The sequence below is a fragment of the Lactuca saligna genome, chromosome 5 (genome assembly GCF_052625555.1).
Source record: "Lactuca saligna cultivar CGN05327 chromosome 5, ASM5262555v1, whole genome shotgun sequence".
Classification (NCBI taxonomy): Eukaryota; Viridiplantae; Streptophyta; class Magnoliopsida; order Asterales; family Asteraceae; genus Lactuca; species Lactuca saligna.
Window position 1 is genome coordinate 212,834,252 of NC_136421.1, and position 72,089 is coordinate 212,906,340.

The following is a 72,089-nucleotide window of genomic DNA, read 5'->3' on the forward strand; positions in this document are numbered from 1 at the left end:
TAAGCCACATCCACCAAGATCAGCATCCGAAAACGCTTGAACGAAGAAGCCTGAGTTCGCAAGATACCATATGCCTAAAGATGAAGTTCGTTTCAGGTACCTGGAAATATTCTTCACTGCCACCATGTGAGGTTTGCGAGGGTTTGGTTGGAACCTTGCACAATAACAAACAAAAACCATAATATCTGGTCTACTAGTTGTTAGATACATCAAGGAACCAATCATTTGATGATAAAGGGTCATATCCGCAACTGGTTTTTGCAGATATGCTGTAAGTTTCGTTTCGAAAGCCATTGGAACCTTCACTTTAGAGTCTCTTATCATGCCAAATTTAGAGAGAAAAGTTTTTGTATATGCTTCCTGATTAATGGAAATACCTTCTAGTCCCTGCCTTATATTCAATCCAAGGAAAAAGTTAATAGGACCCTTTGAGCTCATCTCAAACTTAGTTTCCATCAACTTCCGGAATTCAAGTGTGAGGCTAGGATTAGTAGAGACGAAGATGATGTCATCAACATAAATTTGGACGATCATCAAATGGTCACCCTCTTTCTTACTAAATAAGGTTGGGTCAACCGAACCTTGTTTAAACTTATACATTTTAAGTTAGCGAGTAAGAGTTTCATACCAGGCTCTCGGAGCTTGCTTCAGTCCGTAAATTGCCTTATCCAGAATATAGTAGTGATTGGGATACTTCTCATTAACGAAACTAGGTGGTTGTTTAACATATACTATTTCTTCTAATACCCCGTTTAGGAATGCGCATTTAACATCCATCTGAAACACTACAAAGTTCTTATGAGTTGTGTATGCTAAGAATATCCGAACTGATTCCAACCTTGCAACAAGTGCGAAGGTTTCTTCGTAGTCGATACCTTCTTCCTGGTTGTAACCATTAACAACGAGTCTCGCTTTGTTCCTTATCACATTCCCTTCTTTATCCATCTTATTACGAACACCCGTTTCAAGCTAACAACTGATGTTTCAGGTGGAGTAGGAATTAACCTCCAATTTTTTTTTCGTTCGAACTCATTGAGTTCGTCTTGCATCGCTTGCACCCAATCGGAATGATCAAGAGTGGTGTTGACGGTTTTGGGTTCTATCTTCGACACGAACGAATTGAATATACAAAATTCCACTTTGGAGAATAAAGCAGTTCGTTTCGCTTTTATTTGAGATCTCGTGAGAACACCTGCAGAAGATTCACCAACGAATTGGGTTTTGGGGTGATCTATGGTCCATTTGACTAGTGGCAGATAGTTTGGATCATAAGAAGGGTCTAATACAGCGTTTACTTCTTCGAACTCTGATTGAACATCCGAATCGTCATTCGCATCGTTATTCTCCCCCTCGAATGACAAGTGATCTTCTTCATTAGGAATTGAAGTATCTCCTACACCTTATGGTGGAATGTTCATTTCTTGCGGAGTCGGTTGCTCCCCCTGAGGATGTGTACTTGAATCGAAATTCTCCTCGTGGATTGGAGTACTTGTGGCTTGAGGCATGTTTGAGGTTGGTGGCTGATTATCGATGTTTTTCATGGCTTCATCAATTCATATTCTTTGTTATCAGCTGCCTTTGCTTCAGATGTGATGGCCTTCTCAGGTTCGTCAAATAGAATCATGAATTCTTCATAAAGATTAGCCAAGGGAACAGTCACTTGGTTCGTTTGAGGAAAGATCTCGTTTGCCTGGCTACCATTCACCTAAATCTTCTTTAAGTAATTATCATCGAATGTGACATAGTAGGTTTCTTCGATCCTTTTGGAACGTTTGTTTAGAACCCTGTATGCTTTCGACATCAACGAATATCCCAGAAAAATGCCTTCGTCGACCTTCTCATCAAACTTTGTTCGTTGTTCCTTTGAATTTAAAATAAAACACCTGGAACCGAAAACATGAAAAACTTGACGTTAGGTTTTCGTTTATTGATGATTTCATAGGGAGTGACAGAAAATATTTTATTGAGAAGCGATATGTTTTGAGTAAAGCAGGCAGTGGCAACAACAGAAGTAAAGAGCAGTGATGCAAACGAAAGCATAGTCTTGGCTGCCTCACACAACGAACGGTTTCGTCTTTCAACAAACCCATTTTGCTATGGAGTATAGGGAGCATAAATATTATGAGATATCCCTTATCAGTAAGGAATTCATCAAACACTTGGTTCTTAAACTCCAGACCATTGTCGCTTCGAATATTGCAAACCACCTTTCGCAGTAGTAACTCAATTTTCTTGATGAACTCTTTGAGTCTAGGAGTCGCTTCAGATTTCTGCTTAAGAAAGAACACCCAAGTGAAATGAGAAAAATCATCTACAATAACAAGAATATATTTGTTACCACCAATACTTTCGATTGCAGATGGACCACAAAGATCAATGTGGAGTAGTTCGAGTGGCTCAATGACCTTCGTGTTCACTATAGTAGGATGACTTTTTTTGCTTTGCTTTCCCGATTCACATGCGGCACAAAGATGATCTTTGTCATACTTCAAGAGAGGAAGACCACACGCATGATCACCAAGAACTAGCTTGTTGATGTCTTTGAAGTTGAGGTGCGAAAGCTTCATATGCCATAGCCAACTATCATCAGTTGCAACCTTAGTGAGCAGACAAAGAGAAGGTTTCCCTCGTATCGTATTGATATCCAACAGATACATCTTGCCTTTTCGTTTTGATTTAAGCAACATTGATTTCGTCTTCTTTTCAATAATTTCAGATCCTTCATCATCAAACGAGACCTTCAGACCTGTACCCACTACTAACTGAGAAACACTTATTAAGCTGTGTTGTAGTCCCTTAACATACGCCACTTTGCGAATCGATAATTCACCATTCGTTATCATGCTATATCCTTTGATTTCTCCAAGTGCCTTGTTGCCAAACTTCACGAGACCAATTATTCAGTTCTTTATATTCTCTCAACTCCTTCTTTCTTCCCATCATGTGATGTGAACGGCCACTGTTGATATACCATTCAGTGTCAAACTGTTTGTCACGAATTACTTGCAAAAATTAAGCAAATTTAGGAACCCAAAGGTGTTTGGGTCCTCGTGAGCCTTTTACAGAAACTAGATAAGCAATAGAGAGATCAATCATATAGGTTCGTTTTATTAAAGTTATTTGATCTTTCTTCTTTATTGTGAAAACCTTGATCTTGTTGCTTTTCATTTCTTCAGAATCAGATTGGATTTGTTTATTTTTAGCTTGATTCTTGATGAATTCTCTCTTACCTTTCTTAGGGTTAGCAGTTGATTTCGTAGTTTGAGCTTTAGAACTCGAGACCAACTTTCCTTTTCCGTTGACATCATTTGGTGATGCATTTGAGGGATGATTTTTGGTTTCTCAATGTGCTTCTTTTGAAAAGAGGGTTTTGGAACGAAGTTCACCTTTGAGTTGCAGGTGTGACAACGAGAACACTGACTAGGATCCACCGTCGAACGAGCTTTTGTTCTCTGATTGAAAGGTTTTTCTTTGTGAACATAGTTAGAATTTTGGGATTGCCAGAACTTCTTCCTTTCATTGAGATTGTTCTCGTATCTTCGATTCCTTAATCATTTTTGCTCAGCGAGTTGTTCACCGGACTTGTGAATATTCATTTGAGGTTTCGCTTTCTTGGAATAGGTGTGCACTCCCGCACCTCCTAACTTGTATATTAACTAAAGCATTACTCTTGAAACACTTGTTATGTCCATTACACTAAAATATATTTGGTGATAAAATCACCAATAATTGACTAAATTGTCATTCTTTAAAAGATGAAAAGTGTTTTTCATTTATCCGTTGTTTGGATAAGATAGGGAAAAATGGTATATAGTTTTGAAACACAGAGAAAACGAAAAACATTTCTTCTTCTTCATCATCTTATCAAAATTGATTCTGATTTTGTGCCTAAAATTAGAATTGTTGCTTCAGGAATTATCCCAGTTTGAATTTTGTGATACCCAAGGCATATAGGGTCGAAATATCAAACAAGAAAGTGTTTACACGATTCCTGTTTGTGATCCAGATTTTCTATAATCCTATTTCGAATTTTCCAACAGTAAGTATGATTAACCAAACATGTAAAATAATATTCTTATATACGTTAACTATCTCAATTAATTTATGAATTAAGTATAGTAAATTAAATAGGTGAAACATATTGATTTTAGTGGCTTCCTTTACAAGATTTATAAAGATTTACACCATTGAAGTTGATTATGGTTCTAATGTAGATGCTTCAAAAACACATGGTAATTGGTCAAGAATTGAGGGCTTAATAGATCATTTACGTGATAAAGGTATTGTTTTACATGCATTTATATTAAGTTAGGTAATCGGTCTTTGACTAAATTATGCTATGATGTTTAGATCGGTGACATTTATCTAACCGCTTGATTTCCTACATAATTTTTTTGGAAATTGACAAAAAAATGGCTACCTAGGAATCATATTTCAAATGGAGGTTAGACTTGGAACTAGGGTAGAAGCATAGGGGGAAGATTTGTAGTATTTTTTGTACCATCGGATATATCTAACAAGTGGATTTCAGAACGTGATCGGTCGGGGGAGTTTATAATTAGTTTTACTATACATCATATTGATGATTACACTCTTGATAATGGAAGTGGGTCAACCAGATGAACATATTTGCTCTTAAAAAAGTCAACATTTTAGCGGAGACAGTTTTATTAAATCGGGTGACAACCATAAATAATTTGGTTAATATGGGTAACTTGGAGTCGAGTATGTGTTCTTATATTGGAAAAATGAGTATATTGATATATTCATACATTATATTCATACATTATATGTCATAGTTAAGTGGGGACTATTGATATTGTGTTTATTTATTGCAAGGTGGCATCTACTACATGATCATTTAATAGTCACTAGTGAGATCATTTGTTTCCTATAGTCGGTTCCACAAGAGAATGACTACTGTGGGTGAACTTTATGATGTTGATTGTTGTGCAACAATCTTGTGTTGAAGTAATTATATTGATGATTAGTTTTAGTGATTTAGAATTTTACGAATTCTCTAGGTTACAGTTTTCAAAAACATTAAAAGCATACTATTTATCGTAGAATTATTTCTCAATATTTTTATGCTTATTCATAAAAACTGAAAACTGGATGCAAAATAGGTTTCTTAGCAACAAAACCCAAAGTTGAATATTATTTATTTGTAATATATATATATATATATATATATATATATATATATATATATATATATATATATATATATATATATATATATATATATATATATATATATATATTTGTTATTTAATAAATTTCAATTGTCAAAAAAACTGACAAAGATCTTCAGAAACTTTTTAGTTGCCCAGCCAAAATTTCTTTAGTGAGACTTGATTATGTTACAAGTACGAAAGTATCTGTTCATTCTTCAAACTGCATCTTCCATATAAAGTATCCCCTTCTCGATTAGTCTTCCAGTCGAAGCACTAAACCATTGCACCCAAAGCCACTTCTGGGAGTTGCATACCTAAGGACATCACATGGCACATTCGTCTTCCATTTCTAAACGACAATATATGGAAGTGTTTGATAGGATTTGACAGCAAAAGGGATACCTTTTACCTATAAACTTGAAAGATCCCAAAACCCAGCAGACACAAAATGTTTAGTAGAGGTGGCACTAAAAACAAATTTCCGAATAAATCTAAATTAGTAGTGATACTCGTATTTTAAACCGGTGCATCTAATAAAAAAAAAAAAAAACATTATTTTTTTTATATTACGTGTTGGAATCGGAGAAGTCGTCCGGGACCCCCCAGACTCCACTAAGGTCCGCCAGTACCAAAAACCATAGTGATTTTTTTTTTTTTTTTTCAAATTCATTTTCACAAAAACCATGTAACAATCAACAATTGTTTTCCCAAAATATTATAACACATGAGAGTATCCAAAACATCTCTCAAATCTTAAAAATTTGTAGGATTATATCTTTGCCGGGGTTGGGGCCTCTTTCCCAAAGAAAAAAAAATTGTAGGATGATGTGTACTATCAAGCGTTCACCTTCTCCCAATCATCTGAAGTACCTAAAACATTAAAATCCACAACTATAAACTAAAGCTTAGTAAGTTCTCCAAAATACTCCTCACAAGAATACAATAACAATTACAATACATGCATATAAGGTTTATTGGCTTGTGGCCTCCACCCAACCATCCAGAGTTTGTTAGCATATCGCCTCAACCTAACCACCCAGGGTTTGTTATTATATTGCATCAACCCAACCATCCCAAGCTTGTTGGTCTATTGCACGAAGTAGTACCATCTCAACTCAACCATCTAGGGTTTGTTGGCCTTCCGCCTCAACCCAACTGCCAATATGTCAACTTATGCAACAAATAAACAATAATCAGAAAGTGCAAGTAATCAAACAGATCTACCAATCTAACAGGTCACTACAACATAGCAACACCTTATATACCATGATACATAACATAACCTAGTGGGTCGGTATTAGTAACTCGACACACAAGTACAATAATGAAAACTCACCTAAAAGTCCAAAAAAAAGGTTGAACTGATCATTGGTCCAAATACTGGCTCCATAGGTCACGTATACAAAAAAAATAGGGATAAAGCCTCAATCTACTACTCAAATTACTCAATTTGACCTAAAGTCAAACTTGTTCAATGGTCAAAGTCAACATTCCAAGGTCACTTAGTCAGTCGTTACGCCATGACTATCTATTGGTCACGTCTTAGACTAATAAAAAAAATAATCGTAATTCTTCCTATATCACATCATGACACCCAAGTTGTCATGTTATGATGACGCTCTAGATAGAAATCAACTATAAGCTCTTCATCCAATAAGCCTTGCAATTCATACTTTCCAGAAGGTTTTTCTATCTTAGAACACTATAAAAATTGTAGCTTTTTGCACATGTATGTCCATTGCATGTCCTAAACACAACCTAGGGCAAAACAAGAAAATAATGGGGGTTAGGATCTCATGCAAGGGTCCCAAAACCTAACCATACTTCAGATCAAACACTTATCTCATTAAAGGTACAATGGATTTCCATAAAGTTGGAAACTTTATGGGACCCCGTCACTATATCAAGCCTATACATGAAAGATGGTGCATAGAAACCTAGATCTAAGGTTATAGATTCATAAAGCATTGAACTTGGAAACTCACAAGGGCCCATAATGTGTAAAAATGGATGACGGTGAAGCTTGAATGTTGAGTTGATGCACAAATCTCTATTTCTCCTTCTTGGCTAGAAAACACCTAAATGGAGCTCAAGATCAACTATGGGGGATTAGAGTTTCAAAGGGGAGTGTTAAGAGGTCGTGGTGGCTAAGGGTGGGATAACCCTAGCCCTCACTTCTTTTAAATACAGGAAAACCCCCAAAATTAGGGTTTGGATCGCAACAGGTCTTACATCGTGACCCATAAGTGGTCACATCATGACTGCTAAAGATATGTACATTTCTTCCAGCATGGTCACGTCGTGCCACATAAGTGCTCACGTCATGACCATGGTTAAAACTCTAAAGACTTTGATAACATATTTAGAAAAAGTGTTAACCAGAAGCTAGGTGTTATAGTTCTCCCCTACCTGAACTAGATTTCATCCTCAAAATCCAGAGTTGTAAATAGATCTGAATAGTGCTCACGCATCTCTGATTCAGGATCCAAGGTCTACTCAGAACCCTTCCAATGTTGCCATTGGACCTTGAGGAAAGGTACCATCTTGTTGTGCATGGTCTTCGTCTTCCTATCTAGAATAGCCACCAATCTCTCTACATAATTCAGGCACTCATCAACCTGAATGTCATTCAAAGTAACCACTACTGAGTTGTCAACCACACACGTCGAAAGATAAGAAACATGGAAGGTGTTGTGAATCTAACTAAGATTCTCAGGAAGATCTAATCAATAGGCCACCTTTCTTACCTTGGCCACTACTCGAAACGGTCTGATAAATTAGCGACTCAACTTGCCCCTATTCCTGAAGTGTATAACACCCTTCCAGGGTGATTGTAACGTCCCAAATATCACGACTAAAATTTTCTTTTTAAAACATTACTAAAACCATATTCATAAAAACCGTATCATAAATCATAACATAATTTCGTAGCATTAATTCAAAATACAAACTTATTATCACAGTAAAACATCCCAGGCTAGCTGACTATGGTGTGTGCACTGCAATCTTTCCGAGCTCCTTTCTTTTGAAAACTGAGTACCTGAAACAAAAAACTGAAACTGTCAGCATGAAGCTTAGTGAGCTCCCCGAAACTACCACATACCATACAATACATATAAAGCACATACTGGGCCTTGCCCACTGCATCGGACCGAGGTCCGGACTAACTGGGGCCTTGCCTCCTGCATCGAACCAAAGTCCGGAAACTGACTGGGACCTTGTCCCCTACATCGGACCGAAGTCCGGACTAACTGGGGCCTTGCCCCTGCATCGGACCGAAGTCCGGAAACTGACTGGGACATTGTCCCCTGCATCGGACCGAAGTCCGAACTAACTGGGGCCTTGCCCCCTGCATCGGACCGAAGTCCGAAAACTAACTGAACATAGCATAGCATAACATATCAACTAGCATGAACACATATACTACATACTGCATCGGGCCATAGCTCGGAACACATAACACATAAATCCTGTTTGAGCCACGAAGGCATCAAGCATACTAACTACTACATCGTACATAGGTCCGGAAACTACTGCTAACTGAACGGACCGACATTGTGGCCTTAGACCCATTCCTACTGGAAGGAAACTCACCTGAACTGCTGAATTCTGTTGGTAACCCTCGGATTGCTAACCAACCACCGTCTGAAACGTTGCTCCTCTAACTCTCCGAGCTACCAATAACAAAGAGACACTTAGCCGAACAGTCCTCTAAAAGTCAACTAACTCAACTCCGAACAAAGTCAAAGTCCTGGCCAAAGTCAACCTTCCATGTTGACCCTACTCGCCGAGTTAGTCTACTAACTCGCCGAGTTCACTGATTTCCAAGTTCTGTCTTGTCCAACTCACTGAGTCCCCACTCAACTCTCTAATATGAGCCTTGACTCGAAGGGTTTGGGGTTTCGCAACTTGACTCGCCGAGTCCAAGGAAATCTTCAACAGACTCGCCGAGTTGTTCATCCAACTCGTCGAGTTCGCCTCCATCTTCATACTACTCGCCGAGTCCACTCAAAGGACTCGCCGAGTCTATTCAGTCCTTAATCCATGCAGTGGCTTTTCGAGCCAAACAGGGCTTCCAACTCATAGATCCATACTTCTAAGGCCTATCCCTCACGTAAAGTGGCAAACTTTACGTGTAGATAAAGAGATCTAGGCTTAAAACAATCCAAACTAGGGTTTAAGACAAAGAGGCTTCACTATCAACCCAAGAACAGATGCTTTATCACTTTCTAGGCCAAGATACACTCAGATCTGAAGTAGCAACTTCAGATCTGGGCTTCTAACTCGAAATAGTTCTTAAGTATGGCATAAAAGCCCCAAATCTCATAGCCAAGATTGATCTATTAAATAAAAGAGGGAAGGTAATGATTTATTACCTTTAAATGCTCAGAAATGTTCCACCAACTCTGGATCCAAGGCCCCTTTCTTGCTCCACTATGACTATCTTCTCTCTCAAGCTCCAAAAAGCTTCACCAAGGGTAGATCTTGCTCCAAAACGATTATGGCAGCTAGGGTTTAGTGTTCTGTGTTAGAGAGGCAGTAAAGGAACCCTAGGGGAGAGAATGAGACGTTTAAATAGGCTCCAAATCCCGGATTTAGGGTTTTCCTCGCTCAGACCAGATTCGCCGAGTCGGTCGCTTACTCCTCGACCCGGATCCCGCTCGGACTCGCCGAGTCCCCCCTTAAAATTGGGGTTTTCTTTCTTTTCTTGGCTTTCCAAATTTTGGGTGTTACAACTCTCCCCCACTTAACTAAACTTCGTCCTCGAAGTTTGCTACGATCCACTGACTGCGATCTGCCTCCAATACCCCACCGCTCATTATAACACTAGCTGCCTACCTTCGCTGGCCTTCCGCTCAGTCATTCAGACCAATGTCAATCCTTACAGATAATGATCTCGTGTCCATCCTGACCCTGAACATTCTGGAAACGCAACTCACTCAACCGACAATCTTTCTGATACTCTCCAAATACTGCACTGACCCCATAGGGGTTCACCCCGTCTTTCCTTGCACGATTTCCTTGCCTTCCCAAGGCGATGCTCCATAACTACCTACCTCTTCCGTCACTGTGAAGACCCTGTCTCCACCAAATCTATTACTCCCGCTACTCCCAGTACGGGTCATCGTCGCCAGTATCCACTGGGCATTCTTTCTACTACCATTCGGTGTCGCGCACCCCACAAACTGCTGACTGAATCCTACCATACGCTGCATACTCGCACTGCTACTGACTGAAAATTCTGCTATTCCATATTTGGCTTCCGGATGAACTGAGACCACCCAGGTCCAACTAATATGGATGAACTTGCAGTCCGACACAAAATTAATACTGCCCAAAATACTGCAACTATCTGAAACACTGAACTGTCTGGAACACTGAACTGCCTGAAACACTGAACTGCCTGAAACACTGGACTGCCTGTAACACTGAACTGCCCGAACGAAACCTTTCTTTGGAACTAGTTTCCACTAGTCATCCTGTTACTATGGCCTTAACAACCTCCCGATCTGACCGAACGGGTCCAAACATCGAATCCAAACATCAACAAATTCAAGACTATAATGATGGCTCCCAGGCTAATGGTAGCCCTTAACATACATGAACCCCAATGGTTCACTGCTTCCCTGATCTCATGACTGTGTTGACGATTCATCTGTCGCATTGCTGGCTCAACCATGACTAAACTCTGGAAAATTCGAAATCCAACCCGTGGATTTCCGTATGCTCGCTGCTGCACACGAACTGGTGGATACTACTGCTTCTCCCCTGCGTCCAAATAACGTGCTCATGTTGTCTACTAACCTGGCGAATGCTACGACTATACCCGTAGACCTACAACTCCCTAATACTGTCTGGCTGCTAGTGAACACTACGTCTACCCCCGTAGGCTTACATCACTCTACTACTATCTGACTGCTAGTGAACGCTACGGCTACCCCCGCAGACTTACAACACTACTACTACTACTATTTGGCTGCTAGTGAATGCTACGGCTACCCCCGCAGACTTACAACACTACTACTACTATCTGGCTGCTAGTGAATGCTACGGCTACCCCCGCAGACTTACAACACCACTACTACTACTATCTTACTGCTTACCAATCACTATTCTGAGGACTTCCTGACTATCCCTAGTTTTGCTAGCAATTCCTCATCCTGACTTCTCAAAATCAGTCCTCAATCTTTGGATGTTGCATCAACCTCGACATCTTATATCCTTGATGAAATTAGCGTTCCGTCGAGGAATTCTTCAACTTGGTTCCCAAACCAACCGTCTACTAATCCAGAAACATGAAACTAACATTGGGAAGTTTCCAAACTTCCAACTCCTGAATCCATACAACCCTACATGTTGTCTCTACCATGACTACTAACACGGAAACATATCTTGCTAACCGTTCTCAAGATCCTCCTTCCGACTCAATAGACTCCTATCGGCGGTCCTCCAACCTGGATTCCCAATCAGGTACTAACCATATCGATTACATGTACCAACTGCTAGGAAGTTCCCCAAACTCCCAATTCTGAACTCCTTGATCCACCCATTGCTATGCTACTATCCTTTCTTTTCAAGGATTGCGTACTCATTCCGGGTCAGCGTGCTCTTGCCCTCGTATACTCGGAGGGTTCTCCTCCACTTGGATTCGGCTAACTCCTTACTGCTCACTGGTCAAAAGGATTCCGCAACCTTCCTTCCACTAAGGGCGATCTGCTGCCCGCCAACATTTATCTCTGTCGACACTCCATCCGACCTTTACCAGATCCGAACCACTCTTACTATCTAACCGAGCACCCTTCAGTCCTTTATTGTACTTGCTTTAGTGACCGCACCCTGAGAACATGCGTTTAGGGTGAATAACTCCAACTCACTTCCTTACTGACCGCCAGCTGCTCCACTAGAAGCTCTAGATTGTCACTGCCGAGGATATAACCGATCAGTACTCGAATGACACCTTCCGAAAGTAGCGAGACACTTTTGAATATTACACATACATGCCGCATATACTATTGTTGGGTTTTGGTCATAAGACATCCTATGTGCTCATACAAACCCTAATGCTTGGATCTAGGTTTCTCTATTGTACATGCTTTGAATCCAAGACTATAAACCCTAATTCTAGCATACAAATAATCATATTAACATGAGAATAAGTTTACAGTGTTACCTTGATTGTTATGTAGCAATAACAATCCCAAATCTCCTTGTATTGACTTTGGAATGCTTAGAGTCACAAGTGTCACTCCTCTAATGGTTCACAAACACCATAAGCAAGAGGATGAAGAGGAGAGAGGTTGGAGGCTGCCAAAACGTGTGTAAACCCTTACAAGAAGCTTAGCCACGTTTTTGAGCCTTAAGGGGTCTTTATATAGTTGGGCTATTAGGGTTATCTAACAAGGAAACCCTAATTTGGATGCTTAAGCCCTAAGCAACCCATAGACTCCTTTTATTAAGCCCATGGACGATTTCCTTATGGGTTTCCCATTAGAATTCATCCATCCCTTAATACAAGGCAATCCATGGCCCAAATTGCAATTATCCTATAATTACAATTCCAGTCCCTTAAGTTTAATTAATCTCTTTTAGTCACAAAACTAATTACCAATTAATTATTGACTAATATTAATTAAACAATATGATTTCTCCTTTAATATATTATTCTCATAATACATTAATAAATCATATTTAATCCTTACTCTCCATAAATCATCCTATCAAGTTGCTTTGGTGAAGGCAACCCAAAAGGACCATGCACCATCGGGTCAAGTACATACCAAAATAGTTACAGACTTAGACACTAATCCAACGGTCTCCCACTTGGATAAGTCTAACAACTATTCTGCGTATGACTTCAGATCCTGATCTGCAATCGTAGCTTTCCAAAGCCGCTGTCAACTCTGATCATATCAGATACGCGTGTCCTTAGATAAGGGATCATATATTCCTCCATTCTGGATATCGTATGAGATATGATTTCAAATCATTCTCTTTGTACTATATCTCAATTTCCGATTTATGACGACAGACTAATTGAACAAATCAAATTAGCCCTAGCCCGGCCGAGCATTTACGTATGTCATCACTAAACCATCGAGGGGCCCAAAGATATCGCTTTTATCCTACCTTGGATAAAAGGAACGGATAAACTTTGATACAATGCTCGCTTGCACTCACTCACCGAATTACACACAACAATATGTTTTATAACACCAAGTTACTGGTGCGTTTACATATTATCAATGCGCAACCGATTCGCAAGATACAACTCACACATCTCGGTTTCAAGAATATAAGATGTTATCGTCTCACCAATCACTCGTAATACAATTCATGGAGTGATCCAAGTGAGCATGGGTTTAATCCAATGCTCAAATCATATTCATAAGCACTCATGAACGTTGCAGCAAACATTTGCTTATGTCTAATACTCTTCTAGACAATCCACACACCAATTCACGACAGTCTTCATTCATATCTACTTCCAACATATGAACGACTGTGGCCCGTTTGAATAATTCGATTATTCTTAATAAACTCAATTATTCTGGAAGTCAAAACATGCAAGGTGAAACACAAGAATAATACTAATCCCATATGGCCTCAAACCTTTGAGTATAAACAAAACACGTTTTATTTATCACCATATCGATTACTCATTATTTGTCGTTTCGGGTAATCAACTTCGCATTTGAATTCCAACACTTGTCCCATGCTCCTAGCATGCACACAATGTTTACCTATGGTTCTTACTTTTGCGAAATAGACAAATTGAACACATCTCCAATCATTCTCATTTTACAACACCAATTCCATTTTCTTAAGTGTAAGAATGTCAAATTCTTGTTACTTATAGAATATACTAGGTTCTAACACTTTATGCAACGATCCTTTTGTAATGTCACTGCACCAAAGTCTCAAAGACTATTGCCAATGATATTACAAATTCCTCTATCGGAGATTGTTACAAGACAATTCCTTAGATATGATGTCTCTCACTCAAAGTACATTCCTTTGAACATCCTTTCGCATAAAGTTTCTAATCTAGACATAGATTTTACTTCCCAACATGGACACACTTCCATATTTTCTATATGACAACTCATTCTTAATAGAATCTTATCTATTCATAATGATGTCGATATCGTCCATCCAATATGGAAACACTTCCATAATTTCCAATACTATACTTCCAACTACTCGCAAGCGACCAATCCTCGTTGAACTTTGGATTGTCCTTTGATAGTTGTTTAATTATTTTAGTCAAAACCAATTCTAGTCCCTTTTCCCTCTAAATGCACTATACATTTGGAAAATCTTAGAATGGTCGAACATTAAATCATTTGCAATCGATCCTATACTCGAAGCGTATGGGACACGACGCATAATGTTTTATTTGCTATGTTCTCAAAACTCGAATTGCAAAGAGGAATGCCATAATCACAATCGAAATTTTAAGAACACACTATGTACCTTTGACTAAATTTATCAACATTTCGCAACCTAATCCTTTAGATTTGAAATGAAGCATAATATTCTCTCCCTTAATTATAGCAAAACAACCTTTCAACTCTTACAACTTTGCAAAGTATGACTCTTGTTTTCTATAATTAATATTGCCAACTATGCAATACGTGCCTTAATAATCATACAATCATAACATTTATGCTCCCACTATCATGATGATTATTATAAAAACATAACAGTTATGCTCCCACTAGCTTTGACATGTATTCATAAACATCTTAACTTTCAGAAAAACAATACTTATTGAATTTCTTAAGTTCATGTTTCTAATACTTAGTGCTTTGATAATCTTTTATCAAGGCTTCTTGAACTTATACACTTTTGCCTTAGATAGTTCATATGTGTGTCTTAACAATTAAGACTAATTGCCAAACCTCACAATTCAAATTATGGAAAGGGATGTCGTAACCATGATCGAATTTGAGAATGCAATTTTACAATCACTATCTTTTAAAATCTTTCTTAGTGAAAGCATTTTCTCACAATCATTTTCATGAAGGAGGAAATCTTATGACACTTAGATTTAAACGGTGTATGTGTTCCTATCCATGCGAATTTGTTAAAACTAAAGTTTACGACAAATTCAAACTCATATGGATCGAACTTCCTTAATCTTGATTTCTTGCCTTATGATAGCACAGCTGCCCACCACGTCTTCCAAGTAGTTAGGCAGCTCACCTTTTCCTATCAATGTACTTTCCATTGATCAAGGTCCTTGCCTTTTATGCATTCAAATGAGAACTCATAGGACTCACATGCATAATTAACTCGATTGAATTGGCACAGAAACAAAATAATATCTTCACGATAGGTTGTAAACCTCAACTCGTGTGCTAGTGATGATCAATAGGTTTATTTGATTTGTTCTTGAACCTATTCAAGACCATTAAGACTCCCACTGACTCCTTGACATATAAGATTCTTTTGTCAATAAACATTTCTTGACAAACAAATATTCAAGATTTAGTGTAGCTTTTATCAAAACACTTCATAAATTGGTCATAGTTGGTCTTTGTCTTTTCCAAGACATCACAACTTTCCACATTTGATGAATGTTATAAACCTTTGATACTTTTCACTCATTGTCACAATCTTAACTTTAAGACTCGTTATTGAAACGAAGTATGATTGACTTCTTGATTTGACCATTTCTTCAATCTTTGATTCCTCTTCTTGGACATACAATTGTACCAAGACTCACTTAGAGGATCAATTGAGATATGGTTCTTAATCATTAAGACCTATCATAAAGCATGAAAGCTACTCTCCCTTCTTCTTAGAATGGAGAAAATCTTATCTTTCTGCCTACTTGATTCTTCTTATTCGTTTTGCTATTGATCTAAACCCTTTAATCAATTCAAAATTACACTTAATCTTGTAAGTGTAATCATATTTACTAAGCCTTTAGTAAATCATGACGAATATCTTTGTTACTCTTATGGTGAACTTGATCAGCACACAACTTTGTGTACTCGATCTCCTAGTCCATCACTTGACACTTTGTCAATGAATTAGTCCAATTTCCAAATACGAAATTTCTCATTCATCATGCAACCAAGTTGCATGATTCCAGGTTTCTGTCCAATTGAAACTTGGGCGATGAGAAACTCTCCCTATTTGGTAAATTCTCGACATTTCCATAAATAACATAAATAAGAATCACATCCATTCGTTGTAGAAATATTCAAACATCAATTTTCATAACGATTTCATTGCAAGGAAATAAACAAATAAATAAGTCAAACAAAATTTATTTTATTTATAAAAGCAGCGGAAAAACATTTGTCCTTACAATGCAAAATCTATTGAAAACTATGTAAAAAGAAAATTTCTAACAACTCTATCATAACTATCTAAGCTCAAAATCCAATCTTCAAGTCCATGAGATCGAGATCCATCACTTGTGATTAGATTCATCTTGCTCTCTTATCAAGCTTCCTTTCTTTTCACCGATCCTTCAAAACATTCAAATGCAATCTTATCACATCATGTATTAAGAATCAATGAATAGGAACTTAATGGAGTTAAATAGTGGATTCTTACCTAAAGCGTAGTCATACTTTTGACTCTCCCATCTCTTAGATCTCTTAGGTAAATAGGGCAACTTCGTCTCCAATGCCCCTTCTCTTGGCAATAAAAACAAATTGACTCCTTCGGAATAACACATGGAACTACTTCAGACATCGCCTTTCTCTTATGATCAAACTTTTCGATCATTGCATGTCTTTCATTGCCATTGTCTATATCCATAGAGGTCTTGAAGGCAGATTCACCAATCAACTTTGCTTTTCTATTGTGCCAAACCATTGCTGATTCAGCAGCAATAAGCATGTACGTGAGATCTATAAGGTTCACATCGCGGTTCATCATATAGTACTCTCTTACGAACTCACTATATGAGTTAGGAAGTGACCGAAGAACCCAATCAACAGCCATTTCCTCACAGACAACGGATCCCAACAGTGTGACTTCATCCCTAGGACGTGTGCACACACGGACTTTCCTTCTTTATGTTTACTTGCCAAAAGGGCTTGAGTGATATTGAACCTTTCAATTTTGCAATCTTGTGGGTTAGGGAGAATAATTAGGAGGAGGAGGAGGAAGTGAAGCATGATTTCTTGTTCCTCAATCGAATCATGGAATATCATCTTCATGTGGAATGCTTGTTCCACGGGATTGAGAAGACCATAGTTGTCGAACTTTGACATCGGGAGAAAAAAGAATTCAAGTTAGTTGATTGATTGAGTCCTTGGTAAATCACCCAAATGAAATTCCAAGGCTAGGACCCAACACAATATCCTACAACTCGGGAGAGGGATGCCGTAACCCAAATGCAGAACATTTGAAGGTAAGTGAATGACGATTCACTAATTTCCACCATGAAAAACGAAAAAGAAATTTAAGTTTTAAACCTATGAAAACTCCTAGATCCTTTGAGAAATATTGAACATTTCAATGGCATGTTTAAATCTCGATATGCCCCTCTATTTTGTGACTGGGATGCCAAGGATCACAAAGCGGGTGTGAATAACCATGCAAACTACATGGTGCCCTCACATGTTACAATCACCTATTCGATGTGCCGGTAAACCACACACGCTCCACCGAACTATGACAAACATTGAGTCATCCTTTGCTACCTTTGCTTAGAACCATTTAGTGTGCCGGTAAACCACACACGCTCCACTAACGTCTTCGCAAGGGCACAAAGTGTAATTTCATGGAATTGCATCAATTCACTTTTGCCTAAGTAACTAAGATTGGGAATTTGAAAAACATTTAGTTACTTTGTATTTCATTATACTTATAATGGAAGGTTTCGTCCTATCCTACCCGTTCGGCTAACGACCCTCCACTAGTCAAGAGTGCGGTGGGTAAGAGTGGATACCCATTCAATCGCCATTTTATAGGCAATTTCCTTAAACACCCCTTATAGACCAGCTTCGTGAATGAGGCCTACTAACGGTAAGACTGACTTTTACTCATACTTATATATAATGTTAGACTTTTAATGTTATATATAGTATAGGGTGTATTTTATACTTTTAAAATACTATATGGTTAACTTTAACAATTACACTTTTAATTCAATTAAAAGGTTAACCTAAACTTTTATGGATTTATTAAATCTCTTTTAATTATACACCTTAATTAATTAATAAAACCATAAGGGTGTGATTTGAACTTTTTCAAAACATTACTAGAGTTTTAGAATTTAACATTTCTAATTAACCTTTTAATCAACTTTAAATTCCAAAACTTGAGGGCAAGTTTTGAAACATTTCAAAACATTAGGGTTTTAACTATTTAAATTTCAAAACAACAAAACTTTTGGGGTTCAAATTTAAACTATAAAACCTAAAGGGATAAATTGAAACTATTTCACAAGATAATTCAAATCTAAATTACAAATAATCAAACTTTATCTAATAAAACAAGTGATTATCTAAACTTTGACAATTATCTTCTATTTTGGTAAGGATAATCACATAATAATGAAAAAATTCGGATTTTATCACAAAAACAAGTTTATGGTAATTATCCAAAACCAAAACAGGAAGAAAATCGCGAATCTGAGCTGTCAGACCCTTTGACTCGTCGAGTCTGGACCTGGACTCGTCGAGTACAGCTGACTCGGCGAGTTCACCAAGTGACTCGGCGAGTCAAACACTCAGAAACTCAAAAATCGATTTTCAGTGCTTATTTCGATCAAATATGCATCAATACAATTGAAACCAATCTAGGATCTGATACCACTGTTGGGTTTTGGTCATAAGACATCCTATGTGCTCATACAAACCCTAATGCTTGGATCTAGGTTTCTCTATTGTACATGCTTTGAATCCAAGACTATAAACCCTAATTCTAGCATACAAATAATCATATTAACATGAGAATAAGTTTACAGTATTACCTTGATTGTTATGTAGCAATAACAATCCCAAATCTCCTTGTATTGACTTTGGAATGCTTAGAGTCACAAGTGTCACTCCTCTAATGGTTCACAAACACCATAAGCAAGAGGATGAAGAGGAGAGAGGTTGGAGGCTGCCAAAACGTGTGTAAACCCTTACAAGAAGCTTAGCCACGTTTTTGAGCCTTAAGGGGTCTTTATATAGTTGGGCTATTAGGGTTATCTAACAAGGAAACCCTAATTTGGATGCTTAAGCCCTAAGCAACCCATAGACTCCTTTTATTAAGCCCATGGACGATTTCCTTATGGGTTTCCCATTAGAATTCGTCCATGCCTTAATACAAGGCAATCCATGGCCCAAATTGCAATTATCCTATAATTACAATTCCAGTCCCTTAAGTTTAATTAATCTCTTTTAGTCACAAAACTAATTACCAATTAATTATTGACTAATATTAATTAAACAATATGATTTCTCCTTTAATATATTATTCTCATAATACATTAATAAATCATATTTAATCCTTACTCTCCATAAATCATCCTATCAAGTTGCTTTGGTGAAGGCAACCCAAAAGGACCATGCACCATCGGGTCAAGTACATACCAAAATAGTTATGGACTTAGACACTAATCCAATAACTATATCCGGAGTAGTCTGTTCTAGAGGGGGCGACCCCAACTATCATTCTAACATACAAGGTATGCAAATGGCATATAGCTCGGTCACAAACAGGTAATATGATACCCCAATGCATATGCTTATAATTATCACTGCAGCAACATAACAATAATATCATGAATAATAATTGACAGGAAGGCAAAAGATACATACCTCCAACACCCGGTGCTGCTCGAACCCTAGCTGCAATCAACCGGTACAATCTGCTTCAAGCCGTGGTTGCCATGCCCCGGCAACCACTGGTGGTACTCGAAGAGATAGACGCAGGAGCTATCACCTGCTCTGCTGCATACACACCTAGACAGTGGGCCTTCTTGTGGCCTCTCTAACTGCAATGGAAACATATCGGGTCAAGTCCCTGGGCGATGGTAGTAGTACAATCCCTGCTGAAATGACCCATTCAGCCGCATCTGAAGCAGACCAAATCACAACCACTACCACTCCTGCACGCACCCAAGTGCGACCTACCACACTTCCCACAATGACTGCGGCTCTGATAGTACCTCGATCTCCAATCCGACCGTTTGGGCCTTTTGCCCGAACCTGTGGCTACCTGTGCCCCATCTGTTTTCCTCTTCCTTTCCGACTCCCTGCCCGACTCTTGTTCCTGAGCTACCCTATCGACCCCATCCATCATCTGAACCACTGTTGTCTGATCATGGAGCTTCGTAGTCAACCTGTCAATAATCCTCACGACCATGCCGGGCAACCCCTCGCGAATGGCTCGCGAAACCTCCTCAACTATCCAATCATGCAGTGGTCTCTCTTGAAGACAGGGTGCCTTACTCACTCTTGTCCCTTGATGGCAAAAGCTGGAAATGGGATCTCCCTTAACCTCATAAGAATCGGGCTCTAGACGAGCCCCAATCTTCCCTGAAACCACCCCGGCCCTAAAGGCCTCAAGATGACTGTCCATAAGTTCCATAATGGCCTCTTTAACTGAACCAAAAATCACTGGAGTCTGATCGATAATGTTGTGCATAATCTCTGCGGAAATGAAATCCTTCATCTGGTCGTCAAGCTGCCCGACTCCAGAGCCCGAGCCAGATCCCTCCCTGGTACCTGAACTGCTAATTGGTATCTCGCGCAAAGTCACCATGCTGAAAAATATAACACACTACTGATCAATATACACACCGCTGCTGAGGGTTCTCTCACACACTCTACTAGTTCCCTGGTTTTGTCTCGGCCACTCTTGAATCGAGTACGGATCCTCTGCTTTTAGTAGTACGAGCCCATACTACCTTCCACATCTATTCGTACTTTCCTCAAGAGTTACCTCAACTCCACCAAGTCACTCTACTGCTACTGATCTCCGCTACTCTCATCCTAGGCTTACCCTAGGGAACCTCTAACTTCACCCACACAGTCCTCAACTGCTGAAGGTCTCCTTGTAATGCCAATTAGTTGTTACCTGAATACCATCACATGTAACGAGGCTCGGGTAAGCCTTCGAGTAAGGGACTCATCCCTACAACGGTTAAGACTCAAACGAGAGTTGCGTAATAGGGTCAAATCTATCACTCCGAGATTATCCAATCCTGATTACATGTGACTTAATGTATTCACCTAACAGCTAACTCCCATGTCTTGGAATCCCACAAAGCACAGAGCAAGCAGCATTCAGACAAGGAAAATACTCCAACAAATCTATTCTCATAACCAAGAATCTGTACTAGCATACAATGCTAAGCTCAAACTATCAGGCATAACCTAAACAAACTGTCCTACTACTTTCTACTCAATACTAGCATGAAATACTCATAAGGCTAAAACACATAAAGCAGGCACATAAGACATCCTCCTAGATCCTTAGTCCTATACTAGCATGTTGTTCTACTAAAACTGAAACTGAAACTGGAACTGAAACTGAAACTAAACTGAAACTGATAATCATCACATAAACTTTCATGGGTAATTTGGGAGTACTTACTTGAGCTCGGTTGATTGCATGCACCACACCCTTTTCACTTTTTAGAGTTCTTTTCTATCTAAAATTTCTTTTCGCTTTTTCAAAAACTCTTTCTTTTCTTAAAAATTTCTTTTGAAAACCTTTTACCATTTCCTTAGTTTGAGTTCACACACACTCGAAGTGTATCCGAATCCCTCAAACCAAGGCTCTGATACCAACTTGTAACGTCCCAAATATCACGACTAAAATTTTCTTTTTAAAACATTACTAAAACCATATTCATAAAAACCATATCATAAATCATAACATAATTTTGTAGCATTAATTCGAAATACAAAATTATTATCAGAGTAAAACATCTCAGGCTAGCTGACTATGGTGTGTGCACTGCAATCTTTCCGAGCTCCTTTTTTTGAAAACTGAGTACCTGAAACTGTAAGCACGAAGCTTAGTGAGCTCCCCCAAACTACCACATACCATACAATAACATATAAAGCACATACTAGGCCTTTCCCACTGCATCGGACCGAGGTCCGGACTAACTGGGGCCTTGCCCCCTGCATCGGACCGAAGTCCGGAAACTGACTGGGACCTTGTCCCCTGCATCGGACCGAAGTCCGGACTAACTGGGGCCTTGCCCCCTGCATCAGACCGATGTCCTGAAACTGACTGAACATAGCATAGCATAACATATCAACTAGCATGAACACATATACTACATACTGCATCGGGCCATAGCTCGGAACACATAACACATAAATCCTGGTTGAGGCATGAAGGCATCAAGCATACTAACTACTACATCGGACCGAGGTCCGGAAACTACTGCTAACTGAACGGGCCGGCATTGTGTCCTTAGACCCGTTCCTACTGGAAGGAAACTCACCTGAACTGCTGAATTCTACTAGTAACCCTCAGACTGCTAACCAACCACCATCTGAAACGCTGCTCCTCTAACTCTCCGAGCTACCAATAACAAAGAGACACTTAGCATGACAGTCCTCTAAAAGTCAACTAACTCAACTCCGAACAAAGTCAAAGTCCTGGCCAAAGTCAACCTTCCATGTTGACCCTACTCGCCGAGTCAGTCTACTGACTCGCCGAGTTCACTGATTTCCAAGTTCTTTCCTGTCCAACTCACTGAGTCCCTACTCAACTCTCTAATCTAAGCCTTGACTCGAAGGGTTTCGGGTTTCACGACTTGACTCGCCGAGTCCAAGAACAGACTCGCCGAGTCCAAGGAAATCTTCAACAGACTCGCCGAGTTGTTCATCCAACTCGTCGAGTTCGCCTCCATCTTCATACTACTCGCCGAGTCCACTCAAAGGACTCGCCGAGTCTATTCAGTCCTTAATACATGCAGTGGCTTTTCGAGCCAAACAAGGCTTCCAACTCATAGATCCATACTTCTAAGGCCTATCCCTCACGTAAAGTGGCAAACTTTACATGTAGATAAAGAGATCTAGGCTTAAAACAATCCAAACTAGGGTTTAAGACAAAGAGGCTTCACTATCAACCCAAGAACAGATGCTTTATCACTTTCTAGGCCAAGATACACTCAGATCTGAAGTAGCAAGTTCAAATCTGGGCTTCTAACTCGAAATAGTTCTTAAGTATGGCATAAAAGCCCCAAATCTCATAGCCAAGGTTGATCTATTAAACAAAATAGGGAAGGTAACGATTTATTACCTTTAAATGCTCAGAAATGTTCCACCAACTCTGGATCCAAAGCCCTCTTCTTGCTCCACTATGACTATCTTCTCTCTCAAGCTCCAAAAAGCTTCACCAAGGGTAGATCTTGCTCCAAACCGATTATGGCAGCTAGGGTTTAGATCTTAAAGAACAGAAAGATACTAGTAAAAATTCTCCTGTTCGAATACATACCCACTTTTCAAGTTCCTGAAAACACATGCATTTTAAAATACGTCAACATAATGTTGGTGAGTCCACAAGTTTTGACTCCATAAAATAATACATTTTTACAGATTCAAAAGTATAGTTTTGAAAGAATCATTTTGACTCTCCAACATTAGGTATAATTGTATACTTATCAACTAAGTGTTATACCTAAACATTTCTTAATCTGAAGGTATAAGTAGGGGAAAACTTATACTTAACATTAATACTTGTATACGACAAGGTACAATGTTTCTACAATTTTCTACCATGAGCCTGTAACCACTGCTATGACATAATACCTCTGGTAGAACAATACACTCATGATTTACCATGAGAACAAATAGACTCATGATTTAACATGAGAAACAACATCGTATGCTTCATCGACGTCGGAACAATAACAAATCAAAGGATAGTTCATCACTTGTTTTTGGTTGAATATAGCTAACAGTCACAAGTGGGGTGGTCAGCCCGTATACTAATTATACATGTCTTCATCGCTCACAAGGGATTAATGGTTACAGTTCAGTGGCTTTCCTCTAAGATCCCCAATCTTAGTTGATGAATACAATTACTCATGTAGACTTTGACGGCTTCCTATAGCTCTAACAAAAAAAGCATCTTCATGTCTGAAACCTTAAGTTACTAGACTTTGCTTTTAAACATTACTCCTAACTTCATAATATTTCGGCAGTATAACAGCTATATCTTGAAGTAAAAACCATGTTTTATCTTGACCTAAAACCAATAATAACAACATATAATGTTTCTAGTTTTATCTTGACATAAAACTAACAATAACAACATATCTAGTTTTATCTTTACATAAAACTAATAATAACAACATATAACATATCTAGTTTTATCTTGACATAACACTAATAATAACAACATATAACATATCTAGTTTTATCTTGACATAAAACTATTAATTGCAACATACTATATAACTTAACATATAAAACTTCCGAATATAACTTCGGAACTATATCGCACACAAAATAAATATAGAATCCTAAGTATAACTCAAGATCTACATTAATAATAGTTGCATGTATTCAAAATGTTATATTTAGAACAATCATATCTCGAATCTCATAACTATATACTATCATATAGACATAATAGTAACATATATACAATGAATAGCATGTGTTTTCCCTTGAAATATTAGAAATTGGGGCCGTGAAACTCACCCTAGTAGCGTGATTTTTATGATATCTAAGCAAAACAGTCAGCGTGCAAGATCGTCGGGGCTCGGGATGCGAAACGACTCCAGCAAATGAGAGAGAAAGAAGAGAAATGGTGTAAGAAAGTGAATGGGGTTGATCTTGCATTCTATAGTAAGTTTTTATGACACTCACATCGTGAGTGTCATAAGGCTCACGTTGTGAGTCTGCCTGATTCACTCTGTAGATTTGCCATTTGCGTCCCTAGCTTCGGAAGGTGGCCATGACTCCTCACGTCGTGAGTGTCATAAAGCTCACGTCGTGAATATGGATCCTATCCTCTCGCATCTTCTAGATTCCGAATTATGACGGAATGACTCCACACGTCATGAGTGTCATAAAACTCACGTCGTGAATTAACTAGTTTATGGTTTTTAAAAGCTAAATCTTCGGAAGGCCATAACTTTTGCATACGAACTTCGTTTTTGACGTTCTTTATATGAACGCGTAGCTTTTTACGAGTACTAAAACTCTCTTTTAGATTTAAATAGTTAATTATAATTCTATTTTAAATATCTCCTATTATAGAGATTTATAGTGTTCGGTTATCATAACTTCTTCATGCGAAGTCGGATTCATACGTTCTCTATATTTTTGGAATCGTATGGACGTATACTTTGAGTAGTATCATAAAGAAACTTCATATTTGTATTAGAATTTATCATGAACTACATAACATTCTTACCACATTACTAGGTTAACATAATCACATTACATGATTGGCATAATCACATGTGATTGTCTATTGGCCTATTTTGACTAGTGTTACATTCTCCCCCCGTTAGAACAATTTCGTCCTGAAATTTATCTTGTGGTTAGGGTTTTGTCAAAAAGTTGGGGGCATTTTTCTTTCATCTGATCTTCATGTTTTCAAGTAAATTTAGGTCCTCGCAAAGAGTTCCATCAAACTTTCACTATGGGAATACGACTTTGCTTTAATCTTTTGACTTCTCGATCCATGATCTCGAGAGGTTCTTCTACAAAGTTGAGTTTGGTATTGACTTGTATCTCGTCGAGAGGTACCACAAGAGTGTCATCGAATAAACATATTTTGAGATTTGATACGTGAAAAACATCGTGTACATTACTTAGCTCTTGAGGCAACTTGAGTTGGTATGCGACAGAACCAATTCTAGCTAGAATTTCAAAAGGTCCTATATACTGTGGGTTTAGTTTGCCTCGCTTACCGAATCGAATTACACCTTTCCAAAAATATTCCTTCAACATTACTTTATCTCCAACTTGGAATTCTAAAGGCTTACGTCTTATGTCAGCATAGCTCTTTTGACGATCACGTGCAGCCTTTAATTGATCCTTAATTTGCACAATCTTTTCAGTTGTCTCATGGAGTATTTCTGGTCCAGTACGTAAGGTATCGCCTGTACGTTCTCTATCCATCTGCGTATCTCCAACTTTTGCCCAACATACTGGGGAACGACATTTTCATCCATAAAGAGCCTCAAACGGTGCAGCCTTGATACTGGTGTGATGACTATTGTTGTAGGAAAACTCAATTAATGGTAAATGAGTATCCCACGCATTTCTAAAGTCTATTACACAGGCTCGGAGCATATCTTCTAAAGTCTGAATGGTTCTCTCACTCTGACCATCAGTCTGTGGATGGTAAGTTGTACTCATGTCTAGACGTGTTCCTAAGGATTTTTGTAGAGATTGACAAAATCGTGAAGTGAATCTACTATCTCGGTAAAAAAATAATAGAACTTGGAACTCCATGCAATCTAACAATTTCCTTAAGATAAACTCTAGTCAGGTTCTCCATCTTGACGTTCTCCTTAATTGGTAAGAAATGAGCGGACTTAGTCAATCTATCGACTATTACCCAAATAGTGTCGAACCCACTAGGAGTTTTGGGTAACTTAGTGATGAAGTTGATTGAAATAAGATCGTATTTTCATTCTGGTATTTCCGGTTGTTAAAGTAAACCTGAAGGCTTTTGATGTTTTGCCTTTACTCTAGAAAACGTCAAACATTTGCTCACATAAGTAGCAATTTCTGCATTCATGTTTGGCCACTAATAATGTACTTTTAAATCCAAGTACATTTTGTCAGAGCCTGGATGCACGGAATATATGGACTTGTGGGCTTCTTCTAACACCAAGTCCCTGATTCCACTGAACTTAGGCGTCCAAATTCGGTTCATAAAGTGTCGTGTTCTGTCATCTTTTTGTATAAGTTGCTTTTCCATTCCTCACAAAGCTTCATCCTTGATGTTTTCTTCTTTTAGAGCCTCAAGTTGAGCTTCTCTAATTTGTGCGGTAAAGTTAGAATGGATAGTTATAGTTAATGCTCGTACCCATCGCGGTTTAATATATTCTTTTCGGCTCAAGGTATCTGCTACCACGTTTGCCTTTCCAGGATGATAACGAATCTCACATTCATAATCGTTCAACAATTCGACCCATCTTCGTTGTCTCATATTAAGATCTTTTTGGTCGAAGATGTGCTGGAGACTCTTGTGGTCGGTAAAAATAGTACACTTAGTACCGTATAGGTAATGTCTCCAGATTTTTAGTGCAAAAATTGCAGCTCCCAATTCAAGATCATGGGTAGTGTAATTATTCTCATGCACCTTAAGTTGTCGTGATGCATAGGTGATAACTTTTCCTCTTTGCATCAACACACATCCCAATCCTTGATTTGATGCAGTATACAACGAAATCTACTGTCCCCTCTGGAAGGGATATGATTGGTTCACTACACAACATTTGCTTTAGTTTCTGAAAAGAAGCTTCTTGTTTGTCTTCCCAGTTGAACTTCGTATCCTTCTGGGTTAGTGTTGTAAGCGGCTTGGCTATTTTGGAGAAATTCTCTATGAATCTGTGGTAATAGCCAGCAAGTCCTAGGAATTGACACACCTCTGTTGGCATCTTTAGTGCTTCCCAATTCTTGATTGCTTCAACTTTGGATGGGTCAACATGAATTCCTTCATTGCTGACTACATGACCTAAAAATTGTACTTCTCTAATCCAAAACTCACATTTGGAGAATTTAGCGTACAACTTTTCTTTTCTTAGTAGTTCTAATATTATTTGCATGTGTTGACCATGTTCTTCGTTGGTTCGTGAATATATCAATATATCATCGATAAATACAATCACGAATTTATCCAAGTATGGCTTGCAAACACGATTCATGAGATCCATAAATACTCCTGGGTCGTTGGTCAATCCAAAAGACATAACTAAGAACTCATAATGACCATAACGAGTTCTAAATGCTATTTTTGGAATGTTATCTTCTTGTACCCTAAGTTGATGGTATCCATATCTAAGATATATCTTTGAGTAGTAACTAGATCCTTGCAGTTGATCAAATAAATCATCAATTCTTGGAAGCGAATAATGATTCTTGATCATTAGCTTGTTCAGCTCCCGATAATCATTTGAAAGGATCCGTCCTTCTTCTTGACAAACAAGGTTGGTGCTCCCCAAGGTGAAAAACTTGGTCGGATAAAGCCTTTGTCAAGAAGTTCTTGTAGTTGGCTAGACAATTCTTGCATTTCAGATGGAGCCAACCGATCAGGAGATTTCGCTACTGGTGTTGCTCCTGGTATTAAGTCGATTCGAAACTTGGCTTGTCGGATGGGAGGTATTCCAGGTAGATCATCAGGAAATACGTGAGGGAAATCACATACTTGATGTATGTCCTTGATTTCTTTTATCTTTCTTCTCTTATCTACAATGTGGGCTAAGAATGCACTACATTTCTTATGTAGATATTTCTGTGTCTTGGTACAAGAAATGACTTTGAGGTTTTTCCCAGACTTATCACCATAGATAATCAGTGCTTCACCGTTTGGTAAGGGTAGTCGTATGGCTTTCTCATGACATAGAATTTCGGCGCGGTGTGAAGATAACCAATCCATGCCAATTATCACATCAAAACTGCCGATAGGCATTGGCATGAGGTTGACGTGAAAAAGGTAGTTATTAAGAGTTAACAGACAATTTTCTAGGATTTCATGTGTTTTCTCAAATTGTCCGTTAGCGATTTCTACTTCATAGATTTCTTTTAATATGCTAGACTTATGACTTAACAATTTTCTAAATGTCGGAGTTATAAAACTTTGATCTGCTCCAGAGTCGAAGAGTATGCTAGTGTATAAATTATCTATGAGAAATGTACCAGATACGACCGAAGGGTCCTGGATAGCCTCTCCACTTCCGATCACAAACACCCTGCTACGCCCTATGCCTCCTTGACTCCTTAACTTTGGACATTCTTTCTTGATATGTCCAACTTCTCCACAATCATAAAACTTTCTTTCTTCACCACAGCCTATCCCATTATTGGTTTGTTGATTGATTGTTTCAGGTGTTGTGCTCCTGCAGTAACTAGCGATATGCCCCTTCTTTTTCATTTTGTGCAAACAAAACAGTCACCTGGGTGATGACGGTTGCAGTGATTGCACCATGCAGACTTTGGTTGAGTAGGTACTGCTGTTGTGGCTGCGTAGTTAGTTGCCACTTCTTGTCTTTTCTCAGATGATTGTTTGGGATTCTTCTTATTAAACTTACTCTTGTTTGTTCTAGCTTTGGGAGACTCAGCCTTTGAGACCACTTCTGTTCCTTGGATCTCTATGAGGGTTAGATGGTGAGCTATCCTCTTGGTGTTGTCATAAGTCGTAGGATTTGATGTGATCACCATGCCTTTGATTTCCGATGATAAACCCCATATATATCGCTTAATCTTCTTATATTCAGGAGCTACAAGTGTTGGACACATTATTGGAAGGTCATTGAATCTAGCAGTATAAGCTTTTATCTCTGAACCCTTCATGGTTAGGGTCCACAATTCTTGTTCCAGCTTATGTATTTCCTCCCTAGGACAATACTCCTCTACTAGCATTATTTTTAGCTCTTCCCATTTCATGGAATTTTCAGTATCAATCCCCATTGTATTCACATGGCTATTCCACCATGTAAGTGTTGCATCAGCGAAAGTACATGCTGCAAATCGTACTTTACAATTGTCTGGACAAAAGATTATTTGAAAGACGGACTCTGTGTTTTCTATCCACCTCATCAAATTAACTACCCCTTCATTTCCATGAAAGATTTTTGGCCTACAATTCATAAAATCTTTGTAGGTACATGTTCTAATGGTCCCTACATGGCCTTCATTTCTAACTCCATCTCTTGTTACATTAGATAGAGCCACAACAATTCTTTGAGATATGATTTCTTCCAGTTGCACTGTACTCATTGAGGGGTTTATTTCTGGCGGTTGTTGTGGTTGTTGTTGTGGTGCTGATGGTCGGTTAGGGTTTAGCTGATTACTCCTTCTAGGCATTTTGTTTTAGTTCCTATTATAAATAATAAGAATTTTTATGAGTTTTGTTGATCATTTATTACACGAGTACTAAATACTCTAGTTATTATTCACAGCGTAAAACATAATAGACAACATAATGATTACTATAACGTATGCTTCATATTATTACCAGTGGTTACATCAGTTTATTTAGGTATATAAGAGAAAAGTTTTTTTTTTTAAACGTTGCAAAATTTGCAAGGTTTTCTACATCCTTTCTATAAACTTTTACTCTCCTTGCCTTAACTAGTCTGATTTTCTATATTTACACAACCACTAGTTTTAGCTTATCTACCTGAAACATAAGTGATGACCCAGCACGTCAGTGACATTAACCACTTGCTCTTCAAGTTCTTGAGTTCTCTGCTCAAGACCTCCTGTGCGCTTCTCGTTTCTCGTGGTTTGATTGTATAGCTCTAACTCTGCAATCCTTGCATCGTGAGTAATCATATCGTTATAAGCGAAATTTATACGATGATGGACATCCATCACTGATTCCTGATCTCATGTTCTTTGTCCTTCTAACCTTCTCACTCTTCCAAAGAGATGAGTAGCCCTCCATTCGACAATTTCCATCTTATCTTCAATTTTTGCACTTTTCTCAAACAATTGCGATAAGGCGTTCACTTCAGAAGAATGTGGGGGATGTGGTCGAGATGATTGGCCAATCTCATACATCTTAGCAGCTCTTTCTTCTGCCACCCACCTATTAACGGTTTAGGCTATCTGTGCAGGTTCATCTTGAACTCTATGACTTCCTGAAGATGTCGTCTTCTGATTCTTCTTAATCTTTTTCCATATTGGTATGGATTTACGTGTCGTGCGTTTCATCTTTTCTCCTCCTGTAACTTTACGATAAAGAGTGTTCAGTGTTGCTAGAGATGATGCCACTGATTTTGTCTTCTCCATTGGTTCGCTCTCTTCCATTGGTTCACTCTCTTCCCATTCATTGGAAGGTAAAAGGTGCTCCATCTTCATAAGGTATTGGATGAAAGGTCGTTGGATTTATAGGGTAGTAAGGATCGCCTACCATACTGGGAAATGAAACTTTCTCTTCTTCATGCGTATCCTCGATGATTATCCATTCTCGTGAATGTGCCATGTCGAATTCCTATACATTTTGGATCATCAAGAGTTTAGTCTATCAAATATTTCTCCCAAATTAAATATTCCATATGATCTGATCATAATAAAATGTAGTTGCGCACCTACACCTAGTTGTGATAGGATATATGTACATATAAACTTTAGTTAGATTATTTGATCTAAATCCTTGAGATCAAAAACATTCCGGGTATTAAGGTGTATTCTCATCGCGGGTCTGAATCTTTATATATGACTCTATATTCTTTATTTATTATATTCACGCTTTTACTATTGTTTTTTACTTCAGGTCTATCTGATAAGGCTCCAGCCAATCAGGACTATCGAAAGGGCAGGATCATTTTAGCATATAGCCGTTCTGAAATCCAGCAACCCAAATCGACATGTCTATCCTTGTCACCGCTCCCGTAAGTAGTCCTTCAGTAGTATAATTAATAATACTTTTTATTTATAGGCTAAGAGATATACCTAAACCTAGTAGAGTAAGTCCTAAACTATAGACATGCTTTCCTAAGAAAGTACTAGTTCACTATAGTTAATAGCTCTGATACCAATCTGTCACACCACGGGCGTCGGCGGAAACACCGGGTAGTGTAACGTCATTTTTCATATCACAGTTATATAACATACATTGAAAAATACTTAAAGAAAATACATACCTTTATTGATGATTGAAAGTTACATTATTGTTTTCCTAGTATTTATTACATAATATCCGACAATGACATACTTCTTAAAGAATAGAAAGATACTAGTAAAATTTCTCCTGTTCGAATACATACCCGCTTTTCAAGTTCCTGAAAACATATGCATTTTAAAATACGTCAACATAAAGTTGGTGAGTCCACAGGTTTTGACTCCATAAAATAATACATTTTTACACATTCAAAAGTATAGTTTTGAAAGTATCATTTTGACTCTCCAACATTAGGTATAATTGTATACTTATCAATTAAGTGTTATACCTAAACATTTCTTAATCTTAAGGTATAAGTAGGTGAAAACTTATACTTAACACTAATACTTGTATACGACAAGGTATAATGTTTCTACAATTTGCTACCATGAGCTTGTAACCACTGCTATGACATAATACCTCTGATAGAACAATACACTCATGATTTACCATGAGAACAAATACACTCAGGATTTAACATGAGAAACAACATCGTACCCTTCATCGACCCCAGAACAATAACAAATCAAAGGATGGTTCATCACTTGTTTTTGGTTGACTGTAGCTAACAGTCACAAGTAGGGTGGTCAGCCCGTATACTAATTATACATGACTTCCTCGCTTACACGGGATTAACGGTTACAGTTCAGAGGATTTCCGCTAAGATCCCCAATCTTAGTTGATGAATACAATTACTCATGTAACTTTGACGGCTTCCTATAGCTCTAACAGCAAAAGCATCTTCATGTCTAAAACCTTAAGTTACTAGACTTTGCTTTTAAACATTACTCCTAACTTCATAATATTTAGGCAGTATAACATCTATTTCTTGAAGTAAACACCATGTTTTATCTTGACCTAAAACCAATAATAACAACATATAATGTTTCTAATTTTATCTTGACATAAAACTAACAATAACAACATATCCAGTTTTATCTTGACATAAAACTAATAATAACAACATATAACATATCTAGTTTTATCTTGACATAAAACTATTAGTTGCAACATACTATATAACTTAACATATAAAACTTTCGAATATAACTTCGGAACTATATCGTACACAAAATAAATATAGAATCCTAAGTATAACTCAAGATCTACATTAATAATAGTTCTATGTACTCAAAATGTTATATTTAGAACAATCATATCTCGAATATCATAACTATACGCTATCATATAGTCATAATAATAACATATATACAATGAATAGCATGCGTTTTACCCCGAAATATTAGAAAGTGGGGCCGTGAAACTCACCCTAGTAGCGTGATTTTTATGATATCTAAGCAAAACAGTCAGCGTGCAAGATCGTCGGGGCTCGGGATGCGAAACGGCTCCAGCAAACGAGAGAGAAAGAAGAGAAATGGTGTAAGAAAGTGAATGGGTCGATCTTGCTTTCTATAGTAAGTTTTTATGATACTCACATCGTGAGTGTCATAAGGCTCACGTTGTGAGTCTGCCTGATTCACTCTGTAGATTTGCCATTTGCGTCCCTAGCTTCGGAAGGTGGCCATGACTCCTCATGTCGTGAGTGTCATAAAGCTCACGTCGTGAATATGGATCCTATCCTCTCGCATCTTCTAGATTCCGAATTATGACGGAATGAATCCTCACGCCGTGAGTGTCATAAAACTCACGTTGTGAATTAGCTAGTTTAGGGTTTTTAAAAGCTAAATCTTTGGAAGGCCATAACTTTTGCATACGAACTCCGTTTTTGACGTTCTCTATATGAATGCGTAGGTATTTACGAGTACTAAAACTCTCTTTTAGACTTAAATAGCTAATTCTAAATCTATTTTAAATTTCTATTATTATAGAGATTTATATTGTCCGATTATCATAACTTCTTCATGCGAAGTCAGATTCAGACGTTCTCTATATTTTTGGAATCGTATGGACGTATACTTTGAGTTGTATCATAAAGAAAGTTCATATTTGTATTAGAATTTATCGTGAACTACATAACATTCTTACTACATTACTAGGTTAACATAATCACATTACATGATTGGCATAATCACATGTGATTGTCTATTGACCTATTTTGACTAGTGTTACAATTTGTGATGCTTCATGTTTAGATTCGGCTGATCCATATGATATCTCAAACTCTTGTGATCTATGTAGATGGTGCATCGGAACCCACTCTAAATATTGATGGCAAAAACCACAGTCCCCAATTCCAAATCTTGTGTCTAATACCTAGCCTCATGAGGATTCAACTATCTAGATGCATAGGCTATGACTCAACCCCACTCCATGAGTACCACACATAAACCAGTGATCGGCGCATCACAAAATAATATAAAGTCCTTAAGACCCGCAGGACGGGTCAATATCGAGATCTCACATAACTTCCTCCTCGGATCCTCAAATGCAGCTTTCTGCTCAGCCCCCCAATGGAATTTCACTCTCTTCTTCGTCAGGCCAGTTAGAGGAACATCAATCTTGAAGAAATCCTGAATAAATATCCTATAGTAACTAGCTAACCCTAGAAAACTCTGAATCTCAAATGGGGACTTCTGAATCTCCCACTACATTACTTCCTCAATCTTGGCCAGATCGAGCGGAATCCCGTTCTGATTGACGAGGTGTCCCAGAAACTGGACCTCTCATAGCCAGAACTCACACTTGGAGAGATTGGTATAAATCCTTTCCTGTCTCAGTACTACAAGTAGTGCTCTATGATGCTCCTCATGTTGCTCCCTAGTCTTAGAGTATACCAGTATATCATCAATGAATACAATAACTGCACGGTCGTGCATCGGCCTGCATACTCATTTCATTAAATCCATGAACGTAGTAGCTGTGTTGGTGAGCCCGAACAACATCACCACAAACTCGTAATGACCATAAAGAGTTTGGAAAGTTGTCTTCTCCATGTCATGCTCACTGACTCCCATTTAGTGGTAATCTGACCTTGTATCAATTTTGGATAACCAAGGTGCACCCTGCAACTAATAAAAGAGGTCATTAATCCTATGGAGTGGGTAATGATTCCTCACTATCAACTTGTTCAACTCCTGCTAGTGTATGCACATACGATGAGACCCATCTTTCTTTTTCACAAACATAATTAGTGCTCCCCAAGGTGAACTGCTTGGTCTGATAAATTGATTGCCTAATAGCCCCTGAAGTTGAGAGGATAATGCATGCATCTCTGGTGGTGCGAGATGATACGACGCCATAAAAATCGGGTCCACATCAAGGATCATATCGATCCTTAACTCCACCTGCCCTCCGGGAGGCACACTAGGTAAATCATCCAAAAATACACATGGGAACTCTTTGACCACTGACACATCTGAAACCGAATCTCTCCCTTCATCCCGAGTGTCAACCACAGATGCGAGATAACCCACACATCCATGCTTAAGATAATGTTGAGCTCTGGCAGCTAAACAAAAGGCCGAACCAATCCTGGTACCCTCGCTAAAAAGAGCTAGTTATCCCCCACTTGGGGTTCGAACTATCACTAACTGTCTCTTACAATCAATCATGGCTCCAAACCTACTCAACTAGTCTATTCCTACAATTGTACACATATCCCTCATAAGGATGGGAATCAAGTCAATCAGATAATATACCCAAAATATCACTAATGTACAATCCTAAAGAATACCCAAAGCAAAAATCATATGTTCTTTGGCAATGGAAACTCAAAAGGGACATTCCATCTCCCCAAGATCCATATCGAAACCCTTAATGGAGGACTAAGATAGAAAGGACCAACTCGCACCCGAGTCAAAAAGCACTAGAGCTGACAAGGAGTTCACTAAGAAGGTACCTAGCAGGAATACACTCATAAGCATATAGGTAATAACTTGTCAAAATAATAAATGAAAACATACCAGTAACGATGTTAGGTGCCACCCTGGCCTCCTCTGGTGTGAGTTGAAGAGCATGACTCCTGGCCTTCGGGGCCTCAGTTCTCCTCTGGCGTTTTTCAGTTATTTGAAGATTTGATATGGCTGATTCCTGCACGGGACTAGTAGTAAGTAAAGGATAGTGGTCCTTTATATGTCTCACTTGATCACAATGCTAACAAATACGAGCGCCTAGCAATGGGGCATGTTGCTGCAGATGACAACACTCATTCACAAAATGGCACTCCTGCTATAACTGTGGCACCCATTTGCTGATCGACATACACCTCCATGCACCTTCCCGTACTTGCCACAAGTACAGCCCCTATGCCCTATGGATTGCAAATTAGGCTTGAACCGCTTCATTACTGGTTGTGTCTGAATCGCGGCCCGCCTCTTCTATTTGGTATGGGTCTCAATCTCAATCTCTCTCCTCCAAGAAAATAACTACAACTTGTAGAGAGAACTATACCTATGAGTCGATAGAAACTCACGGATCTCTGTTTTGAGCATGCTGAAGTAACAAGACATTTGAACCTAATCTGAAGCAACATACTAGGGGGTAGAAAATGGCTCTTTTTGTAATCATCTTGGTGATCTCTGTCACCAACTTTGTCGTCTGCTTTCGTGACATATACTCTTGGGCTAACCTCTTCCTCTTCACTATTGGAACATACTCATTAAAAAAGATCTCTGTGAACTTCTCCCACATCACTGCGACATTCTCTACAGTCTCCTTTGCCCCCAAACCAAGAAGGTTCAAGGCGAACTTAACCTTCTGGTTCTATGGGCACGAGCAAGTATAGAAAAAATCCTCCATATCGAATAACTACCTCATAGCAATAATTGGGTGCTTGGTTTCATCGAACTCTAGGGGATTCATGTCGCTGAAGTCCTAGTATTGAACCATCCCTCTCCCTTAGAGTCATATAGCAGCAACAACTACAATGGTTGTGACAACAACAACCTCCATGACGGCACCATATGTCTCATTAAAAAGCTCAATTATTGCGTTCTTGATAGACCCAAACATCTCCAGGATTGCCTCTTTAATAACAAAGTCACCTGAGTGGTGATCATCTCGCAAATCTCATCGTCAATTAATTTTGGCCTCTCTATACTGCCAACTCCTGATCCAGAACCTCTACTAATAGGCATATTGAAATAAATAAACTAGAATACATCAATGTAACACCCCAATTCTGGTATGATATTTATATTTTTATTTATTGTTATTTTTCTTCAAGTGTTAAGGGGAACTCGACGAGTCAGTAGCCGGACTCGTCGAGTAAGGTCGCGATTTCGAGCACGTTTAAGTTGGCGATTCAGCGAGTCCATATCCCAGACTCGGCGAGTCCGCGAGTCTGAATGAAACCCTAATTTCAAGGGTTTACACCCTATATAAACAACTTTTGGGGGCCTCAAGTCAGCCCCCATCACCCCTCAGAGCATCATACTCGAACCCTAGAGCCCTCTTTGGATTTTGTATGATTTTGGTGTGTTCTTTGAAGATTTTCAGAGATAAAGGAAGGAATATCAAGAAGAGAAGAAGGAGATCCTAGATCCTTGAGGAATTTCAGAAGAAAGTAAGGTATATCTTGGCCCTTTTCTGTTTCTATGCTTAAATCTCCTTTGTGAAGCCATTCTTGATCCATTTCTTAGCTTGGTAGTAACATAGAGGATTCATGGGGTTGATTAACCTTCAGATCTAGCTAGATTTGATTTCCAGGAGCTTAGATCTAGCACCTTTATGGATCCATTTTGCATGAAAGCTCTAGATCTACTATTATTGTGTGCTTTTAACCTTAAAACCTTCATTTGATGCTATTTACACGTAAAGTTGGAAACTTTACGTGTAAATCAAGTCCCAGGAACCTAGATCTATTAATGGCATGGACTAGTTTCAAGCAGAATCGAGTGTATAGTATTTACATGCATACGACTCGGCTAGTCGTTCTTCTGACTCGGCGAGTCGAGTCGCGAGTCCCCTGTGTTTCCTTTTTCAAGTTATGCCGAGTGGAACCAGTGAGTGAGAAGTGGACTCGGTAAGCTAGAGGGTTAGACTCATTCGTAGAAGAACTCGGCGAGTCAATGCCCTGACTCGGCGAGTCCAAGGCCATCTTCATACTTCAAGAACAGACTCGACGAGTTGTTCATACAACTCGGCGAGTCACAGCTAGAATGATCATCTGATGAAGAAGAACTCGACAAGTTGTTCATACAACTCGGCGAGTCGGATGCAGTTTGTCGGAGTGATAGTAGCGAAGAGGAACTCGCCGAGTTTGCACCAAAACTCGACGAGTAGTAGCGAGTGGAATCAAGGAAGTAAGAGTAAGGACTCGACGAATTGGCGGCCCAACTCGACGAGTCAGGTCAAGTGAATGTTGACTTTGACAGTTAGGTTGACTTGATCCAGGGGTAGGAGAGTCATTTTACCCTCAGTATTGTTATTATCAGTATTTGATTGATGGTGGTCATGGATATTGTAGCTGGGGTGAAACCGGAGACGCAACAGACAGATTCCGGAGCAGTCCTTTCAGCAGCTAGGCTACGAGGTGAGTTTCCTTCCAATAGGAACGGGTCTAAGGCCACAATGCCGACCCGTTTAGTTAGTAGTAGTTTCTGGACCTTGGTCCGATGCTGTTGTTAGTGTGTTTGATGCCTTCGTGGCTCAGACGGGATTTATGTGTTATGTGTTCTGGGCTACGGCCTGACGTAGTATGCAGTATATGAGTTATGATGATGTGTGTTATGCTAGTTGGTATGTGTTCATGCTATGATATGATCAGTTAGTTCCGGAATTCGGTCCGATGCAGCTAGTTCCGGACATCGGTCCGATGCAGGGGACAAGGTCCCAGTCAGTTCCGGACTACGGTCCGATGCAGTTTTCAGGCTTCGGTCCGATGCAGTGGGCAAGGCCCAGTACGTGTTTATATGTTATAGTATGGTATGTGGTAGTTTGGGGGAGCTCACTAAGCTTTGTGCTTACAGTTTTAGTTTTGGTTTCAGGTACTTCCGCACGTAAGGGGAAGAGCTCAGGATGATGACACCGCACACACCACAACTTCAGTCTTGATCCTAGGAGTTTGTTTTGATTTGTAGTTTGATTTGATACAGTTGTTTCACGACATTTTATTATGAGTTGAGATATTTGACACATGGTTTTTATGATATGACAAACAGTATATGATTTTTACTACTATTTAAACAAAAAAATTTAGGTCGTATTTTTGGGATGTTACAATCAAAAAAGTCATAACACATATTATTACATCATTATGGGATCACTAAACCCTCAGGGTTCATGACTTCCTTGATGCCCATACGGGTCATGTGCTTCTAGTAGTACATGCCCATACTACCTTCCACACCTACCCATAATTGCCTCAAAGGATCATGACTGGCCACCTAACTATAGAGCCTAAAAACTAGGATACACATACATCATATACCCACTATCTCGAGAGTGGCTAATCATTCCTACAGTTGGCCTACTACGAACCATGTACACTCATGAAACTTCCACTAACCCTATAGTCGGCTCGTGTATGTCAATCATACATACCACTAGATTCGTAGACAGTCGAATACTTGATTCTACCCTAAGCCCACAATCAGACAAGGAATGGGAAATAAGGCTAAATAAAATATTCAAAGGCTATAAAATCATAGCTATGTACAAATATGATGCATACACTAAGCAACCATAGTAATAATGTCAGTTCCATATAGCATACCAAGAAATTCTACTAGGTTATAACACATCATAAATCATGAAATTCTATCATGTAATTCCTTAAGATCCCTAACTTACAACTAGCATGAATTTTTATCATAACATCAATTCACAGAACAAGTGTGTGCATCTTGGGGAATACTCTCCTTAGCTCTGTCTGATTGTAAACATTGCATCCTCTTCATTGATCAGTTTAGAGTTAATTTTCAAAATATTTTGCAGATCCCCAGTTTGAGTCTAGAATCACATGAGTTTTCATCTAATTCTCTCAAACCAGCGCTCTGATACCAACTTGAAACATTCCCAAAAACCATAGTGAATTTTCTTTTTGATTTTCAAAGTCATTTTAACAAAAATCATGTAGCAATAAACTATTATTTTCCTACAATATCATAAGAAATTAGAGTATCCTAAAAATTTCTCAAATCATAAAAATCTGCAGGATGGTGTATACGATCAAGTTTTTTCCTTCCCCCGATCTTCTAAAGTACCTAAAACATTAACATCCACAAATATAAGCGAAAGCTTGGTGAGTTACCCGAAATACTCCACATAGTAATATAATAACAATTACAATACATGCATATAGGGTTTGCTGGCCTGTGGCCTCAACCCCACCATCCAGGCTTTGTTGGCATATCGCGTCAACCCAACCATCCAGGATTTATTGGCATAATGCATCAACCAACCATCCCGGTTTTGTTGGTCTACCGCATAAAAATTACCACCTTAGCCAAACCATCCAGGGGTAGTTGGCCTCCCGCCTCAACCCAACCTCCAATATGTCGACATATACAATAGGCAAAAAATAATCAACAAGTACAAGTGATCAAAAAGATGTATCAATCTAACATGCCACTACATCATATCAACATCCTATATACCAAGATACATAACAAAAACCTACTTGGTCGATATTATGCCTTTGATCCATGAGTACAGTGAGGAAAACTCACCTTAAAGTCCAAAAGATAGCTGAGCTGATCACTGGTCCGAATACCAGCTCTACAGGTCACCTATACAACAAATAGGGACCAAGCCTCAATCTACTACTAGGGATGAAAGTTTTACCCACGGATTCGGGTACCCGCGGATACCTGACCCAAATGGAGAGGGTATTCCCCATCTTGACGGATAATGGGGCGGGGCGGGAATTATTTTTGATACCCGAAGCGAGTACGGGTCGGGGATAGGTATAGCACTATCCTCCCCGTTTAATACCCGATTATATATATATTAAAAAACTACTAGGATATTTTATTTGTATTAGTGTTGCATTTAAAACTTAAGAAGATGACCAATATAGTATCAACCTAACGATTTTTTTTTAAAATCTTGACATTTCAACTGATATTTATTTCATAGCCTGTATATGATAGTTTACCTAATTCCTACTTAATAATCTTTTAGATAATTTTGATATTTTGATTTATGTATGTTCAGGAAGAAGATCTATTATGGACGTCTTAAAATTTTAAACTATAATATCCAAGTGATGAACCAAGCTCATTGCATTTAAAATATTCTATTTTTTTATATATACATAATACTTTAGTGATAATGTCATGCTTATTATATTCAAGTTATGCTTCTAAATCGAAGAATACAAAAAACACATTATGTTTCCTAAGACTCGTATTTTTTTCAACAATTGTTTGAAGTAAAAGATGTGCACATATATATCGAAAAATAAACAGTGAGAATAGTATCTTAGTTTGTTCAGTGAGCATTCTTAAATCATATATATTGAAAAACAAACACTAAGAAAACTTTTGTTTCCCCTTGAAAATTAATGTTACACACCTGTTAAAGAGAAGAAAAAATTTATTACTTGATCCCACATTGGCTTTGGTAGATAAATCAAGTGAACGGAAACAAGTATATAAGTGGATGAGGACTTGATACTGGTAATTATATCTTGAGAGGGAGCTCATTATATATTAAATAAGCCCTTAGGTCGAATTGAATGTATGTTTTCTATTGGCCTTTGAGCCGGAAAACAATTTAAAGTTTGTCTAGCAAACTAGACGAGCTACCTATTAAGTTAGTCTTTAGCCATAAGTACGGGTACCCGACGGGTTTCCCATACCTGGTAGGGATTTTTTTCACTCAAACCTGTTGGGGATTAGTCGGGTCGGGGGCGGGGATGGGTATGCAGATTGGAGTTTGGGTACAGGGATGAGTATTACAGTCCTCGCTAATATCTATCCCCATTTGCATCTTTATCTACTACTCAAATTACTCCATTAGACCTAAACTCAAACTTGGTCAATGGTCAAAGTCACCATTCCAAGGTCACTCACTCAGTCGTTATGTCGTGACCTAATAAAATAGAATAATCGCAATTCTTGTATTGCCACGTTGTGACACCCAAGTTGTTAGGCCGTGACGACGCTCTGGATATAAATGAGCTAAAAGCTCTTAATCCATTAGGACTTCAAAATTAGACCTTCCAAAAGGATTTCTCTATCCTAGAATACCATAAAAATCATAGTTTTTTGGACCTGCATGTCCAATGGATGTCGTAAACAAAAGCTGGGGAAAAACAAGAAAATAATAGGGTTAGGATCTCATGAATGGGTCCCAAAACCTAACCATACATCATATCCAACAAATATCTCATTAAAGGGACATTAAAGACCCATAAAGTTGGCAATGTTATGGAACCCCATCTCTATATCAAGCCTAGACATGAAAGATGGTGCATAAAAAACAAGTTCTAAGCTTATAGACTCATAAATCATTGAACTTGGAAACTCACAAAGGTTCAGAAGATGTGAAAATGGATGATGGTGAAGCTTGAATGTTGACTTGACGCATAAATCTCTATCTCTCCTTCTTGGCTAGAAAACACCCAAAAATGGAGTTCAAAATAGACTATGGAGGATTAGGGTTGCAAGGGGGTGTTAGGAGGTGGTTGAGGTTGAGGTTGGGATAACCCTACACTTCCTTAAAATATGGGAAGAATCCCCGAAAATAGGGTTTGGCTTGCAACACATCTAATGTCGTGACCCATAAGTGGCCACGTCATTACTCTTAAACATATGCACATTTCTTCCAGCGTGGCTACGTCATGACAAATAAGTGCTCATGTCATGACCAAGGTTAAAACTCCAAAGAATTCAATCGGGAATTAAAAAAAAAGTGTTTAATTAGAGTTAGGTGTTACAAAACTACAACATAAATGATTTAAAATAACTATAATTTTAAGATCTACTTAAAACAAAATGAAAACATGGGATGTTAAAGCATTTGATCCCACTTGGTGTTGGAGAGTTGACGAAGATGGAAAGAGATCCTAAAGAAGAGCTCATTTATAATGTATCCACCAACAAGTATAAGCCACAAAGAATGCTAGTTCTTCACTTGTATTAACTACTTCTTAAGCTTTTAAGAAATAAACACAATTTAAGTATTAAAGGAAAAGCACTTAGAACACTAGCTCTTTCACTAGTCTTCAAAAGAGAGAATAAGGAGATGGGAGATGACTAGTTTCGGCTGAGAGTAAGAGGAGGAGAAGCTACCATCAAATGCAAGAATCTAATTCTCTTACATACAGTTAAGGATTGGCTAGTCAAGACAATCTATGTACATGGATATTTTAGAAAATAGTCATTCTGAAATCCAACAACCCCAACACCATGTCCATCTTAGACATCACTCCCATTAATCTGAAATCCAAAACTATGTCCATCTTAGACATCGCACCCACTAGTATCTTCTCGGCTAGAGTTGTGAACCCTAAGCTATAGTTGTAATCTTAGAATTTAAGGGACAAACCTAATATGAGTTTAAGGGATAAACCTAATATTAGTTGTAAAGCCTAGGCCATAGTTGTAATCTTTTAAGAAGATACTAGTTCTCTATAGCTAATGGCTCTAATACCAATCTGTCACAACATAGCATAATCTGTAAACTTTTATTAATGAAAAGGGAAATTACAACATCCCTAGTCGAGGAGTACACAATTTTTTGAGCATGACTCATCAGTAAGAAACAATGAAAATAGGACAAGATGATAGAGGAATTGTAATCCCATGTTTGTTCGTTGTGTATGACATCCAACTTCTTATATTCCTGAGAATACATGCATTTTGAAAGCGTCTCAATGTAATGTTGGTGAGTTCACAGGTTTGAAATGTTTGTATCGAACTGTACTTTTATACCAAAAGTATGTTTACTGAAAGTGTAATTTTATGTTTACAGAATATGTACTTTTATACCAAAGGAATGTTTACAGAACATGTACTTTTACACCAAAAGTAATATGTACTTTCATATTAAAACCATGTTTACTAAATGTTTACTTTTATACCCAAAATATGTTTACTGAATTTGTACTTTTATACTGAAAAGTATATGTTTTACTGTATATAAGTGCTTCAAGCTTATATAATTATTTGTACTTTTCAACCCAAAATGTATGTGTTCTACAATATATAACTACTATTTCAATTTGCATATTAAATGGTTTTAGATTACTTTCAATGTTGCAATGAGTCCCTATAACCGAGCTACTGAGAAGTTATTGACCTCACGACGTCGTCGAGGTTATAGCTAGCAACCGCGGGTGGGGATGTCAACCCGTATACATCTATACATAACTTTCCCGCTCACTTAAGATTTAACGGTTATAAGTCAGGGGTCTTTGTTAAGTACTACACTTAGTTAGATGGAATTTCTTATTTAAACCATTGAGTGAGTAGCTCCAAAATATTGCAGCCTTAACTTTAAATGTTTAAAAGTTTTATAATAATATCGGATAATCTTCTTGAAATTGTATAACTATTAATCGAGTTATGTGGACAGAGTAACGAAAAATGTTATTTAATTGTTATATATATATATATATATATACACACACACACACACACACACATATGATAGTTTTTTGCGACAATTCAATATAACGATTAAATATATCTTTTATATAACACGATAATAAAACAATTAAAGTTTATATACACAAATAACAATGTTAAACATGTATTCTCCCCTTGAAAATAGAAAAGGAGTTTAAATTGGGGTCATGAAACTCATCCTAGAAGCGTGTTTTACAATGTCGCATTTTTGTTAAAAACGTCTAATTGAGTCGGAATTTAAAAGGGCATCACTTCGCCCTAAAAAGGGTCGGGAAGTGATTAGAAAGGGGTGAGTACTCACTAGAAGTTTTCTATCGGAAACTGGCAAGAAAACAGTTTTCGGTCGCCGGTCAACCATTAGACGGTGGCTTCTAATGTTCGTTTTCGGAGAAAGAATGATGGTTTACGAAGCCGAGGAAGTGTGGTCGCTAGTCAGGGAGATTGAGAGCGTTCACCCGGTGGCTGGAAGTGGTGATTAACGGTGGCGGAGGGCAGTCGCCGACGATATAGGTAGTGGCGGGTGGCTTGTATTGGCTGGAAAAAGGAGAGGAGAGGGGAGTTTAGAGAGGTGCTTATAATCAAAAGTGTTTCGGATACCATTCCATTTATAGCTAAGGTTAGGTGCGACGGGCGGCCAAGATCGTGTCGTGTGTAGCGATCTTGGGCCACGAGCCCCGAGTCCGGAATCCGACTTCTCGTGAAATTTCTAAAGGCACTGGATTTGAGTACTCGATCTCTTGACTCGTAAATTTTAAATATATACACTTAACGAGTCACGCAACTAGGAAAACAAAACATCTGAAAGTACGATTATGATGGTTTCCCGGTTGTGGTTTTTCGGCTAAAATCGTGAAAGTGTCCAAATTTCGTGTAACGGAAAAGTTAGCTATTAAATCAAATAATAGACTATGTCCTCATTCAAAAAATGTTATAAAGTTTGCTAAACGTGTTATGTAGCTATGTAGATGAATCGTTTGAAGATTCGTTGTCGGGAAAGTTTTCATTGTATTGTTCGATCATTAAGGATTTTCGGACAAAATGAGTTAAAGCCATGCTTAGATACGAACTTGCATTATGATCATGGGAAAAATATCAGAATTTGAAAATTTATCTTCTAAGGTACCTAATGAGGTGTTTGAAATTTTGTATTAGGAAAACTGACTTACACGTTTTCTTTAGGTTAGCATAACTTTTGTATACGAACTCTATTTTGTTTACATTTTTTATTTCCATGTGAGCATAATAACACGTACTTCCCGAATACGGTATCATTTGTACAAAACAATACTCATTACATATGCTTATTTCAATATTTCATTTTTATTCCCTTTGTTTATCACGACAAGTTTTCCTTTTTCGCATACGAACTCCGTTTTTGACATTCTTTATATCCACAAAATTGTAATTACGTGTATTTTATGATTATAGTCCCATTTATACAAAAATAAGGTTTTGTACATATATTAATTTCAAGAATGCATCTTAATGCACATTTTGTGTACAACATCAAAAAATTTCTTGTCTATATTTTTCACCATTGGATGATGCAATTCATTTTTCTTATGTATTTGAATATAAAATATCGTATTTTCATCAAAAGAAAATCAGTTATTATACATTAGACCTATTACATTGATGTTGTCACATTTGCGAATCACGATCGTTGACCTAATTTTGATGGTTGTCACATATGTTATTAACAATATCACTCTAAAATAAATGTTAAGGATATACATCCAACATAGTTGTCCTATAACATCCATGTGAACCTTATTGAAGGTTTGTATCGATCGAATACACTTCAAGTATAATTAACGAAGAACAAATAAAATAAACAAAGATCAAACAGAAAAATAAACAACACGGGCAATCACAAAGATGTTTTTCACCAAAAAGGGGTGTTCTCACCAAGAGAACGAAGGTCACAAAGACTTACATTAGGTTTTCAACATAATGTTGAATATATACCAAACTATTCTAGTGAATCCCTTCAATCAAGGGATTATATCGAATCTATACAACTAACTAGTCATTATCACCAATATATTAGATCTGCTATCTATTCTATACATATATGTATAACAACCTAATATACAAATATTACATAAGATCATTATCTTCACATTGATGCTGATAAGGTCTTGAGTTGGCGCGGGCACTGATGGTGTTGCTGGCGTTGGTACTAGTGGTCAGTGTTTAAAGTTTTTGACTCATCAAATCATAAGGTGTGACCTTACAATCTCCCATATATGATATTGTCAAAACTAATCTTCAACGAAATCATCAAGGTCATCATTTGTTAATATTCCTGCTTCAACAAATTCTCCCTTGAGATAAAATATAACAACCCAAATTTGGGTAATCAGCTGTAGCAATAACAGTAGAGACAATCAATGTAACAACTAGTATAACATGAGTCTCATTGGATATCCCCCCTAGATTTCTCTCCTCTTCAGGTCGTATATAACACATCATTATATTAGATAAATATCTCTCCCCTTTTTGACATCAGTAACATATATGGTACTAAAGAAACAATCAACGTATCAGAGTTGGAGCTAGTAATCTAGTGAGTTTGTGATGTCTCCTGATAGTATGAGTTTAAACTAACATTCAATAACATAGTATTGTGAGGTATCATCAACCTATTGTTTTATAAGCTGACTCATTAACCACATTCATTAGAAGAATAAAGGGAAATAATGGAATGATGCATGTAATACATTCCGGTATGAAATGTACCCATGGTAAAGAGTGTCAAGTTTTATTAGTGTATGGATAATACAGTGAATCATTAACCTCTTTAGTAGAAGAATTTTTGGGAAAGAATGAGTATGTGTATGCAATACATCACGGACAATGATATACCCATCGACACCAATTTTTCGAATTCTCATCAGCGTCTCTCTTCATACATTGAATCATAAAATTCTAATGAAGAATATATTGTGAGAATAGATTGGTGCATGTGATAAGGTGTGGTGTTTTAGCTTAACCATCGGCACATATTTTTCAAGCTCGCATCACTGTATGGTACATTACGCCGAATCATAAAGCTTGAAAGAAGAATGTAAGGTCATGAAGGGGTTGGTGTATGTGATAGTCTACAATACATAGACTAACCATGGGTACAAAGTTTGTAACTTTTATCAGTGTGTGGTATATCAAAGTGAATCCTAAAGTTTTATTGAGAAGAAATTTGAGAAAATGGAGTGTTTCAGTCACGCGGAGGTGGAATCAGCATGAATCATAAACAGTGTCAGCTCATCAACAAGAAGTGGTTTATCTTCTGTATAATAAAGCTGAGTTGCATTCTAGAACATTGAAGTTCACCGTCAATTCATTTAAAATGGTACAAGGAAAAATAATAAATAATATAAGAACAAAGACAGAAGAGTTAGTCAAACAAGGACATATTCTAAAAGCGATATATGTGCAGCTTTTTCGGAAGACCTGGACATATCCCTTTATCAGGAAGCAAGAAAAAACACATTAATATAGAATACAACTCACTACAAACCAAGAATGACAACGACATTAATTATTGTGATGCTACAACGAGATTCCAAGTTTCATGTTCACTAGGAGCAGTAGAAGAACCGGAACTAGTCTTTGTAACCTACGTTAACTGGCTCAAATCTGTGTAACCATCAAGTTGACAATATTAACACGGGGACACTCGAGGTTTTATTAGATTATGAGTCAGTAGATAAAATTAAGACTCAATGTATTGATGGTTGCTTCTTGTACCCATAAAAATAAGTGGGGGAGAGAAAGAGTATTATCAAAAGGAGGAAGATTTGATGCCAATATTCTTCTCAACAACTAGAGCATTTAGAACATTCGAAATGGCTACAATTCTTTCCAAATCTGAAAGGAGGATGTGCAAATTATTCGTGGATAGGACTGAAATTAGAGAATAGAGAAAAATAGGGGGAGATTATAAACATTATATGTAAAGCTTAAGCACATAATTTAAAGTTCTTAAAAAACATAATAAAATTAGCACTTGTTTTTTTAATAAAGCAAGTAGAAGAAAAGTTATTTCAAACGAGTTGAAAAAGGATTAAGTCATTGAAAGCATGCTAAGATCCGCAATCAATTTTTTTAGGGTTTTCCCGTGCAATGACTTAGTGAAAATGTCAGCTAGTTGAACAGTGGATGGAATATAGAACAACTCCACTTTTCCCTTTTGAGCAATGTCCCCGATGAAGTGATGATGAATGTCAATGTGCATGGTTTTGGAATGCTACACTGGATTATGTATCATCTAAATGGTATTGCTATTGTCACAACAAATAGGAGTCTTTGAGAAGTTTAGACCATAATCTAAGAATTGATTCTGATTCCATAGAATCTAAGCACAACACCTTCCAATGGGTACATGTGTAGCTTCAATAGTAGAGCAAGCAACTGATGTCTGCTTCTTGCTGGAACAACTCACCAATCTATCTCCTAGAATTTGAGCCCCTCCTGAAGTACTCTTGTGATCAATGCCATGTCCACCGTGATCTGAGTCAATGTATCCCACCAGCTTGAACTGACTCATGAGGATACCATAATCTAAGATTGGGTGTATGCTTTAAGTAACGAAAGATATTTTTCCCAACAAGAAGATGAGGTTCCTTAGGACTGGCTTGATAATGATCACACAATATGGTAGCAAACATAATGTTAGGATGAATGGTATTAAGATAGAGAAGTGAACCTATCATTCCTCGATACATGGTTGCATTCACATTAACGTTAGTTGGATCAACGACAATAGATGCTAATGAGGACATTGGAGTCTTTTTTGGTTTGTTATCAGAAAAAACAAAATTCTTTAGCATGTATGTAGTGTATTTAACTTGACAAATCAAAATTTCATCAATTATTTGTTTAACCTATAAACCTAAAAAGAAAGTTAGTTCATCTGTCATGCTCATCTCAAATTTCTTAGCCATGACCTCAGCGAACTTAGAACTTAGTTTCTCATCAGTGGACCCGAAAATAATATCATTAACATACACTTGAGCAAGAATGATGTGGATAGATAACTTGCCAATGTGCCATACCATGCTCTGGGTGCCAGATTCAAACCGTATATAGCTTTATCAAGACGATATACATGATTGAGAAATTCTTCATTTTCAAACACTGGAGGTCTCTTTAGGAAAACTTTTTCTTGAAGATTCTAATGTAAGAAGGCAGTCTTAACATCCATTTGATACACATCGAAGTTATTGAATGAATCAAAATAAAAAAAACAAATTGCTTCAAGTCTAGCAACAGGGGCAAACATATCGTCATAGTTAAATCCTTCCAGCTGACAAAATCCTTGGGCCACAAGTCTTGCTTTATTTCTAATAAGGATCCCATCTTCATCCATATTGTTTCTGAACACCCAGCAAGTGCCAATGATAGTTCTTCCTTGAGGCTTTGGAACAAGAGTCCACACACAATGATGTTTAAATTCATTCAGCTCATCCTACATATCATTGATCCAGTCAGCTTCAATCAGGGCATCATCAACATTCTTTGGTTCAATCATTGCGACAAAATTCACAAATATACATAAGTTAGCCCCTTGTCATTATCTCCATATGTAATAGTAGGACCATCCTTCTTTATGAAGTCTTCCAGAAAAGACTTGAATACGGTCATATATCTTGAGCAACTGCTATCTAAATACCAAATATGTTCTTTACCCTGAAACTAAAATATACAATTAATATACACTGACCCGTTTTGCAATGGGTGACTTAAGAAAATATGTGATAACAAGCATCATGGAGACAATTTAAAGAGTTTCCATTTTTGATCCACTTATCATTTTGAATCATGATGTTGTCAGCGTGAACAAAACTCTTCTCAAAAGTGCACTCACTGACTTTGTGAGAGGCATCCCCACGTCGATAACAAACTCTGGTTCCATGATTCTTTCTTTTAACATTAGATTTTGGTTCCTTTTTAACTAATGAATCCGTAGAACTTTGATCATTTGATTTAAATATTCTTGCTTTAATTCTGGGCCAAGGAATGTCGTCGGCGGTATGCTCAGATGAAATTTTATCACGAGGCTTAGAATATGTTAAATAATTATCTGGAATAGAAGACTTTGATAGGTCTCCAAATTCAGAGTTGCTAACATAGCACTGAGGAAAAATAATGAGAATTTCATTTACCGAATGAACTTCACCATTTGATATAGGAAAATTCAACAAAATCTTGGTGGAGAGGAACACATACTCATTATTAGGAGGTTGGAGGGAAGGATCAAGAGCAGATAAACGAGATACACATTTGGTGTTACCATTAGAGTTAGTAGTGAAATGTGAATTAATTATAGTTTAATTTATAAAACAGGTACTTACAAATATACTTTCAAATCTTTCTCTAGACAGTCAACGTTATAAAAGGTTTTTATTAGTCTCAACCTTTTTGATTAAGGAGACATCACCTTCTATATCGCCTACAAGAATTTGCTCACACTGATCAGGAATCGGATCATTAATAATTCGCATGACATTATAGTGAGAAGAAGCTCAGTTTTATAAAATAAGTTAAATGCATCTAGCATGATCAACATCTTTTTTTTTCAAAGAAAATAAAGTTGTTGGCCAGTGAGATACAATTGTTTTATCTTTTTAAAAGAGAAAGATATTTTTCAAAAAATGCGAGTTTTTTCTTTGAGTTTTTAAAATTAATTCTGAGAGAAGATCTTTCATCGTTCGAAACAGATAAATCGAAACTCAGGTGATCAATCGTGTTAGCTTTTTCGATGTTTTTGATGGAAGAATAGTTAACAATATTTTTTACCCAATATGTTGAGCTTGAGTCCCAGTCAGACTTGAGGTCTATAGCAGTTTGAGAAGGATTAGTATCAAGATTGCCAACACTGTCATTCGGTGCATCATCATGAGATTCAACGATATGTGTCATGAGACACTTACCTTTGGAAGCTTTGTCATTTTAGATATTTTCTTTATCTAAAGAAAAGGATAATGTGATCTACATCTCTTGTGCAGTTGAGCGGTTGTGACCCAAACGATAGACAAAATATGGGAGTGAGTTTCCAATGGCAATTTTTGTCTTTAAAACAAGCTTTAACACCCTATTTTCTTCCTTGTTGTATCCTGGCACAAATTTCTTCTTTAGCTCACTATGGGATGAACCATCATTGGATGATTGATGCATAACGACAATGGAAACCTTTTTGATGATGTCGATCATGTCATAGTCCATGATCTTAAGAACGTCCATGACCTTTGATTTCAAGGCAGTAAAGTTGAGTTCATCAAAAGGAGGGATCTTGTTGCATGCAGATGATTTGGGATTGTAAGAGTTCAACATAATTATTTGAGTGTATCAAAAACCCTTCTCTAATACCAATTGAAGGTTTATATCGATCAGATACACTTCAAGTATAATTAACGAAGTATAAACTAACTAAACAAAGATCAACCATAAAAATATTAAACACGAGTAATCACAATGACGTCTTTCACCAAGAAACGGGTGTTCTCAACAAGAGAACGAAGGTCACAAAGACTTACATTAGGGTTTCACCCTAATGTTGAATAGATAGAAAACTATTCTTGTGCATCCCTTCAATCAACGGATTGTATCTAATCTATAATAATAAGTAATCCTTATCACCAAGATATCGGATCTGCTATCTATTCTATACATATCCTTATAACTGCCTAATATACAAAGATTACATACGATCATTATCTTCACGCTGATGCTGATAAGGTCTTAAGTTGGCGCCGACACTGATGGTGACTCTGGCGCTGGCGCTGGTGGTCAGCGTATAAACTTTTTGACTCATCAGATCATAAGGTGTGACGTTACACCTATTAATAACATGCATCAACCCTTGTACACGAGCAACATCCCTTATTAATTACATGTATTTACCCTATTTCTCACATACAAGAGCTTGATATTAATTAATAGGAGATTTTGATGCATGTAATTGATAGGCGATGTTGCTCATGTATAAGGGATTGATGTGTGTGACAGGGCTTCCCAAGACACATATACAAGTGATTGATAAGATAAGACACAAATGTTTTTGTTTGTGAGCTAAAGAATAATATATCCTAAGATGTTGTATCTCATGCATCAATCCCTTGTACATGAGATATGATTTGATGCATGTAGTTGATAGAAGTTAATGCTCATGTACAAGGGGTTGATGCATGTATGTGATAGGTTCAAGTGGATGTTAGACGACAACACTTTTAGATGTTACCCTATTGAAATGGGAGACAAGTGTATCATATGATTTCCTTAAGGATACAAGTGGCTTTCGGTGTAATGGTTCATTGCTTCAAGTAGAAGATTGGTTAAAGAATGGATATTACTTAGGTTTATATAGAAGATGGATTAGGGATAATATTTCCTAGAGCTAATCCTTTCGTGTGTAATTATGAACAATATATTTCATTAAATAATAAATAATCTCTTCTTTAAAGTAACTTGTTATGAGATCATCCACTACATGCTAATATAGATAATGTATCTCTTTTTTACCCAAAATATTAGTAGTATTTTTTTATGGGTAAATGTCACAATAGATATTATTTTATTTTTATTTATTTTTTTTGCGCTTCTTTATAGTTTGCACAAAATTTCATATATATATATATATATATATATATATATATATATATATATATATATATATATATATATATATATATATATATATATATATATATATATTATCAATTTTGACACCCATAATGTGATGTTACAAAATAAACCCCTTGTCTAATAAACTTATTTTTTTATGAAATTGAATATATGTAGAGGTTATTATCTAAATAATTAATCCATTTAATTACTTTGATAACGTTGTTATCGAATGAACGACATCATATTAGAAACCGTTTATGTATTTGAAACTTAGTTCAAGATTTCTTGATCTACTTAATCATCCCTTGGACTTATAGTATTCCTTTAGATGACAACTAGAAATTACATTTTTTTGTTTCAAGGAGATGAAAACATGTTCGTTCATTGTCGATAAAAGATTAGTCTTAAAGATTTTTTGGTTCATCATGTTATTGTTGTAGGTTTACATGACTAACTCCAATTTATATCATATTATATATATGATTAAATTCATACGTAAGAAACGTATACAAAAATACACACAAAACATATTATATATGATTAAATTCTATTTGATAGAAACTATTTTTTAATTTTTTTAAACACATGAATTATTTGTGTAAACGAGTTGTATAGGGACGTTTTCTTTAAATTACAAATATAGTTGTAATTTAATTTCTATAAAAGAACCAAAGAATACAAAATTCTTTTGGGCAAAATCTTAAATCCAACAAATTTACTATTTCTACGGCACTTACTTTTTATTATATATAAAGATAATAATGCTATTGAATGGTACATACTACATAGCCCGTATGTTTTTATTTATATTGGAGTGTAGTCCGTATGTTTTTATTTATTTTGGAGTATCATTTCTGTTTAAAGGCTTTTTATAGAAGAAAATCTTTAGACTCCAAATATATTGTGTTGTTAAAATACAAAAACGTTTTACATTGGCTACGTTACATCATATATCGTAAACCTCAATGGTTTTTAACAAGTGAGCTAGATTAATTATCACATTTTTTTAATGTGCACTTTTGAGAAACAACGACCCATAAATAAACAAGAACATAACCATTTCTTGGATGTCTTTTATCAATCTTCTTTATTTTGTATTTGTCTGTTCATCATTTATGTTCACATCTTCTTTAGTGTGGAGGATGCAACTTTGTCCCAACCGAAACTTAATTGTTCACTACTAGGATGTATGTGTGGGTATATTATGTCCAGTAGCGTCGCCATCAATCTCATCCATGACTTATCAAATTGTTCACTACTAGGATGTGGTGTGTAGGTTGAGCCAATAGTCGAAACATGCATCCTTAAACATTCTTTGTTACGTAGGAATTGATTGTTCCTTTATTTTAAATCATTGTGTAATACAACATTTTAGGGAAAATGACATATACACCTTATAAACTTTCTAGGGTTTACCCTTTTAGTCCCTTAACTATTTTGATGGCTTTATGAGGGAACCAAGTCTTTTTTATCGGGTCGATTAAGTCCTTTTGGCTAAAGTGAAGAGGTCACCCGGTTACCCCTTTGCCAAATTGACATTTGTTGACCAACTCCCCTAAATTGACTTTGATTTTTTCCAATTTGTTTACCAAACTTGCCACATCACCAACTGTGCTCTGTTTGAGTTCTTTAATTTGGAGAGTTCGAGGCTACTTTGATGGCGGTACTTTTGACTAGCCCTCACCCCATCAAACCCTATTCATCGCAAAATCAAATCTCAAGGAATTTAGACCATGCTCTCGTTGTCTCATTTGTCTAGCAGAAAATGTGAAAGGAAAACGGTCAAGACGGATCAACGGCTTCAGAGGGGGTGTTTGTCTTCGAAATCGACCGGTAAGGTGGAGGATGGGACAGAAACCAATTTTCGGAGATCAAGCTTTTTAAATCGACCTTGTAGAGATTGAAAATGATAGCAATAGTCGATCTCTTGAAAATATTCTCTCTCAGTTTGAAGAAAGCATCGTCGATCTCTTTCCTTCTTCGACGACCTTTTTCCATAAACTTCATCTTTAGAAGACATGGGGTTTCAAGGGGACTTGTTCTTACGTTCAAGGGGTTTCAAGCCCTGGACTTGTAAACCCAGTTAAAGAAGACAAAAGGGGTTTCGTTATACACCTACATTCAGTACCAGACCATAAGACGCTCCTAACACCACTAGATTCTTTTAGTCCCTGTCTTTGGAGCTCTAAAATCCAACAGGTGGTGGTGTTCGTTTTACATAGGGATGGTCAGCAAGAAGGTGGGTCTTGTTGGGTCGGGTACACTTATACTAAGCCTGAATATATGAGAACCTGAAGAAAAAATTGGTTTTGTAGGTTTTTTTGAGTTTTGTTTAGATTTATAGCTATTATTGTTAAAAATGAAATTGGATGCAGACGATGAATAGAGGAAAGTAAGAATAGAGGTGCTATGGTCTTGTGCTCGACCAAATGTTTAATTCATTTGTAATCTGGTATGCCTAGCATTAGGACCTCAACGATGACAGATGGAGAACAAGCACTTAGCGAAGAGGCTGCTCTCTACACCCATCCACAAATTTTGAGAGACCAATCCATAAATTAGATTTGATCCGGGTTTAAATTCCTTATGGGTCTTGTGTATGTAGTTGTGAGATGTTCTTCACTGATAATGATTGTATGTAGGTTTTTTTGGTTTGAAGTTTCTCACATGGGTCACCGAGAAGATGAATCGGATGGGGGAGGGCAGTAGTTGTCAGTTGGAGATGACAGAAAGATAGGAAACACCACATTTGGATCGATCAGATGGGTCGGGGCATGTCGGATCGATGAATAAAAAGGGTGGGAGGAGACTATGGAAGGAACTTTCATGTGTGCGTATGTGAGAGATAGAGAGATAGGTGGATTTAATTTATTTTTTTCTAATCAACTTAAAGTCACATATGTCTATTAACCGGCTAAAAAAGGTTAAAGGGACCAGATCAACAGGTCATTAAATACTTTATTTCCATAAAATGTTCGAAAATAATTTTAGGGACTGAATGAGCAAAGTCAAAATACATAGCAGGGCTAATGTGTCATTATCCCAACATTTTAAGGTACAAAGTGTGTCATATATGATGCCATTTTGTAAAAGACACATGGATGAGTATCAACTTAATTTCGTTGAGAACCTATGAGTTTGATAAATCTCGACGTTCGAAAATCTAAACATAAAATTTTTAAGAACTATTTATGAACTCTTCTTTTTAAACATGTTCATAAGTTCAGCAAAATGTTTTCTAAATATGTTATTTATAATTTCAAACATAAATAAAACCAATTATTGTGTTTATATACCTAATCAAGCACCAAGAAGACTTTTATCAATGAAAATAAAACAATTTTGAAGATGTTCGAAAATCATCGTATAAATTTAAACATATTCGATAATAGTGTTTTCATAAATTAAAATGAATGGAAAGCTTTGTAATAAAAACATATGTTAAGAAAGACTAAAATTACTTACATATCTTACGATAATTGAAGACGTTTAGTCAATGTGATACTAGTTCATATAGTAGACATTTTTCCTCTTAGATTAGATATGATTAGAGATCCAATGTTCTTATCCAAACATTAGCGATATCTATTAACTTGTCATACTAATTTTAACCACTAACCAACTCTTCAAAAAATATTCTTTTCTAATAAACATTATTAAACTATGATTATTTTGGTGAATGTGATTCTTGTTGTTATTTATTCCAAAAACATAGATTATTATTATTATTATTATTATTATTATTATTATTATAGTTTCATAATAATATTTGATACATTAATTTGCTTATAAAACACTAGTTTATAACCCGTTGAAACTACGGTTATAAAATTAATTAAACTTTTATAGTAAACTTCAAAATTATTAATTAATTATTTTAAATAAATTATTAATTACAAAATATTTTTATTAGTTATGTGAAATTATAATCGTTGATTCAAATAAATATATAAAATTAATTTTTAAATTATATTAGACATATTTTTATTTGTGAATTAATGAAAACAATAATATAAAATTTAAAATAGAGAATAAATACATTAACAAATAACATCACATTAATTAAGATGTATAATAAATTTAAAATGAAGAACTAATTGATTAGCAAGTGGATAAAACAACTACTGTTTTATTAATATGAGGATTAATGTACCAATTTATTCTAGTATTAATGATTTAAAAGTTATAAATAAATAAAAAGTTTTTTTTTTCTCACTCTTGGAACATTATCATTTACGTGTATCACATTAAAAAGTATCCATTCTAGCCTAATCCATTATCAACCGTACGTGTTTGCAACATGATTTATTCAGTCCATCATTTATGCTAACTCTATTTCAAATGCATAATTGGTGTGGGACAAAGGTAGTTTTGGTTTTTGAAGGGATAGAAGCACACCACGCTCAATTTGTGCTCACCACTCACCGTTATATCTACTACCACCACACCCAAAAATATATCAACCTCGTGTTTTATGGGGTACAAGTTGACACATCCAAATGCTTTCATGTACTATCACCATCATTATTTAATATGACCAAAAAAAAACCATATGTAGTAGTCGTCCATAATATTACATATCATGGTTGCCATAAAATAAATACAAAAAACTTGGTTGTCTTTTCGTATTTTACAATTTGTGTGATGATGTATGTTTCTAATATGTACTCATGTGATTGTTTTCGAGCTATCTGAATTTACAAACACATAATCCTATATTTATATGCCAGGACAGAATGACTTCAATTATTATAACCTTTTTATTAATATAATTTAAGAGGTTGTAACATCTGTAGACATTTTGAATTACTACCCACCGTTTTCGTTTTCCTTTTGTTTTCATTTCATATATTTGTCATGTTAAAGATTAAGAATTGACGTGTAGTAAAATACGAGAATCTCAATGAATAGTTCCCTTGTTATTCAAGAACAAGTTCAAAAATACATTTACATGAATAAACCTTTCACTACCTATATATTAATCTAACCCTAGATATGAACTCTCACACACAAAATTAAAGTACTCTATCAATCTATATCCATAAACAACAACAACAACAAGAAGTTAATATGTACATCAAAATCACACAACAAATGATATAAAGCAAGAACAAAGGTTGAAGATAAGAGAAATATGGTTTTTTCTCCCATCCGAAACGAGAGGGGTGAGCAAACCCAAACCAAAAAACCGATAAACCGGTTAAAACCGACAAAATCGAAACTGAAAAAACCAAAACCGAAGCAAGACCGACGGTTTGGGTTTGATATTTTTAGAAACCGAAAAATCGGGTTCAGTTTCGGTTTTTAACCAGACACTACTAGAAAAATTGAAATAGAGTACAGGTAAATATAATATGGTCATTAATACATCCGTATTAGATATGGTTGGACAAAATTAAAAACCGACTTAAAGTGTTTAATGCAATAAAATATTGAAATATTAGGCCTGACATTACCGACCCACCCGCGATGCAAAAAGTTTATTTCTCATCCGTGTTTATTTATTTTTAGAATAAAATCTTATTACACCCAATATTTAGCCCTAAATTAAAACAGCTCCATACGTACGCCTTGTCACCGCCATCGCCACTACATGGCCACTAACACTGTCACCGACACCGATACTCCCACCACTACCACTGACTGTTGCCGCCATCAGTCAGTTTTGATTTTACATTCAAGGTGTTGCACTGATGCTTAATCCTTGATTGAATAAAGGAATCCAAATTTGAAACTCGGTGGTGAAATTTCTCCTGCCATTGGAGACTTGAGGAATACACATTTGTGTACATGTTTCGCATCAGTAGATGAAAGTAATGAACAAAGGTTTCATAGCAGAACGTCAACAATAGATAAAGGTAATGAACGAAGCGAGGGTTTAGAAAAGAGTCTCAATATTCTCTCTTAAACTTCTTTCTATGTCTGCCTCTGCTCTCCGTAGAAAATTCAGAAGAGCCGCCACATATCTCAAGCACACGGTACCATCTCTCTCTCTCTCTCTCTCTCTCTCTCTTATGGTTATAGATACTGAATCTTTTGGGGGAACTGCGTGTTTCTTGGTTTTCTGCATTTGTGTGCATGTCTACAACGTGCTTGTGGAAATGTTTAACAGGTTGTGGTGAACACATGGCAAACCATTGAAAGAAGAATACATGTTGACTCTACTCTTTGTGATGGTACTCCGAGGACCGCTTTCTTGTTCTTGAAAATTTTTCCAGTGACTGGCAACAAGAATGATCTGAATAGCCCTCCTTGCATGAAGTCTTTGGCATTGGAGCAATGATAAAAAAAAAAGATGATAGCAAGTGATGAGGGTTTTAAAAAGATGGCTGCTAAAATGAAGGAGAAATATGATAAGTATTGGAGCAATTCATCAAACATTAATGTGTTTTTATTTATTGCTCCAATTCTTGATCCACGATACAAGTTAGGTTATGTTTCCTTCATTATTAGCCAAAGTTTTGATGAAGAAAAAGCCAAAAATTTGTGTGATCAAGTAGAGAAAGTATTGCGAGACTTGTATGCTCATTACTTACATGAAGTTGGAGTTACTAATGAAAATCCAACTACTAGTTTCGGACATTTTGAAGAAGAGATTCTTATTGATGTTGAAGATGATCCGACAACTTTCTTGAACAACCAATACAAAAGATTGTTGGAAGAGAACTCAAGTGGTACAGGTAATTTACAAGTTGTGTTTCTTTTAGTTTTGTTAGTTATACTTACATAATTAATTTTTTGTTTACTTTAATATTTGGTGATAATTGTAGCTGCAAAATGCGAGTTGGATTGGTATTTGAGTGAGCAATGTGAGTCTTTTGACAACAAGTTCAACTTACTTAGTTGGTGGAAGAAAATTCAAGCAAGATTTCCGGTCATTGCGGCAATTGCTAGGGATGTTTTGGCAATTCCAGCTTCAACTGTAGCCTCAGAATCTTCATTTAGTACTGGGGGACACATTCTTGATGCATTTCGTAGCTCATTGACCCCCAAAACAGTTGAAGCATTGATATGTTCTCAAAATTGGCTTAGGTCCAAAAATGTTCCTATTGATATTGAGAAAAGTTTTGAAGCTCTTGAAAATTTTGAAGTCGGTATGACTTTGTTTTTATAGTTCTTATGGTTTCATGTTTTATTCAATCTAATATTTAATTTTTTTGTTGTTTCAGAAGTGAAGGACTTACCTCAAGCTATATCCGCTCTTACTGTGGATGATTGAAGTTTTATGATGGTAAAATTTTATATTTTTTTGTGCTTTAAAATGTTGTTTATATGCAGTTTTTTATTACAATTTTATTGCTGTTTTCTATACATTTTTGTGCTGTTTTTGTGTGTTTTTAAGCTGTTTTGTGCAGTTTTTTGTGATGTTTTGTTCAGTTTTTTATGATGTTTTGTGCAGTTTTTTTTTATGTTTTTTTAACTGTTTTGTGCAGTTTTTTATGTGCTGTTTTATGTTTTTTTGAGCTGTTTTGTGCAGTTTTTTGTGATGTTTGTGATGCTTTTTAAGTTGTTTTTATACTGTTTTATATGTGCTGTTTTTTTGCTATTTGTACTAAATAAATATGTTTTTTTGCAGGTTTGGTACTTATTTTGAGATGAGTTGCTGTTTTTTATTTGTCAAAGGGTTGATGGAATGTTTTTTATGTTATCAAACTAGTGTTAAACACTTTTAAAATATCTCTTGTTGAATTATTTTGTTTTGGATGATTTTGTTTTGAATGAATATTTTACAATTGACTTATTGTAGCTTGTATTTTTTGATTAATTTTGTTTTTTATATTAAGCGGGTAACCGTGAACCGAACCGTGGTTATCCGCCTTTAAACGGTGCGGTTCAGTTCGGGTTTTTGCACAATTCGGTTCGGTTTCGGTTAGTGCATATAAATACCCGCCCCGTGATAACGGTTTACAATTTTATTACTATCCGAACCGAACCGCCCCGTGAACACACCTACTTGTGACTCTACTTCTGCAAACTTTAGGTACCCTCTATAGTACTTCAATCTCATTATCTTGATATTTAAATCCATATTTAACATATTGTTGAAATCGATAATGATAGGGATGTAAGTATGTAACCTTTTTATGTGGAAGTGCTAGAGCTTGTGCTCTTGGTGTTGTTGTGTCAAAGTACCAAGAAAATACACAACACAAATGATTGAATACTATTTAACCCGGTTCAAAGAGGTAATATAGTAATTTATATTGATTTTCTTGCTTAATAAGCATAATGCTCATTTATATAACATTGATTTTGCCTAATTTTGAAACAGATTGAAGTAAAGGAACATTAGGGAGATGGAATGTTACACGGGAGTGCTGAACACTTATGGGCATGTCTGTTCTTGAATAAACACTTAGGTGATGAAGTGATTCCTTCATCCTATACTCTAAGGTTTCATATAAATCTGATTAATTATAATTAACAATGTAGCAAATGGAGTTAAAGTTATATATTGTATTTACATATAATATTAAAAAATTGAATGAAAACTATTTCCATTCCTTCATCGAATCATTCCATTATCTTGCTTATTCCATTCTATTGCATCCAACCAAACAAAACCTGAGTCTCTTTTGTTCCTCTTACCTATTTCAGTTTTAGACTTTATTATTGGTCATGATGTTGGCATGCTTTTCACCTCTATTTGATGCAAGTTCTTTTATGATCCTTTACATAGTAATGTTTGTATACTTTTGTAGTGCCATGGTAAGGATTCTACTCATTTCACATTTTTAGCTTTTTTTCATATGCTTAATTTCCTGTCAACTTAAAATTTTTTGTCTAATGATATGACAGGTACAACTAATGCTTGTGCTTGCTCCAACTGCATGCATATTATCCAAAATTGCTCTTTCTGAAGCCTTTGATGTTTTCGCAAGATCAAATAAATTCTATGTATCTAGTTTATTTGAAAATACCCAAAATGAAGTAAGTATTTGCAATCACACACACACACGCACATCTTTAGTCCTCAAAATTATTTTATTGACTTTTTTGTTGACTTTGACCACTAAGGTTGGGGATAGAGTATTCAACTCTTTAAATTGTGCTCACTTCTCATCCACCTGAAGGTCTTCATGTTTTTGATGATTTCAGAGAGGCTTACACATGGTTAAGCCATAACAAAAAAGTAGATGATAAAGTAAGTAACTCATTTTATTCAATCAACATTTATATAAGGTCTTAACCATGCTTAGGACTTAGTACTTAACTCACTCATTCACACACACACACACTTGATGTTACCAAACAACAAGAATGGCTAAGCAATGGCTAACAGGACAGTTATAGTTGATAATAACACATGGAACAACACACATTGCTATTGTTGGTACTGCCATGTCATCACCTGAAAAGGCTGCTTGAGAATTTTTCAACTGTTTGGATGTCTAGTTTTATTTTTTTTAAATAATAGTAAAGAATTGAAAATAAGAAATTAATTATTTGAAGTTTTCATCATTGTCAGGTGTCGTGGGATACTCTAGTGATGATATAAAAAAGTTCCTATGGATGGGTGTGTATAGGAGGAGGCATCTTCCCACATATCAAGGAGCCTGATTATCTTGTATGTTTAAGTACTTAAAGTACTGTACTTTCATTTTTTTAATTAGTTATAGCATTGTACTTTCAAATAGTTTCTAATTAGGGCATTGTACTTTAAAAAAAACGAAAATAAATTACTTCTATTTCATTTTTGTTTATCTATTCTAGTAAATTACTTCTATTTCATTGTTATTTCATATAAAGTCAATACCAAATTTGTAATTCCCCGTTCTTAAAGTATTTAATTATGAGTCTCTGAGATTTTAGAGGAAGGGTAATTTTGGTCCTTTTACGGGAAATGAGTTTTATCTGAGAAGGTTTGGACTGGTGTGTGGGTTGATAAAAGCATAAGGCTTCTCGCCACCCTCGTGTGAATGTAAAGTTTATCGGGAGTGGGTTTAGAGTAGAGGAGTTACGGCATTTCGAAGATAATATCGATTATAGCTCTTAATGAAAAAGTGGAAAAAAGGGTTCCATGCATGCCAAGCATGCGTGCTTGGGTTTGGCTGGGTACACCCAGCGTAATCTGGACGTACGCCCAGCGTAGTGAGGGAAAGAAACGCGGGGGGCAAGGTTGAGTACGCCCAGCGTATTAGAGGTACGCCCAACGTACTCTCAGAATCCCCAAAACCCTAATTTTAAGGCAACCACTATATAAAGAACATAAAGGTTTCCTCCTCAGCCTCCATAAACACTCTCTTAACCTCAGGAACCCTAGATAGATGTCCCAACTCCATTGTTGGGTGTGTTTGGTCTTGGAAAGCTTATTTTCGCAAAAGAGAAGCTAGAAGAAGAAAGGAGAAGTTGTCAAAGAAGGAGAGGAACGATTGGAGCTTATAGATCTGGAAAGACATCATCCTTTGGAGCCTATTTGAGGTATAAAGCTTCTTGCTTGACATTTATATTGTGTACATCTATGTGTTGGGAAGCTTTGACACCATTCTTGTCCCAAAAGCCCTCATCTTGTTGCATGTTTCGAGCTGGTCAAGTTTATCTGTCCTTTCAGACCTTAGGAGAGGTCTTGAGTGAAAAAAATGAGGTCCCAAGGGTTGAGGTTGTTCCATGTGTGAGATAAGTAGGTCTTAATGGATTAAGACCTTAGATTAAGAGCTTTATTGACGTCCCAGGTGATAAAGTTTGAGACATTATGAATCCTAATCATATTTGGCCTAAGGATTTGAAGTTTGGGCTTAAGAGCTTAAGCCATTAAGTAGTTGCATGAATTTGTTGAGCCACAAGGTTACGCCCCGCGTAACCTAGGAGTACGCCCTGCATAACCTAGGAGTACGCCCCGCGTAGCGAGTCAGTGCCCCGATCCCCTTTGTGAATCAATGTTGTACGCCCAGCGTACTCCCCCTGTTGGATTTTCAATTTGGGCCTTAGAGTTTGGGCTGTTATTGGGCTGTTGGATTTATGGGCTGTGACTGGACATTATGGAAGGAGTATTGTGAACTTATTAATTATTTTGGACCATGGGCCTAGACCCATTTGTTGAGGTGGGCCCAATTTAGTAAATTGGGCCAATATTGAGCCTTGCTTCGGTCTTTTAGTTTTTGGGCCTTTAGCGGACTTGAGAGCTTATCTAGTGATGAGCCTTTCATATCTGATTGTGGGCATAGTTATGGACGAGATTGATTTAAGGGTAAATTGGTCCATTTACCCTTGGAAGGATATTATATTTGGCCTAATGATTATTTTTGCTATGTTGGCTAGTTCGGGATTTTCGGTGAGTCGGTAATTCGGGAATCTGCTTCTTCAGTTCAGAGTTTCGACAATCGCAAGGTGAGTTATCCTCACTATATCAACAGGGTCTAAGGCACCAAGGCCGACCCTTTATCGGATTGTAATCCGGGTATCGTTGTTATGTTGTTGCTTTGTTATGTTTGCATCCGGGTATTAGGATGGTATATGCTAGTGACCTGTTAGGTCGGTATCCTGTTTAGAGTATGTTATGATACGTGATTTGCTAGATCGGTTTGATTGAATGTGAATTGTTATATGATTGTATGTTTATGTGCACATGGTTGTTTGACTGGGGTTGGGTTGAGGCGGGACCTGCTTTGTGCTGTAGGCCAACATACCCAGGGCGGACCGGTTATTCCGAAGGCCCAGCGAGCGGTCCGGATAGGTTGTAGGCCCCACGAGGGCGGACCAGACGTGCTGATGCTCGGAAAGTGGACCAGGCCGACTGAAGGCCCGATGCGGGCGGACCAGTCATACTGTAGACTCAAAGAGTGGACCAGATGGGTTGAAGGCCCGGTGGCGGCTGACCAACCACACTGCAAACTCAAAGGACATGACTAGACTCGGAGGGTGGACCAGGTGGAATAAAGGCCCGATACGGCGGACCAGTCACACAGTAGACCCGATATGCATGGTTGTTCTATTATTTGTTATGATATAACAGGTTATGTGTGTATGGTATATGTGGTTAGTATTTTAGGGGTATCTCACTAAGCTTTCGGGCTTACAGTTGTGGTTTAATGTTTTTTCAGGTTCTTCAAGAGATCGTGGCAAGGCAAAGGCGTGATCATACCGCTCCTCGTGTTTATGTTTTATGTTATGGTTATGGAAATACTCTGATAATAAATGTATTGAAAACCTTTTTGTAATAACATTATGAAAATGGGTTGTTTTTAAAAAGTTAAAATTTGTTGAAATTTTTGGTCGTTACAAAATTGGTTCACATGCGACTCCAACCATGCTAAACCCCCTATGTACAAACTATCATATTTCAGGTAATCAGTAATCGACTACTTTTTTCTTGTTTTGTTTAACAATATAAGTAAGTCTGATTTTATTTATTTTATTTATGTAGATTTGTAGAGACTGATGGTGGTAGAGGATATGATAGAGTTAGGAAAACTGTAATAGGGAAAAAGCATTTCAAATTGACTTATTTTATTCCTGCTTTTGAATATATTTTTCATCTGCCTAATGGATGCCTCTATTAACAATGTGTACTTCCATTTGTTTAGTTATATATACATATAATACAGTTCTAAATGGGTGTATTATATGTGGGATTATTGTATTATATGTGGGAGGAGATTATATATGGAATATAATATGGTTCTGAATAATTGTATTATATGTGGTACAACCGTATTATATGTGGTAATATATATGGTATGGAGAGAGATAAAGTACGGTTAAAGAACTGTACTCTATTATGTGATCAAATCTAATACACCCCTTTTAGAATACCCCCATTTTCCCATATTCTATACCCCAAAACAACTGTACTCTATTTCATGTTTTCTAGTAGTGAGAAACCGACCCATTCAACCCGAGAAATCGACCCATACTGAAAACCGACAAACCATCCCAAGAAACCGACCCATCCAACCTGAGAAACCACCCATACTTGATTGTGTTTTGGTTGTAATAGACTATTTCGTGCTTTAGTTGTAAATTCTAATGAGCTATTTGTTGTAAGACACATGTTTTTTGAAGTACTTCAATTTGGTATTTTTTGAAGTATCTAACTTGTTGCTTCATTTATGGAAAATGGGTTAAAACCCAAAACCCATGGGTCTAAACCCAGAATCCGTGAGTGTATGGGTTGAACCCAAGAAACCGAAAAACCACCCAAACCGACCTCAAAACACAAGAAACCAAACCGACCAAAAACCGATCATATTGGGTTCTGAAAACCAAAAACCGACCATTTATGGGTTGGGTTGGGTTGGGTTTGGGTCAAAAAGCGACCCAAACCAACCCATGCACAGCCCTAATAGACATATGATGACAGAGGGTGTTTTTAATAGGTGCATACATTTCGCTAGTAGTCCTTCAAGTCTTGTGTCTTTGCATCTTTAGTCCTAAAGTGCTTCCACTTTTAATCCTCAAGTCCTTTATAAACTAGCCTTTTCCAACTAGCTTCCTTATATTTTTGTGTCCAATACTACAAAACAAATCAACACAAATTAGTGAATTACTATCCGACATATATTTTCTAGGACAACATCGGAAATAGGGATGTCAAAAACCCCCGTGGGACCCCGATCCCGTACGGGACTATATTTTAAAAAAAAAAACTGGGAGCAGGAGCGGGGGCAAAATTAAACCCCGCTTATTTTCGGGACCGGGGTCGGGAGTTGGTATTTCCGTCCCGTACTCCCGCGGGGCCCTGGTTGTATATTTATGTAAAATATATATATTTAATATAAAATACATATACAAAATAGATTTTCTAATTTTAAGTGTAGGTTAGGTTTCACTTTTCGGTTTCCAATTAATAGATATTGAAGAGGTAGTGAATTGATCATATATTTTTGGATATGTAAGTATTTATATTTGTAATATTAGATTTGTCATATTTTATATTTTTAAGATTGATGGAATTATCGTTTTGTAATGTTGAATTCGTAATGTTGGATTTTTAATTTTTTAGTTTCTAAAAGATTATGTTTTAAACTTTTAAAGTTATTAAAAATAAGCTTTTTAGCCTAACACAAAGTAGTTGTTTAGCAAAAAAAAAAACGAATTTTAAGCGGGGGAACCAGGGGAACGGGGGCGGGACCGGGGGTGATGGAGGTAACCGGAGGTGGGACCGGGGGCTATGTAAACGGGGGAGTCGGGGGCGGGACCGGGATCGGGGCAACAATTGATTTTGGGGGTGGGAGCGAGGGCAGCTATTCCAGCTCTCTTTTGGTCCTGTTGACATCTCTAATTGGAAAGTATTCTTGTTATATTTAACATAACCTTGTTTAACCTATTTTTAGAATATATATGCTGAAATTGCTACCTCTACTTTGACCCAATAATTATGACTGAAAAGAATTTATTTGGTAGCGTGACAACAACTATAATGATAAAAATGTGCAAATTCTATAAGTTAATGTATATAATCTTTGAACTATATAATATGTATAATCATGACGATGATAGTCAAGCTAATAATGTATGTACTTTTTATAACAAAAATACATATGCTTTCAATCTACTCATAAGTTACATTAGTGCTCTATATGATACTTAAGCCATCAACTACTTGGGCTTATAGACACTATATTCATTTCATAATATAATAATGTATTAATTCAATGAGTTAAATGTATTTAATGTTTGAACTATATAATTATAATATGTATGATCCACAGAGATAATAATAGAGACTCAATGTTTTATTGGTATCCTAGAATTTGTTAAAACATTAAGTGCACAAATTTTACCAAGATTTCTATTTGATACTGTTTTAGAATCTTGGATTTTGATTCTAGACCATATGTTTAATATTTTAAACTATCTGGATTCTAATTTCTGATCTCAAGATATCTGGTGCATCTTTCACAAACAGTATTGGGCCTATTTTCTTAACTCTTGATTTCTTTTTGGATTTTGGGTTTGTCGTGGGCTTTTTTTTTTTTTTTTTTTGCCAATGGTGTACATGCTATTCTCGCTACTAGTTATAATTCATCCGTATGCAAATGTGTCTTTTAATTACCGATCAATTTTGTTAAAGTAAATATATATTTTTTTTCAAAAGTATATTGTTAGAAATATAATGGTAGTTATGTGATACAAAATGGAATTCCTAGTATAAATTTTATGTTTTTTTAATCAATATTAAAGTGTGGATGAGAAAATTAATTTATAAAAATAAATTAGTAAATACTTCTTTATATACAATTAAAATACATTGCCCTTTCACACACAAAACCATACCATGCCATAGAAAATCAAATAAAATTCAAAATTCATTGCCTTTTGTTGCAAAGAGATATATCAAGTGAAATAAAAGCACAAAAAAATCAAAATACATTGCCATTTAACATATTTAAAAAAAAAAAAATCATACAGATTACATGAAAGACCCCCAAAAAAAGTACATTGCGCTTTCAAAAAAAAAAATCAAGTGAAAGAAACCCAAAAACTAAAATCAAAGTATGGTATCCTTCATAAGCGTCAAAAAAACCAAAAGATATATTATCATAAATGATCTTTGTTTAAAAGAAATTAACAAAAATGGTTCCTGTATTAAAAAACAAATAATTGGTCTGTTTAAAAAAAATAACATAAACGTGGTCCATGTTTAAAAAAAATGGTAATTGTTTAAACAATATTAACTGAAATGACCTTTGTTACAAAATTAACAGAAATGATCCCTCTTTCCAACAATCTAGTTAATCTAAGGGTTACATGTAAGAAATGACGACATACTTTCAATTAGTTAAGGGTTGCATGCAAGAAATGATAGCATACTTTCATTTAGTTATGTATTATATCACAATGATTCCATTTCTTTGTATCAAATCATTGTAATTTAATGATACCATGCTTTAAATTTGGATGATATTATTTATGATTGGGAAACATTCTTAAAATACAATGTTAATTTAAACATACCATATTTTAAATTTTGATGATATTGCTTATGATTGGGTAACATTCTTAAAATACAAAGTTGTAATAGGAAGTAAACTAAAATAATGTCATAATAAACTTATTAATGAAAGTGAGTTGATATTTCTTATATATACCATTAATCAACTGCATCATCTCCATAATGTGTACTTTTAAAATATAAGATGATTTTAGGTGTACGTTACATAATATATATATATATATATATATATATATATATATATATATATATATATATATATATATATATATATATATATATATATATATATATATATAGGGTAAAGTGAATATACCTAACAACCTTATATAAGCTTAGGTACCTAACCATATCATACTACGTAATTTTGTATCATATTTGCATTGTAATCACCCAAAGTTCTTAAAATTCAACCTCATAACTTGATTGCTTCAAAAATCTTTGGATTTTCACCATTATCTTCCTTCAAATGACGTCTTTCTATCGGAGACCATTGGTGGGCTTCATATACTATCGTTACAAATCAAATGGTGTAGGAAGAATATATGATGGTGAATGTTTGAAAATCTTGGAAGTAAATCAAGTTTAGGGGTTGAAGTTTAAAAACTTTAGACGATTGCAATGGAAATATAATGCAAAACAATGTAGTATAATGTGGTTAGGTACCTAAGCTTATATAAGGTTGTTAGCTATATTCACTTTACCCTATATATATATATATATATATATATATATATATATATATATATATATATATATATATATATATATATATATATATATATATATATATATATATATATATATATATATATATATGGTTAAATTCATGTGAGACGACCTAATTTTGTGAGACCGTGAGACGTATTTTTTAATTTTTTAATTTTTTTTATTTTTTTTAGTTAATTCAAGTTTCAAAAATAATATTTAAAAAAAGAATTTTTTTGATTTTTATATTTATTTTGCATTTTAAAATTATTTTTAGAATATATACAGTGTAATATTCTATTTAGAATATTTCACGTATTTTTCAAAAAAAAAAAATTTATTATTTTTTATTTTTTTTAAGTTAATTCAAGTTCCGAAAATAATATTTAAAAAAAGAATTTTTAGATTTTTCCATTTATTTTGCATTTTAAAATTATTTTTTACAATATGTAGTGTAATATTCTATTTAGAATATTTCACGTATTTTTCAAAAAAAAAAGGGATTTTTTTTTATTTTTTTTTATTTTTTTTAGTTAATTCAAGTTCCGAAAATAATATTTAAAAAAATAAGTTTTGGATTTTTCCATTTATTTTGCATTTTAAATTTATTTTTATATTTAGTCTCATGGTCTCACAAAATTAGAATGTTTTAAATGAACCTGAACATATATATATATATATATATATATATATATATATATATATATATATATATATATATACACACACTAATCGTTTACACGCGACAAACGACGGATGCGATTTTTTTTTCTTCAGACATCAGTTTCTTGTGTTAATTGGTTCTTTTGTGCAAATAATTTATTACATCTAAACAGTATTCACTAAAAGTCATGCTAGCAGAATCGAAATCAATTAAAATTACAAATAAAAAGTTTGGATTATTTACAAATGTACATGAACACATGTTTGATTGTGCATTATTAATCGTGTAACATTTTTTTATATACCACATTTGATGTATAAACTTCATTGCTATTATTAATCATGCAAAGATGCAGGTGTCGAATAGTTTGTTTTGTCAATTAGTTTTTTTCGGGAAAGTTTATTTAACATCTGAAATTTGATGATCGAAATGTATATTTTATTTTATCAGAAAATATATTTTAATGCGAGATGGAGTTGGACGGCGGCGATGATTCTACACTTTCGAAAAATTGTTTTTTTTTTTCGAGGTTGTTAAAATTGTGATATTGATCGTAGGATCCTACGATCCCATGTAGGTAAATTGATCCCGACTTACTTTGGTCGTTTTTCGGTAGGATCGCAATAGGATTATAAGATCAGATCGTACGATAGATCGTAAGATCATAGGATCGTTAATATGTTTTTTTAAAATTATATTTTTGTTGGACTATGTAGAATAGCCCTTTTAAAAATTTTATGATTAAATGATGGGATGAATATGTATTTTTATGTTTTAAATTGCTTTTGGTAAAGTCTTACGATTCGATTCAATTTAACGATCACGATCTTGCAAAACGAAAAACGATTCCATATAAGATCCTTATCTTAACAAACTTGATTTGTTGTTTTGGGTGAAAAATAAATACATTACGCTTTAGGTTAAAAATAAAGTATGTTGTTATTTTTAGTTAAAAGTAAACATACATTATCGTTTTGGATAAAAAAAAAAAAATTACATTGTTTGGGACTCTAACTTGTTATTTTGAATTAAAAATAAAAATTCATAATAATTTTGGGTTAAAAAGTATTATTGTATTTGGTTAAAGTTAAAATATGTTGCTAATATATGTTGAAAAATAAAAAATACATATATATTTATGTAAAAAAAATCAAATACATATGAACATCACTATTATTAAGGCTTTCTTTTGTAAAACTATAATCGGCTAATACTACTAGTAAACCAACCAAACATGATACATAACAATATCACTCAATCAAACAATCACATACATAAAAAAAAGTACCAAAATCTACTAGAAGGGGTTGTTTGGTGGAGATGTAGATGGAAATACTAAACATGGTGAAGCTTGTGTTCAAAAGATACAACATAGGATGAAGTTCAGTTCATTCAACACTCAATTAAGGAGATCCTCGAGTGTGTTCACTAAGATCTATAGGGGCCCTCTCTAGTGAGGAATAATGGTAGATGTCAATACTTTGTGACATTTATCGATAATTAATCAAGGAGGATATGGGTGTATTTTTGCAAGGCTTCATTTGATAACATTTTCAAAATAAAAAATATATAGTGAGACATTTCATTGTACGCTTAACACCACATGAAAGTGGAGTGATAGAACATATGAAACAACCACTGGTAGAGGATACTTAGCACATGCGATTATCTGTTGACTTATCGGAGTAATTCTAGGTGGAAGCAGTAAACACTGCTTGTTATATGGTGAATGAATCTCCATCAACTTTAACTGATTGTAAGAC